Source organism: Benincasa hispida, chromosome 5 (genome assembly GCF_027475165.1).
Source record: "Benincasa hispida cultivar pf3 chromosome 5, pf3_genome.v1.1, whole genome shotgun sequence".
In the NCBI taxonomy this organism is placed as follows: Eukaryota; Viridiplantae; Streptophyta; class Magnoliopsida; order Cucurbitales; family Cucurbitaceae; genus Benincasa; species Benincasa hispida.
In genome coordinates, this window is record NC_143482.1 from 31,424,592 (window position 1) to 31,496,680 (window position 72,089).

At 34.3% G+C, this 72,089-nt stretch overlaps 2 protein-coding genes across 2 annotated transcripts; one reads left to right on the forward strand and one right to left on the reverse strand.

Moving 5' to 3' along the window:
- Positions 1–31,358: 31,358 nt before the first annotated feature.
- On the reverse strand, positions 31,359–32,273 carry LOC150036036 (uncharacterized). The gene has a single exon (XM_090313552.1). It carries the CDS (start codon positions 32,271–32,273, stop codon positions 31,359–31,361), a length of 915 nt encoding a protein of 304 aa, XP_090169678.1.
- Positions 32,274–57,326: 25,053 nt separating this feature from the next.
- Positions 57,327–59,416, forward strand: LOC120077467 (peroxidase N1-like). Its single transcript, XM_039031345.2, has 3 exons — positions 57,327–57,942; positions 58,023–58,185; positions 58,827–59,416. Exons 1-3 carry the CDS (start codon positions 57,478–57,480, stop codon positions 59,243–59,245), a joined length of 1,047 nt encoding a protein of 348 aa, XP_038887273.1. The 5' UTR covers positions 57,327–57,477; the 3' UTR covers positions 59,246–59,416.
- Positions 59,417–72,089: the final 12,673 nt, after the last annotated feature.

Consider the following 72,089-nt stretch of genomic DNA (forward strand, 5'->3'; position numbering starts at 1 on the left):
AAAATTTTGGAATTATTTTTACAATTTAATGGTGGATTTAAGAATTATGTATTTTTATTTGATAAATGCTTAAGAATGTGTTGGTTTAAACTTATTGATTTTTTTTAGGATTGGTTTCTTTTCTTTATCACATTGTTTTACAATTTAATTTGTAAGGGTTCATGTTTTGGGGTATATAGTTGCAATCGAGTCTGTATTTTATGTTATCTAGTCGTTCGTGGTCGTTCTGGTTGATGATCTAGAGAAATTGAGACCAAATTCGGTGGAGAAACGAAGAAGAACACAGTTGTATAGTGGAAACTGTACCGCAACGTTGCAATGCTGTGTCCTAGTGTTGCAACGTTGCAAAGAAGAACGACGCTTTGTTCGGAAAGAACAAACCGGTTCTTATTTGGTTTGGTTCGTGGCTCGTTTGGTTCACTCACAGTTTGGTCAATTCGGGCTGTACGGGTCCGGTTTGAAGGCTTGATGGTTCGGTTCAAGCGATTCAAGGCCCGGTTTGCTTGTTTTTAACCAGTTGACTATTTATTTATGTAATAGTTAGTTATTTTGATTAATTTAAATTAATATAAATGTTATATTAATTTAATTAATTGTTTAAGTGTCCAATCCCGGTCCAATAATTACTTTATTAATTATGCATTTGATGTATGATTTTTATTTATAGATATATGTCATATTGTATGTCTCATAGTATTAAATCCTACCATAGGTTATTCATTTAATTTCATGCATCATTTATATTATAAGTGTTATAATATACATAATTGCATGATTTAATTAATATAGTATGCTCATGCATCATATAGTATAAATGTTATAATATATGCATGCATGCATTAATAACATATACATGCATCAATTATATTGTAAGAGTTATAATATAATGTATGGATGTATGTTTGGATGCATATGATAACTTGTAGAAATACAAGTTATTTTTGCTCTTAAATTGGAACAACTAAAGTTTTTAATGATAAATTCTCCTCATTTTTAGAAGAAACGCATGGATTTATCCAAACATTAACAAACTCATGCAAAAGAAGCTTTATTACTAAATACCGTGGCACTAACGCATTGTATTGCAGGATCTTTACAAAAAGCTAACACATAATCAAGAAGGTGCCGTAGGGAAAGCTCTAACGCATGGGCCATGCGTCAGAGGGAGTTCAATGTAGAGAAGATTCATTGATCGAGGTTGATTGTATCACATCACCACTTGCAAGTATGGGCACCTGCAGCAGGCGGCGTCTGAAAAGCTTCCAAGCAGTAGGTGACGTCTGAAAAGCTTCCATGAGTCAGGCGGCTGACCAGGGCATGGACTTTAATGCTGACCAGGGTATGGACTTTAATGCTGACCAGGGTATGGACTTTAATGCTGACCAGGGTATGGACTTTAACGCTGCCCATTCACCAAGTGGACATGACCAACTCCTATAAATGGATGAAGTCCCTCTAGAGTTCGTAGTGAGAAAATTATTCAGTTCAGAAATTATCAGGATCCTTACTCTCTGTAATTAGTGTAGTCATAGTTTAAGTTGTGCTGTGGTGCCAAGATGATCAGAAGGGTTGAGAACCACCACCACCGCCGGTCAGGGAGCGGAGGAAGCCAAGCTTGAGAAAGAAACTTCGTCCTCTTCCTATACAAGTGATTGTACACAACAGAATTGAGCCAAAGAGATACAAGAGATTGTACTCTGCGGCTTGACTCAGTTCCCTACATCTCATTTATCACTTTCGTTTTATTTGATTGAATATTGTTTTTGTAAAGACAATTTGCTTCTTTATAAAATTCATATATTCGATCCATCATATTTTTTCCATTGTTTATTTCTTATTCATGTTGAATGCATTTATACTTTATGCAAAATATCATTTCAAACGCTTAAGCTGACTTGATCAATTGGTAAACGCATCTTTAACTTAGATTATTCGAGAGAATAACTAAGCTACATCAAGTAGGACGCCTAGTACAGCTAGAGATAGACTTACTGGTGTCTATTGCATTCTGTGTTAGACGCATGAATCCTAGAGATAGGCTTTGCTTGTTATTTGCATTGAGAAGTGTTGAATAAATTCTAACGCATAAACAGAAGAAGCAAATCATCCCATCTCATCCACATTACAATCAGGTTTGTGTATATTCATCTTAGACCGAAGCATCCACTCACATTAAACTCCATTTTCGCATGATCCATCACTCACTACTCAACTCTTTTGTATCATCTTGCACAGGTATAATACTTAGTGTAAATAAAACATTTTTCTTCATATATTTAGGAAAACCCCTACAATAGATACAACGCAAGGTCTGCATTTCTTTAACTGAATCCATGAGTTCGACTTTGGACTTGCCAGGAACCTAAATTAGATTTATACTTGGGTCTGATTTAGAAAAACTTGAACGTCATTAGAAGGAGTGTTGTGCGTTCTGTTGCATCTCTCTAACGCACTAACATGTTACAAATACTTAAACGGATCAAAGCATCAACGCATCACTTATACTTAAAACTTATTCTTCCAATTATTTTATACAATACACTTCTAGAGCGAATCACGATAGCAACGAACAAGTTTTTGAACGTTTATGAGCAGGGAGAGCAGAAATTTCGTTTATATCTATTGTAGGAACACTTCGGTCGAGGAAGTATTACAAGCTACGCCTAAGCTTGTCAACATTTATGAGCAGGGAGAGCATTCCTGAACTCATATACGACCTCGAGATTGAAAGGACCTTCCGGCATAGGAACCGATGTAACCGTCATCTAAGGTTGAGGTAGCAATATCTCAGACAACAAAACATGCAACGAGTAATGGCGAAAGAACAGGCAAATCAGCAACCAGCTCAACAACTAGCTCATGCTGCACAGAATCCAATCCTAATGGCGAATAACAGCACGTGTCCTATGAGAGAGTACGCGTCCCTTGTACTGTATGATTTATCTCCAGGAATTATCTACCCAACGCCAGACGGGACCAGGTTTCGAGATGAAATATGTAATGCTTTAAATGCTCTAGACTGGTGGACAATTTGGGGGTGGTCGTGGTGAAGATCCTCATGCCCACATGAAGCGTTTCCTGGAAACGTGTGATTCATTTGTGATTCCTGGAATCACCCCAGAGGCGATCAGGCTGTCTTTGTTCCCCTATTCTCTGCGTGATGACGCAAAACAATGGGTGAGCTCACTGGAGCTTGGTGAAATCACCACTTGGGAGAAGTTGGTGGAAACATTTATGCAAAAATACTTCCCACCTACCACCAATGCGAGGAGGCATCGAGAGATTATGAACTTTGAACAAGAAGAAGCTGAAATCTTAAGCGCCGCATGGGAGCATTTTAAGGGTTTGGTCAAGAATTTCTCAAACCATGGACTACCGCTAACTATCCAAATGGAGACGTTTTATGGAGGATTGAATAGAGCATCGCAGATGGCAGCAGACACAGCAGCGGTTGGTGGACTTATGGACAAATCTTACACTGAGGCTAAAGAGATATTAGACCGCATTGTTAAGCACAACATGGAATGGGTAGACGATACGTATGATAGAAGAGCTAACAGGAAGAAGAGATCTCAGAACGTTAATTCTATCGATTCCAACACAATAGCCATACTTTCTGCTCAAGTGGCTATGATGACCAACCTTTTGCAGAACATATCGTTAGAAATGCATCAAATCAACAGAAGGTGAATCAGGTTGAGGCGTTTGGGCAGCCTATGGTTAGCTGTGTGGGTTGTGGAGATTCTCACTCCTATGTGGATTGCCCACAGAATCCTCAGTCAGTATGTTTCATTAAAAACAACCCATTTTCCAATACATATAATCCTAGATGGAGAAACAATCCAAATTTTTCTTGGACAGGAGGAAATCATCAGGTGCACCACTCAGGGACGAACCAACAGCAAAGGAATGGACTGTCACCTGCATTTCAACAAACGCATCAGCCACATCAACAGCCCTTTAATAGAGGGGGACAGGCGTCGAGCTCAGGATCTCTACTTGAGAACCTATTAAAGGAATATATAGCCCAGAATGACGCGTTGCTGAAAAGCCAAGCATCGTCTATCAGAAACCTGGAAATCCAGGTAGAGCAGATAACGAGCAAGTTGAAAAGCAGGCAACCTGGTGTTCTACCTAGAAATACTGAAACGCCTGGGAACGAAAATGGGAAGGAGCAATGTCACGCGGTGACGTTGCGAAGTGGAAAAACTCTTGAAGAAAGAAGAATGAATCCAAGAAACAACAGTCCTTCGAAAGAACGCATCACACGTTCAATGGATCAAGAAGAAAGAACGCCTGAGACTACAAGCCATTCAGAACCCAGTACGTCTAACGTAAGAAAGCCTGAGGTGCCGCTGAACGCACCATTCCCTAGGCGTCTGATGAAAAAGAATGATGAACAACAATTCAAGCGCTTTCTTGAGCTCCTAAGGCAGTTGCATATCAACATTCCACTTATAGAGGCCTTGGAGCAGATGCCAACATATGTCAAATTTTTTAAGGACATTTTGACGAAGAAAAGAAGAGTCAGTGAGAAGGAAGTAATCGCGCTAACAAGGGAGTGCAACGCGTTAGTAAGCAACAGTCTACCAAAGAAGCAGAAGGACCCTGGGAGCTTCACAGTTCCTTGCTCGATAGGTGGATTGGATATGGGTCATGTGTTGTGTGATTTGGGAGCTAGCATTAATCTCATGCCACTCTCAATTTTTAAGAAACTGGGAATTGGCAAAGCACAACCCACTTCTGTTACTCTTCAGCTTGCTGACAGAACAATTAAGTACCCAGAAGGAAAGATTGAAGACGTTCTGGTAAAGGTTGACAACTTCATATTCCCAACAAACTTTATTATCTTTGACTATGAAGCAGATAGAGAGGTACCAATTATCCTTGGATGCCCCTTCTTAGCTATTGGGAAAGTTTTAATTGACGTGCATAAAGGAGAATTAACTATGCGCGTAGATAATCAAGAGGTGAAGTTCAATGTGCTCAACGCATTGAAATTCCCAGATAATGAAGATTGTTAACTCAACAGTATTGAGTTGCCTGAAGAAGAGACCAATGTATGTTAGGTTCTCGCGTTGGAGAACCTGAAAGAATCAGAGTCCCCAAGTTTGAGTGGATGGCAGACAAAACCAACGCGTCCATCACTTGAGGAACCACTAGAACTCGAGTTAAAACAGTTACCTAGTCACCTGAAATACGCATTCCTTGGAACCAACAACACTTTACCTGTGATCATTTCCGCAAATCTTATAGAGCCTAACGAGCAATCTCTCTTGCAGATGCTGAAAAAGCACAAACATGCAAGAGGCTGGACGCTTGCGGATATCCGTGGCATTAGTCCATCTTATTGCATGCATAAGATTAAGTTGGAAGAAGGGAAGTCGGGGTCAATCGAGCCTCAAAGAAGGCTGAACCCCATAATGAAAGAAGTGGTCAAGAAAGAAATTTTAAAATGGTTGGATGCGGGAGTTATTTATCCTATATTCGACAGTAGTTGGGTAAGTCCAGTCCAATGCGTTCCTAAGAAAGGGGGAACGACTGTGATTGTCAACAGCAATAATGAACTAATACCTTTGAGGATTGTCACGAGCTGGCGCATCTGTATGGATTACAGGAAGCTCAATGCAGCAACTAAGAAAGACCACTTCCCCCTTCCTTTCATCGATCAAATGCTTGACAGACTTGCGGGCAAAGAATTTTATTGCTTTCTTGATGGATACTCTAGTTATAACCAGATTTTGATTGATCCAGAAGATTAGGAGAAGACAACGTTTACTTGTCCCTTTGGAACATTTGCATTCAGACGTATGCCCTTTGGGCTGTGTAACGCACCAGGGACATTTCAAAGGTGTATGATGGCTATCTTCTCCGACTTCTTAGAAAATACCGTTGAAGTCTTCATGGACGATTTCTCAGTCTTTGGAGAGTCATTCCACTCATGCCTAGATAATTTGGAGGCCGTCTTCGCTCGATGCGAAGAAACAGACCTAGTACTGAATTGGGAAAAATGTCACTTCATGGTGACTGAAGAAATTGTCTGAGGCCACAAAGTATCCAAGGCTGGGTTGGAAGTAGATGAAGCGAAGATAGATGTCATAGCAAAACTTCCACCACCAACAAATGTTAAAAGTTTACGAAGTTTTCTAGGGCATGCTGGCTTCTATAGAAGGTTCGTCAGAGGATTCTCTCAAATTGCACGACCTCTGAGCGCATTACTAGAGGCGAACTGGCCCTACGATTTTAATGAAGACTGCACTAACGTGTTTGAGACTTTGAAGTATGCATTGACGACAGCTCCGGTACTAATAGCACCGAACTGAACACAGCGTTTTATTCTCATGTGCGACGCGAGTGATATGGCAGTAGGAAAAATGTTAGGGCAGAAGAAGGGTAATTTGATACATCCCATCTCTTACACGTCCAAAACACTAAATGACTCTCAGAAACACTACACCACCACTGAAAAAGAAATGTTGGCTGTAGTGTTTGGCATTGAAAAGTTTCGATCTTACTTAGTTGGTGCGTTAGCCACCATATATACTGATCACTAAGCCATTAAATTCCTGATGAGTAAAAAGAACGCAAAGCCAAGATTGATAAGATGGGTGCTACTGTTACAGGAATTTGATATAGATATTCAGGACAGAAAGGGAACAAAGAATCAGGTGGCTGACCACCTGTCCAGGCTAGAAAATCAAGAAATGCAAGATCAAGAAAGTGAAATCAAGGACGCATTTCCTGATGAAAGCCTGTTCAGAGTTAAAGGCAGGGAACCTTGGTATGAAGCAATTCCTTGGGAACTTCAACTCTTAGTAAAAGAGGTTAGTACATGATAGCAAATTTTACTTTTAGGATGAACCGTTTCTCTGTAAGCAAGGCCCTGACTCCATAATGCATCGATGCGTTTCGGAGGAGAAGACACAACGCATCTTAGTTGAGTGTCATGACTTTCCTTATGGAGGGCATTTCGGTGGGCAGAGAACCGCTGTGAAGATCCTTCAAAGCGGATACTTCTGGCCCACCCTCTTCAAAGACGCAAGGGAGTTTGTTCGTAATTGTGACCCCTGCCAACACACCAGGAATTTTCTTCAAAGGACGCCATGCCCTTGAACAATATTCTCGAAGTTGAGCTGTTTGATGTTTGGGGTATTGATTTTATGGGACCTTTTCCCTTGTCCTGCGACCAATAGTATATCTTGCTTGTGGTAGACTATGTGTCAAAATGGGTGAAAGTAGTAGCTTGTGTTAGGAATGATGCGTCCACTGTTTCCAAGTTTCTTACTAGGAAAATTTTCACGCGATTTGGAACGTCAAGAGTCCTGATAAGTGACGAAGGTACGCACTTCATTAATCGCATCATTTCTAAATTACTTGCAAAATATAATGTTAGGCACAAGATCGCTACTGCCTACCACCCACAAACAAACAGTTAAGCGGAAGTATCCAATTGAGAAATCAAATCTATCCTGGAAAAAGTTGTCAATGCAACGCGGAAGGATTGGGCGCAGAGGCTGGATGAAGCGATCTGGGCCTACAGGACTGCTTACAAAACCCCTATAGGTATATCTCCATACTCTCTTGTATTTGGAAAAGCTTGTCACTACCTTTAGAGTTGGAGCACAAGGCATTTTGGGCAGTTAAGAAGCTAAACATGAACTTGGACGCCGCAGGCACTCAACGCAAACTTCAGCTCAATGAGCTCGAGGAATGGCGATTGAACGCGTACAAGAACAACAAGCTATACAAAGAGAAGACAAAGCATTGGCATGACCAATGCATCAGTAAGAAAGAACTTATTGTTGACCAAAAAGTTCTATTGTTCAATTCACGTCTGCATTTGTTTCCAAGAAAGTTAAAATCCAGGTGGTCAGGACCCTTTATCATTAAGACAATCTTTCCATATGAAGCAGTGGAATTAACACGAGAAGATGACACCAACGCATTCAAAGTAAATGGCCAAAGAGTAAAGCTATACTTTGAAGATGAACTGGAACGTCAAAAGTAATCTCTCGCACTACGCGAAGCCAGCTGAGGTCCACATCAAAGCACCCTTGCGTTTACATCGCCATATATTTCAGGGACGCTTTCTTTATCCTTGTCTTATTGCATTCTGTATTTTATAATGCGTTTGAGTTTGTTGGTTTGTTTGTCTACCTATGTTTTTCAATATTGATTGTTCTTTGTTTCTGCCTTCATAAATTAGAAATTTTACTTGTTTTCTTTTTAAAAGTTGTGTATAATCGAGTTGGGAATAACGGACGCGTTAGACTCAAGTCTAATGCATGGCCCAGTTGAAGGGACGCGTCTCGAGAATACAAAAGCACTCGAGTGCTTAGAAACCTAAGACGTCCCTTTAGCTTCACATTTATTACAGACGTCAGGCGGCCGACTAACCCTCTCTCAGCCTATAAAACGATCGAACGGTTCATTTCCTTCCTCTTCCTCATTTCACTCTCGAGCTCTCTAAAACAAAAAAGAAAAAAACCCTAGCCTCTCCGTTTCCCTCACCTCCGATCTGCTTAAGCTTATCTCCAGCCAAAATGTCGTCTGCTTTAGATAGTCAGAACCAGACCATGAGCTTTGGGAACGACTCGCTGGTAAGTTCCTACTCTTCCTCGTCTGTTTCGCTTTCGCCTCCCCCCGAGCCCTAAAAAAACCTCCAAATCCTCTGTCTAATCCAAACCTACGCACGTCGGAGCAACCCCCTCCTCCTCCCAAAGGCCGTCGAAGCCCACCACAACACCTACAAAACTCCCTTCCAAAACCTCTAAAGCCATCGCTACTCTTCCGGCCAAAACCCCTCAACCAAAACCTAAAACTACCCATAAGCCAAAGCCCAAAACACCTTTGAAATCGAGGCAGCGTTTGTCATCCACAGCTGCCACTAAGCCTTACACCAAGCCTGCCCTACGACCATTCATTCCTAATATAACCCCGATGGGTGCAACGCATGATCCACTTCCATCCTACCTTCACATCGCCCCATCTCCAGTTGTGCGTCCACCACCTCCACTTTCAATCCAATCCTTAGCAACCATCTACTCAGTCGACTCAGACGCATCTAGCCAATCACCGCATTCACCCATCGTCATATCCTCCCCTGGGACACCACATACCCCAGTGGGCACCCCTCCATTTACTCCACCCATACCCCCCTCTGACAGTCCTGCGTAAGAGCGTAATCCTGAAGAGTTGGCAGAATTGGATCGACTGGACGAACAGGAAGTATTTGGAGCCATTTTGGCAAGCCTTGATCAAGGCCAAGAGGAAAATCAAGTGATGCATTCCGACCCACCTAACACATCACTTGAGTTGGACGAAGCGGAGTGCTACGCTATGATGCTAGAGGCAGAATTAAAAGAAGAAGATAGAGAAAAAGAAGATGAGAGAATTGGTCCAGATGCGTCTCAATCATGCTAAACCGACGCGAATGAAGGGACTTTAAAATCAAGAAGAGTGACAAGGAAAAGGAAATTAATATTGGAGGAAGAAGATGAGCAGTCAGCATCCAGTCCTGAGGATGCAATGCATGGGAGTTGCTCAAGGCACGATGCACTAGAGAAGAACTTGGAAGACTACCAGCCCGCAAGGCAAGGGTGAAGAAAAACGGCTCTCCAAAGGGAATTGAAGAATGAATTGAGAGAACTGGCAAGGGAAGCCAAAGAGCACGCAATAGGAAAATGTAAGGTAACCGACGTGTTACCTAAGAAGACCTCGGGAAGAAAACGTCAATTCAGTGATATACTTGTAGAAAAGGGCTTCTTTCCCGAGCACCACCCATTGTTTATATACATAATAGAAACAATAAATGCATTGGGGTGGAGTCAGTTTTGTGTTGGGCACACACGTATTTGGCCCAACCTCGTCCGCATGTTCTACAACAGCGAGTTTGACATGGAGAAGAACATAGCCTTTATTGATGGGGTATTAGTGCGCTTCTTAGCCAACAAGATCAACGAACATTGATAATAATCCGGACGTGGAAGGTAATCGCATCTTAGAGTAGCCAACGCTAAGTCAATTGGAAGATGCGTTAAGGATGGTAGCCAAGCTTGGAAGCAAGTGGCAAACATCTAGAGACGGAACAAAGATGCTAGCCTCCAAGAACTTAACTCCAGACGCGAACCTATGGTACTACCTGATCAAAAGAAGCATCATGTTGACAACGCATGATGAAACACTATCAAAGGAACGCATCCTGGCTACCTATTGCATCATGTAATGCATCCTTTTAGACGTTGGAAGAATAATAAGGGATCATATCAAGGCCATCAAGACCAAACCACGAGGACAACTATACTTATCATGGCTGATCTATGCATCGTGTGAACGCGGAGGCATCCCTTTGGGGGATGATCATGAAGAGATCGATGGTTTGATAGATATCAAGTTAGTAAGGCGTTTACTTCGCTGTTCGCCGTATCAACCTGCCTTACCTGCCAAAGAAGTGGCAGGAAAACCTCGATCATCCAAATGCGCCTCCAAAAGAAAACGCGTCCAGATTGTTGAACACAGTGATGAAGCTTCAGAGCATGAAGAGTATGAAGCAGAGCTTGAACTTACGGAAGAAGAAGCGTGCCCAAGCCTCAACCTTACTATCCATGACTCGCCATTGACCCCACCAGAAGGGAGTCCTGATCAAACGCACCAAGAACCAACTCATATGGATCAGGACATCCCTTGTTCTCTTCCTTCGCCCCCATCAAGTCCAATTCCCAATTTTGTGCCTCCTCTAGTAATCTTTGAACCAACTGGGTTAGGATTGAGCAACGCAACAAATTTTGAAGACCCAGTTGGAAGAAGTGAAAAACCAACATCACCTTAACGCAACGCTGACTTAAAAGAGTTGAAAACTTTTATCAGTGATCAGCTCAGACCATTGGCCGTATCCATCGAAGGTCTTCAACAACAGAATCGAGTTCTAAGAGATTACCTAAGGCAACAAACACGAAGGATGCAAGACCAATTCATTTATACAATGCAATACATCAATCAAGTCTTGGTTGGAATGTTTGCTCTACCCCCACTGCCTGCCCATCTTAGAAACCCTCTGTGCTTTATGGATGAAGACCCTGGAGAAGAATGCAGAGATGACGTGCCAGCACAATAGAGTTTTGGGGTGTTGGGTTAATTTTTTTATTTTGATTTAATTGATGTTCTTTTGTATTTGCTTGACTTGTTTGTTTGCTTCATGTGAATCTATGAAAATGAATGAGAAGTTTCCATCATTTTGTTCCTTGCGTTTGACCTTAGCATACTTTATTTTTGTTTTTTAGATATTTTCTAAGTCTTGTGCATTACCTGACCTCAATGATATCAACTATATGAAATTTATAAGTATAGAGTAGGCGTTAGGAAAATCAACAAGGCCTGAACTTCTCTAAAAAGACTAAGTTTACTAACGCGTGCAAGCTTCAAGTCTTAAACTCTTTTCGGACTCTCAAAGCCTTTTGAAATTTGGTTTCTCTTTTAGCAATAAGGATTTGACTTGTCTCCAAATTTGGGATGAGTATAGCTCATCTCCAAATTTGGGGATGAGGGAAATCCGAGTTAAGACGCATTAAACGAGTACATCATAAAGAAAAGGGAACAAAATAAGAAAAATGTTAAACACAACTCCTCTATCATTACTTCAAAAGAAAAACCTTAAAATGGCATGGGTTAAGTTGGAAAAGGAACTTAGCCGTAGTTGGATGCTCGCATGACACCCGTAGGGGCAAGCCAAAACGAAGTTAAGTCTCCTAGACCAACGCGTCCCATAGAACTCTTCTATCTAGACTGAAGAAAATATATAGTGAAACGCATGAATATTAGATATGAGTTTAGTTGTGAAAGGTTCTCACCTGTAGTTGGATGCTCGCATGACACCCGTGGGGGTAAGCCAAAACGAAAGTGGGATACCTGGAATAACGCATGGGTAAGGGAATTCATAATTTTTTTTCTTTTTATCCGGCATTTATCTTAAAAAGAACATCTAACGCATTGCTGGTTTAGAAAAAAACGAGAATATTTTGAGAAACGAAAGGAGCTATTGATAAAAGGCCTACTACATCTGAAATTGAACATTAGTCTTTTTTAGAAAAGAGTCTATCTGAGTTGCATTTTCCAAACTCTTGTCTCCAACTTATGACTGAATATGATGAGAGGCAAACTCTGCACACCTAAGACAAAAGAGATAACAAAGAATTATTTTGGAATGCTTGAGGACAAATATTGTTCAAATTTGGAGGTGGTGATAACTTGTAGAAATACAAGTTATTTTTGCTCTTAAGTTGGAACAACTAAGGTTTTTAATGATAAATTCTCCTCATTTTTAGAAGAAACACATGGATTTATTCAAACATTAGCAAACTCATGTAAAAGAAGTTTTATTACTAAATACCATGACATTAACACATTGTATTGCAGGATCTTTACAAAAAACTAACACATAATCAAGAAGGTGCTGCAGGGAAAGCTCTAACACATGGGCCATGCGTCAGAAGAAGTTCAACGCAGAGAAGATTCATTGATCCAGGCTGATTGTGTCACATCACCACTTGCAAGTATAGGCACCTGCAGCAGGCGGCGTCTGAAAAGCTCCCGAGAGTCAGGCAGCTGACCACGGCATGAACTTTAATGCTAACCAGGGTGTGGACTTTAATGCTGCCCATTCACCAAGTGGACATGACGAACCCCTATAAATAGATGAAGTCCCTCCAGAGTTCGTAGTGAGAAAATTATTCAGTTCAGAAATTATCAGGATCTTTACTCTCTGTAATTAGTGTAGTCATAGTTTAAGTTGTGCTGTGGTGCCAAGACAATTAGAAGGGTTGAGAACCACCACCACCACCGATCAGGGAGTGGAGGAAGCCAAGCTTGAGAAAGATACTTCGTCCTCTTCCTATACAAGTAATTGTACACAACAAAATTGAGCCAAAGAGATACAAGAGATTGTACTTTGTGGCTTGACTCAGTTCCGTACATCTCATTTATCACATTCGTTTCATTTGATTGAATATTGTTTTTGTAAAGACAATTTGCTTCTTTATAAAATTCATATATTCGATCCATCACATTTTTGTCATTGTTTATTTCTTTTTCATGTTGAATGCATTTATACTTTATGCAAAATCTCATTTCAAACGCTTAAGCCGACTTGATCAATTGGTAAAAGCATTTTTAACTTAGATTATTCAAGAGAATAACTAAGCTGCATCAAGTAGGATGCCTAGTACAACTAGAGATAGACTTACTGGTGTCTATTGCATTCTGTGTTAGATGCATGCATCCTAGAGATAGGTTTTTCTTGTTATTTGCATTGAGAAGTGTTGAATAAAGTCTAACGCATAAACAAAAGATAAGCAATCATCCCATCTCATCCACATTCCAATCTAGTTTGTGTACATTCATCTTAGATCGACGCATCCACTCACATTAAACTCCATTTTCACATGATCCATCACTCACCACTCAACTCTTTTGTATCATCTTACACAGGCACAACACTTAGTGTAAATAACACATTTCTCTTCATATATTTAGGAAAACCCCTACAATAGATACAACGCAAGGTTTGCATTTGTTTAATTGAATCCCTGAGTTCGATCCTGGACTTGCCAGGAAACTAAATTAGATTTATACTTGGGTCTGATTTAGGAAAACTTGAACGTCATTAGAAGAAGTGTTGTGCGTTCTGTTGCATCTCTCTAACGCACTAACGCGTTACAAATACTTAAACGCATCAAAGCATCAACACATCACTTATACTTAGAACTTCTTGTTCCAATTATTTTATACAATACACTCCTAGAGCGAATCACGATAGCAACGAACAATATATTATTATTTATTTCATTACTTTAGTACATAAATGTTATGTATGTTAATAATGAAATGGAATTGCATGAAGCATGCCACCATTTTAGGGTATTTTATAATTGTTATAATATTACCTAAGTATGCTTTCACATGCAACGTATGGTTTTAATCATTTATTTTATAAAATTTATAATTAAGTGAAATTAGAATTAAAATCAATAATTCAGAATTGCATGCAAACCTTAGATTAAAATTATCTTTTAAAATTGTTTTAAAATATGATTCATATAGACCTAAGACACATTTCTAATGAGATTAAAAATTTAAGATTAATCTTTTAATCGATTTAATAGGATTAAATTGATTCTTAATTAAAGGATTAAATTTGTAATAAATGTATCGATAAGGGACCTTTTTTCTAAGGTTCGTTCTATCTAGGTTGGGGTATTTAAGTTGACGGAAATGTAACACCCTTACCTTGGAACTTACCTGGAAAGGTGAATTAGATCAATTTGTTACAAGCATGCAATGTTTGATTAAAGTTTATTAAAATATTTAATAAACATTAATCAAAGTGTTACTTTTGGGCAAATTAAACAAATTCTTAGTTAAAATCAGTAGCCGGATTTTCCTAAGTTAATTAACCCTAGGTAAAATGCTCAGTAGGAGGAAAACGGTCTCGAGGTACCTTAAGTGTCCCTCTACAGATGGTGTTTGTATAAATCAATACCAAGGTGAATGGAGAGAGTGTTTATACTAAGTGGGAGCAGAACAAAAGTCAACTGATCCCTCGGTCTCTCTCATTAGTTTGAAGTAAAGTTGCATGACGCTTATTCAAACTCTAGAAATGGATGAAGGTTACTTTAGTTTTTGCCCTAATCGGTTTTTCCCTACAGTTGCCTCATTGGGGCAGAACTCTAGAATCTAAAATGAGGGGTTACACTTACAAGAAATTTTAAGTGGTTTTAACTATTTTTGGATCAAATAATGGTGACTAATATTACAGTAAATAGAACTTGTTCTGTCTATTAGTTGAGATAGTCTCATTTTAGTGAAGGGGCACCTGATCACCCTATGGTGACTTTTGTCCTGTCTCACTGTAGTGTCATTGCAAAATAGATGTCACTTAGGGTGTATTAGATTATTTTGCTAAAATTATTTGGTTTTTCTAAATGGGTTAATACAAGTTATAAATAATTTGTATGGTTTCAGTAATTTTATTATGACTTTTGTGACTTCAAATCTGTCCGACACCGATAAACTAACGAGTGGTAATTATACAACCTGGAAAAGCAAAATCAACTTTATACTGATGATTGATGACTTCTGTTTTGTCCTAATGAAGGAACGCCCCCTATTCATGCTCCAAATACCACTCGAAATGTTCGAGAGGGATACGAGCGCTGGACACGAGAAAATGAGAAGGCCTGAACATATATCTCGGTAGTCTTTTCAGAAGTCATGGCCAAGAAGCATGAGCCCATGATCATTTCCCGTGAGAACATGGAGTTCCTGTAGGGGATGTTCGGACAACCGTTTGCGTAAATTAGGCACGATGCTCTTAAACACATTTTCAATGTCCGTATGCAAAAAGGGGCATCTGTTAAAGAACATATTCTCAACATGATGGTCCATTTCAACATGGCAGAGATGAATGGTTCTGTCATTGATGAAGTCAGTCAGGTTAACTTCATTTTGGAATCTTTACCTCAAATTTTCCTACAGTTCCATAGCAATGCTGTTATGAATAGAATTGACTACAACCTGACCACCTTGCTTAATGGGCTTCATACTTTTCAGTCCTTGATGAAAAGCAAGGAACAAAAGGGAGAGAAAAATGTTGCCTTATCCTCAAAGAAGTTCTACAGAGGATCGTCATTTAGAATTAAGTGTATGCCTTCTTATTTCAACACCAAAAAGTAGAAGAAGAAGAAAGATGCAAAGGGGAAAGCTAACCCACCAGTTTCAGCCTAGAAGGGCAAGAAGACCAAGGTTACAAAGGGATTTTGTTTCCATTGCAACCATGAGTGACATTGGAAGAAGAACCATCCCAAATACTTGGCAGAAAGAAAGAAGGCCAAGTAAGGTAAATATGATTTACATGTATTGGAGACCTGTTTAGTGGAGAATGATGATTTTGCTTGGATAATTGATTCAGGCACCACTAACCATGTTTGTTCTTCATTTTAGGGAATTAGTTCCTGGCGACAACTAGAAGCTGGGAGATGACGATGCATGTTGGAACTGGGCACGACGTCTCAGGAGAACTTCAGTTGACTTTACAGAATAAATATATTTTACTAGAAAATGTACATGTTATTCTTGGTCTGAAAAGGAACTTAATTTCTACGTAGTGTTTGTTAGAACACAATTATTGTATTCAATTCTATATAACTAAAGTGTTTGTTTCAAAGAATGATATTAATATTTATTCTGCTAAGCTAGAAAACAATCTTTATGTGCTAAGACCATTAGCGACTAAAGCCCTCCTTAATATTGAAATGTTTAAAACTATAGTAACTCAAAATAAAAGACTTAAGATTTCTCCTAAAGAAAATGCCCAACTTCGGCACCTAAGATTAGGGTACACCAATCTCAATAGGATTGAGAGATTGGTAAAGAATGGACTTCTCAGTGAGTTAGAAGAAAATTCTTTACCTGTATATAAGTCATGCCTTAAAGGAAAAATGACTAAAAGATCTTTTACTGGAAAATATCATAGGGCCAAAAAACCCTTAGAGCTTGTATACTTAGATCTCTGTGGTTCGATGAATGTAAAAACAAGAGGAGGGTTTGAATATTTCATCACCTTTACTGATTATTATTCAAGGTATGGATATTTTTATTTGATGCAACATAAGTCAGAATCCTTTGAAAAGATCAAAGAGTTTAAAGCCTAAGTTAAAAATGCATCGAATAGAACAATTAAGACATTTCGATCTGATCGAGGTGGAGAGTTTTTGGATCTTACGTTCTAGAACTATTTGATAGAGCATGAAATTGTATCCCAACTATTAGCACTGGTACACCTCAACAAAATGGTGTATGAGAAAGGAGAAATCGAACCATATTAGACATGGTTCGGTCTATGATGAGTTACACTTTCTTACCTAATTCGTTTTGGGGTTTTATAGTATAGATTGCAGTGTATATTTTGAATTGGTTCCATCCAAGAGTATTACGAGAACATCTTCGGAGGTATGGATTGGTTGTAAAACTAGTTTACATCATTTCAGAATCTGGGGTTGCCCAACACATATGCTTGAGGCAAATACTAAGAAACTGGAACCTCATTCAAAATTGTGCCTATTTGTGGGCTACCTCTGTTGGGATTGGTATCCTAATTCTCCTAGAGTCTCGTAGTTTGTAAACTTTGTACACATTGTTATTAATAAAATAAGAGTTATTTTATTTGCATTTACTTACATCCAATAAACAAAGATCCATGGTTATTTTATGTAAACTTAAGTATGTATATGAGATAGACAAGTGGATCATGCCTTAAGTAATAACCTTAAAGGTCTGTAGTATACGAATTAAGGAGGGATACTTTATCTTGGTGACACTATGGATACAACCCGCTTTGTATAGGTTTACAAGTGTTGTGAACTACTACAAATGGTGTGATTCTGACCATTCATGTGGAGACATGCGAGCGGGATTGTCATATACAAAGAGTTTGTATAAGACCGGACCATGTGATGATTTGTCTCTTTATATAATGACGTTGATAATTGAGACTTACATCTCACTAAAACGACCATAGGTGACATAACCTTAATCTTGAGTGTTTTGGGAACTCCTGCCTATGAGGGTAGTCCTTTAATTAGTATGGATGAGAGTGGCCAGATTGCCAACTCAACAAGCCTACCTTTTTGGGGATTTGTCTGATTGGGGAGCTGGGAACTTAGTTACACAAGACGGAATTCACTCCTTCCCTAAAGTAGGGGTAAGTAGATAGATTGCTCCCTTAAGGGCTGATTCTGATTCTTGAACATAGTGGCCACATCCTCTCTTTGGAAGAAAGGACTCAGCCATAGTAGGACTATGACTTATTGTTCATTAGAGGAATCAGTGGTACTTAAGAAGTTAGATGTAACTACAAGGGCAAAACGATAAATTGGCCTAGCTATACTTACGAGTGACATGTAAAGAGTTATCACACTGTTGATTGGTTAATATGGACACAGAAATATATTTGTAGTGTGAAGAGTGCAACTGTTGGTCTTTAGTTGAGTGCTCGACAGTTAACAGATGGTGGATCCTGTGACTAAAGAGTTTATTTAGTTATTCACGTACCATTGAAACTTCAAGCTACAGGTCCATAAGGTCCCCTTGGTAGCTCAATGGATTCAAGTTGAGAATCAGATTTTGGAGTTAGTTTGAAGTGTTCAAGTTAACAAGAGGAAATTCAATTATATATGATATAATTGGTGTGATGTATGAGATACATCAAGTATAGGAGTTAATGTAAATATGATTTACATTAAGTACCATCAAATAGAAAAAGAACTATGCTTTGTATTTTTCATGAGATGAAATATTAAAACTATAGGTTATAAATATAATATGGTAAGTTGGTTATCATATTTATTTATAATATATTAATTATGTAATAATTAATTCTTTTTTTCTAATAACCAATTGAGTGGGAAGTTATTGGTGGTTTTATAGTAACTGTGAGATAAAAGGAAAAATGTTTTCCTAAATTTAGGGAGTTGCCTCATTCGGAAAGAACTCACGGATAAGCTATCAAGTGAAAGAATTTCACTAAACGACAGCTATGCAGAGACTAAACGATCGCTTACCTTTGACTATACGATAGTCATTTAGCTGATCGTAGCTACACGATCGAGTGACATAGTCTATGTGATAGGCTGCCGTTTACTAAACGATCGAGCACATCGTCTATACGATAGACCAGTTGCTTATCTCCCACTTGCTCGATCGTCTACTCGATCGTAGACCTCCTTTGTCTTCCTCTAGCCAAGATCATACAGAGCTCACAACTACTGGATTCTCACACCGAGAATATCAAGGTAACCATTGTGGTGGTGTCCTCACTCAGTTTGGGTTCGAGGAGCTATTGGCCATTCATTGTGTTCATGTTCGTTAGCTATACCAGTCGTTGCATTCGAGTGTGTTGTTCTTGGATGCTTGTAGATTGATCGAGGGATTCGTGAAGAATGATCGAGGGATTTGTGAAGAATGGTTATTGAAAGGTATGCATCATCTATCCCTTGTACATCGTTTAGCATGTTGTAATTTCTTGTTCTGCATGATATAAATGTTGATATACAAATAAAAATAAATTCGTTTAGATGACTGATATACCAAATATATTATTGATATAAATCATATACAAATAAAAATAAATTTGGAATAATAAAAAAAAATGTCTTTTATGTTTCTATGCTATATTTACAAATCTTTAAAAATCATTGCTAAATTTTTAAATTTAAGAATGTTTTTTTTTTCATTCTTGCAAGTGCCGCTTAAATTAATCCATATAAATGCAACATGCAATTGTGAAACAGAACTCTAGTTAATTTTATGTGTAACCTGGGCTTCTAACTTGCATTTAAGGAACAATTTAACCCCAGTTTGGTAAGCATTATTATTTTTTTTTTAAATTAAGTCTATTCCTTTACATTTTCTAATCATGATTTACATCATTTTTACATAAAAGTATTGAAATTTTAGCCAAGTTCCAAAAAGAAAAACATATTTTAAAAGAAAAATTTTCACAGATAGAAAAAATGTCAAACTATTTCCAGAAATAGCAAACAAACACTAATAGAAATTGATGGATTTCTATCGACGTCTATTAGTGATAGATTTCTATCAGCTTCTAGCAGTGATAGACTTCTACCAATTTCTATCACTGATAGACACTAGTAGACTTCTATCAGCCTCTATCAAAGAAGATTAAAATTTTGCTATTTTGTGCAAATAGTTTTCTTTATTTTCTATTTTTGAAAATCCTCTTTTGAAAATCTATTTTTTTTTTTTATTTTTCAAAATTTGACTTGATTTTTTAAAATATGGGTAAAAAATAAATAAGTAACTAAGAAACTTAGAATTGGAATGAGTTGTTTATAGATTTAATTTTCAAAAACTAAAATTATAAACTAAATGGTTACCGAATGAAGTATTAGTTCTGATAAATTATTGGATTAATATGAATTCATCTTAGAAATGGACTATCTTTAGGTTAGGTCATCTAAGAAATGGACCATCTTTAAATTATGGAAAAGATCTAAACTTCTTTCATTTTAATTATGAAATTTTGTGACATTTTACAAAAAAATATTCTATAAAGACGTGAGAATTAATTAACAAACTATTAATAAATAGACTTAAACTTTTTTTTATTTAGAAAAAGCCTATTATCAAACACAATCTAAGTTTATTATTAAATGTTTAATGGGGCCAACACATGATTATAACTCAAATAAAAAACAGATCATAAAGCCCTCAAAAATGGGGAAAAGCTGCCTTCATTTATAAAAACACCCAATCATTATGATACCCATACACAACATCAACTTTGTTACTTTTCTTTAATATATATAATATATATAACTAAAAAGTGAATTCATTTTAAAAAATTCAAAATCATGAAATTAAAGCATCTTTTATTTTGATTCCACACTCTTTTTTTATATATTTTATTAATTTATGTGATAGAGGCATGGTAATGGTCATAATTGTTATTGATTGAGCTCCTCAATTCCCTGCTTTATTTTCTCCTAAAATGGGAACAACTTCATTATTAGTTCTTCAAAATATCACCAACATTTTCTTAACATATCTTGTCCATTTCATGACTTTTAATTTCCAAGGACATTTAGAAAAAATTGCATATTTTATGCTTGGTTAAAATAGAATCCACTCTATATGTAATGTGGTTTTAATTTTTTTTTTTTTTTACTATAATATTATGGAGTATGAATTAGAATTTCGAATCTTTCAAACTTATGATAATTTTTATCAACATCATATCTTTCAAAAATTTGTTAATAATGTCTTATTTATAGAATTAAACTCATGTTAACTAGCTAACAAACGAACAATATAAAGCACGTACAACTTCGAAGTTAATGGTTTAATTTTCTCATTTTTACATGTTACAAAAAATGAAAAAAATTGAATGTTGACCATCAAATATTATTAAACTTGAGTATAGTTGAATCTATTAAGATATATATACCATCACATAAAAAAAATTTGATTTACATATTATTCTCCATCTTACTTATCTAATGCTAAAATTAAAAGATGTTGATTTATTCAAATTTTCTCCACCTTACTTGTTTTTCTGTGATAGTTTTTTCAATTTCTAAACTTTCTATGCATTAGAATTTTAAAATGAGTTTATACTTTTAACTTTTTCTTACTACAATATGAGTCCACTTCTTATGTTTGAAGGAATTTTTTTTTTTTTGGGTGATAAAGTTGACATTATAATAATGAATGTGACATTTCATATCCTAATGATGAGAATAACATTTATATTTATAGATTTTAAAAGTTAAAAAAATAAACTTTTTAGAAAAGTACCTTTTAAAAGTTCATATAATGATATAAGATAATTATTTAATACATTTGAAAAAAGAAGTTGACTAATAGCTAAGACCTTGATTCTTCTTTAAAATTGTGGCTCACCCATCCAATTTTTCTTGTTTACTAAACACTAGGGTAGTGAGGTTACAAGGCTACTAAATTATTAAAATTGCTACACATAGAAGCAATTTAAAAACTCGTATTACATCAAGGTCAGAAGTTTATCATGACGATATAAAATAAGATAAAATAAAATAGGATAAGATTAGATCTTGCTTAGAATTAGGAAAATCTCATATCCTAATCCTAGTAGATTTAAGGTAAATCATTGATCAAATCCTCTATAAATACACCATAACGGCTCCATCAAATGTAACTTAAACTTCATTCTCCATTTTACAATTCCTTTTTTGACTTAGGTATCATGACTGTTTTTCTTTATTTTGTAGGGTCCCATTTTTCTTTATTTTGTAGGTCATCTCTTCTCTAAATTACAAATTTATCATCGTTGTCACGTGAAGTCAGACAAGTTTTTTCTTGCCAAAAATTTGGCACAACAATATCAAAGGGGAACAAAATACCTACCTAAGTTTAAATATCATTTTGAAAAATAACCAAATAACTTTTCTTTTTGAAAATAGCTAAACGAAAAAAAAAAAGATTTTTTTTTTTTAAAAATAAATTGATGGATTTATACTCCATTTATAGGGATTTATAATGAAACCATGGAATGAATTCAAATCAATTACAATTTTTTTAGAAATCAAATCCTTTACAACTTAATCATAAAATCAAGGTGAAATTAAATCTTATACCAATATAAAATAACAAAAATTATGACTAGATTACACTAATACGTTGTATCTGCACTCAGCTACGGTTGTAATCTTCTCCCGTACCGTTTGAATGCTCATTTATTCGGTTGTTTTTTCTAATGAAATACATTTAGATTAAGTTTAATTTGACACAAGAATTATTTTTCAGAAATTTCAAAATATATATAAGTAAATTGATGGCAAAATGCGGATAGAAAGATTTGACCTTCACGTACCTTCAATGGTCAATTTTTAATTTGTAGAAGGGGTTACCTCCAAAATAGTCAAAATAACACAACGACGTGGTGCTTGCCATAGGCACTCTAATGCTTAAGTTAGATCTCAACACAAAGGTTAGAACAAACGATTTAAGAAGGAAGACGAACTTATCTTATGATGATCCCTCATTCTTGTAACGAAATTGACAATTAAAAAATACAAAAATATAAAAATAATAGAGCATCGACACACTATTTATGTGGTTGACTAACAGTGTGTTAGCTGTGCCCATGGGACAGAAGAAGAATAATTTTATTAGAGAAAATGTTACAGAATTACAAATGATGAACGATGCAAGAGTTAGTGTTTATATAATGCACTTCCTAAACCCAAGACTGAAAGAAAAAGAATTAAGGGGGTGTTTGGGGTCCCAAGATGAGATGAGATGAGATGACATCCTATATCAACTCATTGTTTGGGGGCCCAATATCTTATATCATCAATTTCCTATGTCCTACTACTTTGAGTTGGAAATAGTGTATTACATGCTTTCTACCGATTTTGTATGTCACTCTTCCCCCTCTTGTTCCCTCACGCGTTTCTGTTCCCTCTCTTCCCTTACACCTTTCTCTTTTCCCCCTCTTCTTCCCTCACATCTTTCTCTCTTCTTTGCAAATCTCTCAGACACCCACCCCCTCCAGCCCACCGCCTTTTGCCCCTCTGTTTAGAGGTCGAATCCAACAGTGGTAGCATTGGAGGCCGGATAATTTATTCTTCATCGACTCAAATCCTTCCCTGCATGTGTTTTTTGTCAGTTTGTTGAATAGATCAAACCCTAGTTCCTTCCCTCAGATCTTTCATCTCTAAAGTTCTTTTAAATGAATTCTAAGGACGATCTTTGTGGTGATATTTATACTTTATATAAAATTATTTATTGATCACATGGGTTGCTAAGGTTATGTATTTGTAGTTATTTTTCTTTAATGGTTGGTCATCATAAAAAAGAGGGAGATTGTTAGCTTCTCGACTCTTAATCACAAATTAATATCAATTAATTAATTAATTAATATTTTGATGACAACAAACCTAATTTTGTTTATTAATAATTTTTACATTTCGAATAGTTCATACCATAAAGCTCAGAATAACGATCCCACTACCTCTTGAATCACCCGAATAGGAGTACAAATGAAGAAAATATAATCGAAATAAACATAATTAAAAAATACCCGAGGTGGTGACGTAAGGCCAATTAATAAGTGGATTTTAGTTTCATTTAAAAAGATTAAAAAGAAAATTATTTTGTAAAAAAAAAAAAAAAAAAAAAACCCATTAAACGGTCGAATGGATTTAAAAAAAAAAAAATTGAAAACTTTTTAACCGTTATTGTACTCATATCCAGTGGCCCATATTCAAATCCAATGTTTACCCCACTTTCCTCTCTTTTCAAACCCTTTTTTCTCCAAAAATTTCTCCAACTTTTCACATCTCTACGATCCTCAAACATCACCATTGTTGCTCTTTCTCTGACTCTCAATTTCCATTCTTTTCATCTTCTTTTAGATAAATATTTTTATTATATTATGAAGATTAAAGTGTGTGAGCGGAAATTTGTACATTTATTTTTTTAAAGAGTGTTATTTAAAGTTTCAAATATTATAATAGTTTGATCATAACTCGTGGAAAGGATTGAGTTTATTCTTGACCTCGAAAAAAGAGTAATGTAGCAGTTCAACTCTAATCTATGAAAAGAGTAAAGTCTTTATTCAAAATTCGAAGAGGCATATGGAAAAGTGGAGTAGATCGAATTTGACTAAATTATTATAAAAATTACAGTATTTTCTTCTCTAACTCTCTACTTATTTTTGCCATCAATTTTAGTTGCATGCTACAGATTATTATTCTTGTTGGTTGCAATTGATCCAATTTATTATTCTATACTTTTTATCAATGTTGTTATGTAGCATCAATTAGGATTGTCATACCGATTTAACAAAATGCTAATTCCATAGTTGAGCTCCAATTCGAAACCTTCCCTTTGTCAGGCTGCACTGGATTAGGCCTTCCAAGTTCAGCCTGCATTTAAACATCATCAAACTGTATCTACATTTAATGTTTCACCAACAAAAAACAAAAAGAGGTTTCAATTTGCAGTAGAACTAGGAACATAATGAATAGCATAATTGAAACAGAAAGAAGCTCAAAGATTTTATACCTTCACAGTAGCAATAACTTCAGTACCACCCATTCTAACCCTTGCTAAACCATTTGCCTAAACATAAGAGCATTGTGCGATTAAAACGTATAAAGGGCAAGAACAACCAAAGAAAGCATAATTATTACCCTGTCTTGATTATACTTGTTTTGTCACAATTTTGGGTTGGGTCGGAATGAGATCAGTGTTTTAGCATAAACAAAGATTAAAGACTCAATAGAAGGTAAATGTTACAACATGGCATTGAGTTTGCTACAAATTTTGGGGTGCCGGTGAGTAGAAATGGATCGAGAAATTTTATATAGGACATTATACAAACCAATTTAATAAAAAATCTATATGTGAAGTATAAAAGAAAATATTCATAGCTTCATATTAATTAATTTAATATATTACAATTGTCCTTTTTGTTGTAAAAAGAACTATTGCCGGATAGAGTAAGATCGCAACTAAATTAGATTGAGAATAGTAGTAACAAAGAAAAAGGGAGAGAAGAACATAGAATAATTTTATGTGGAAACCTCTAAACAAATTAGGAAAAATACCATGGGCAAGGATGGAAGAATTTCACTATAGAAAATAAGAATTATAAACTTTTTTTTTTCTTATAGAGAAATAATAAGTTTTCTTGAAAAAAAAAAAAAAAAAAACTCTCCATGTTTTCTCTCACACTTTGTTTACTTGTTGGAGATTTTAGGATAGTTTGTCAATCATGAATCTCCACTTATTTATAGCCCAAAGAGATTTGGTTATCAAATAAATCTAATGGCTATATAAATTATCCTTGATCAATGTGAAGGATCCAATGGTTTCAAACTTTCTTTGATCAATGTGAAAGATCAAATGACCAAAAATTGACCTTGGACAATGTGGAAGATCTAATGGCCATAAATTTTCTTCCAAGAAACTTCTTGAATAATAAATAATCTTCTCGAAAAATCTTGATGGGCATTGCCGTCTAGCACGGTGACGCTATATTTCAATGGGCCATTTTTGTAATGCTACATCCACTTTGACTTAGACACTTCGTTTAGGCTTTAAATGCTTCATTTTACTTCGGTTTTCCACCAAATGATCAAATTTACCTCTCTGTGCTTGGTATCTATAAAATTATTGATTAAAAACATTAAACCACACAATGAACTTGAGTTATGCCGAGTATAATGACACATTTTAGGTACTATCAATGTGCATTAATACACATCATGTCCAATTTATATCAATTTTGTAAGAAGCAAATCCTCTGGGCATACATAGGTATACATCAATTACATAAGCAGAAATAATCTAAGCACATTAATTTCATGTAACTTATATCTATTGGGCTTCATTAAACATTTACACATCCCTCAAGCTGCCTATAAAATTACATAATAATTAGTCGTACTAAGTATATAACTCGTCATGATAAACATTCATAATTTCATGAAAAAATACATGAAAACGTGACCCTTCAAAATATATCTCACTTAAATATTGCAATTGGCAAGGCCAAAATGTTTTCAAACAATTTTTCTTGTATTAAAGACATTCAATCTTATGTTGGAATTTGAACTTTTAACTATATACAAACAATCGATCCTCCATGGGCTTCATCAAAGTCACACTCCAAACCTAAAGCATAATCCCCCAACTTGGCTTCAATATTTACGGATTAAACACAAGTTAACATCTTGTTCTAAAACCTTAATTAAAGAATTTATCCAAAGTTGACATCTTACTGCGACTTAGTGATGATAATAGAGGCAGTCGAGTGGTGACAACAGGCAGCTAGAAAGACACATAAAAGTTGCTAGGCATCCGAGGAGGACTTTCATTATCATTTGCCTGTGCCGGAGGGAGTGAAAAGAGAGAGAAAACGTGAGTGAGTTGTGAGAGAGGGGTGTCACTCCCCACCCCAAATTATTTTACCTGAACCTAAGACAGGCTGAGACGAAAGTAGACCTCGAACATGAAATGGAGCCTATCGTCAAAATATCATAGAATAACTTGAAACTTGAATTAAAAACATTACTTATACTTCTCAATAGTTATACTCATATTAAAACCCAGCGCTTGGCTACATGACTGAATGACAATTTCTAATCAACTAACACCTATGAAACTCAAGAGTAACCTGGTAGAAATGAAAATAATTCTGAGAGTTCATAGGAATATAACTTGAGGAAAATAATATTATTCTAAATAAAAATTCAAGTTCTGTAAATAAGGTAAAACATCAGCAATTTCAAGAACTTGAGAGAGTTTACAAATAGGTAAAAACATAAGCATACTCTTGCAAATGTAAACATAAACTTATAAAAATCTTCACTAAACCTGTGACTCAACCTACTGTTGTGATATCGATACGCACACTAAACTCATTACAAGAGAAAGATCACATTTAATAGCTTTTTCTTATAGCAGTTTTTAAATCAGTTATGAAAAAGTTGGGGAAAAAATGCGGAAGAAAAGGCATCTTGAAAAAATTGAACGCGCTCATATTCCTGCAAACGATTTTTCTTCCCGCTTGCTATTTCACCTCTTCACCTTTTTTCCCCCACCCTTTCTTCTCCTGTCATTCTCTTAGGTCACACATTGCATATTGAGAATGAAATCATCTTCTTCCCATAATGTTGAGCAAGCCCTAGTTCTCTCCTCCCTCTCTGCTTCCCCTTTTCGGGTTTAGATTTCCCTTCGATGGTTTTGTTCAAACCAGCGTTTGTAGTTCCAACTGGAATCCCTTTTGTTGAAATTGGCTACATAGTCATTTGAAAGGAATGGATTTACAAACACCCACTTCTCGACCAACGCTTTGTCTTTTTTACAAAAACCCATTTCAAAGGATTTACTAAATCTTCCAATCTCTCGTACCCTCTAAAAACTCAACACTTGTGCTGCTACCGGTATGTATTTCCCAATTTTCTACTTGCATTAGATTTCTTGTTTGGATTTTTTTTTTTTAATTTACTGTTAAGAGTAAAATATGAAGATTTGGTTGATAAAGATGTGTGAGCTTGAATAAAAAACAAAGAAGAATTCTATTTTTCGATGCTTATTAAATTTGATGTCAAATCTGAGTTGGAAACTGAGAAGCTTGTGAATAGTATATTACTGATTTTCTTCTCTTACTGTGGAATATATGCGGTTTTTTAGGCATGGAATATACGTAGTTGGTCACTCATCTTCAAGTAAGTTTTTTGTTTCCTTACAGTTTTAAGTGTGTGTTGTGTTTCCTTCTGATAAAGTGAAAGAAAAAAGGTTGGAAAACAGGAAGTTTAATAATTAGAGAGAAGTTGGAAGATATATTTTTTGAAAGGCTTGGAGTGTTAGAAAAAAAAACATGGAGGACAAATATGAAAAATTAGAGATATATTTTCCATTCAACTAAGCATGCCTTTATATAGGCTTACAAACATAACCATAGGAATGCCAATGGTTTAAAGCTATAAATGTCATCAAATACTTATAATTCACATAACTCCTATAACTCAAAAATCACTATTGGTTACAAAAAAACTAAAAGTCACAAAACCCAAAAATCACACTAAATGCCACAAATAAAGTTTAATAATGATAAACTTTTCAACACCCCCTTAAACTTGATTTGTTACAACAAGTAAACTTCTCATTTTGATTTGTTACACCGAGTAAACTTGAGGGGCTTTGTGAAAATGTCCGCCGCTTGGTCCTGTGACTTGATATATTTGAGTTCCACTTCTTTTTTCGTAATGCAATCCCGAATGTAGTGAAATCGGGTATCAATGTGATTGCTTCTCCTATGAAATACCGGATTTTTGGCTAACGCAATGGCTGATTTGTTGTCAACGAAAATCTCCATTGGACCTTCCATTTGAAACTTCAACTCCTTCACTAAGTTTCTTAGCCAAATTGCATGACATACACATGAAGTTGCTGCGACGTACTCTACCTCTCATGTTGATAATGTGACTATGGGTTGCTTTTTTGACATCCATGTGAACGCCATTTCACCAATAAAAAACACAAATCCCGTAGTGCTCTTTTGATCATCCAAATCACTACTCCAATCACTATCACAATAACCAACAATATCAAAATTGCTAGAAGAGACATAAGAAAGACCATACCCCATCGTCCCTTTGATGTAGCGAACTATCCTTTTTGCCATTTTGCAATGTGTTACTGTCGGTTCCTCCATAAATTGACTAATAATTCCAACCGAATAAAGAATATCCAGTCTTGTACATGTCAAGTGTCTCAAACTTCCAACCAAGCTTTTGAAATATGTAGAATTAACCTTCTCTCCTCCATCTTGCTTGGTGATTTTGACTTCACATTCCATCGGTGTTCCAACTGGATTAGCATCATTCATATTGAACTTCTTAAGCACTTCTTTAGCATAGCCCTCTTGGGATATAAAAATCTCATCTTTACCTTGTTTGACCTCGATCCCAAGATAGTAACTCATGAGACTAATGTCCGTCATTTCAAACTCCTATGCCATCTCTCTTTTGAACTCATCAAACATGCTAGGATTGTTTCCGATAAATACTAAATCATCAACATATAAACAAATGATTAGTATGCTTTCACCTTGCATTTTGATGTAGAGGGCATGCTCATAAGGACAATTCATATACTTCTTCTCTTAAAAGTACTTGTCAATCTTCAAATTCCATGCTTTTGGTGCTTGCTTTTAACCATAAAGTGCCTTCTTCAATCGAAGCACTTTATTTTCTTCACCCTTGATTTCATAACCCAATGGTTGTTCCACATAGACCTCTCCCTCAAGAATTCCGTTCAAGAATGTCGATTTGACATCCATTTGATGTATCTTCCAATGATTATGGGTTGCCAAAACAATAATCAAACGAATAGTTTTAAGGTGAACAACAGGGGCAAACACCTTATCATAGTCGATGCCATGCCATTGGCTATACCCTTTCACCACTAGTCTCGTCTTCTGCCTCTCAACATCGTCATTGACTTTTTTATTTGTCTTGTATACCCACTTCACTCCGATCGGTTTGTGCCATTTTGGAAGCTTGGTCAACTCCCATGTGTCATTTTTCTCCATTATTCGAATTTCTTCATCCATTGCATCCTTCCATTTCTTGCTTGCAATGGCTTCTTGGAAACTAATAGACTCACAATCACCAAAAAGACAATAGAGAATTATGTCATTTTGATTTTCATTTACCTCATTATGTTCCCGTAGACTTCGAGTTCCTCTTGGGCCAATTTCGTTCTTTGAATCGCTGGATGAACCTTCAGATGATGATCGATTGGTCGAACGAGGTGGCACTGGAATGGGAAACCTTCACCCATTTCATCCCTGGTCTTCTCATTTTCATTGTCTTCTTCAAAATATGAAAAGAAATCATACTCCTCCTCTTGTATATTCCAATCCCAAGAGGCTTCCTCATAAAAAACAACATCACGACTAATCATTACCTTCCCATTCAAAGGATTGTAAAAACGATAACCCTTTGAACTTGCATCATAGCTGATGAAGATGAGTTTCTTGCTTCGATCATCGAGCTTGGTCCTTTTTTCTTCCGACACATGAGCATATGCAATACTCCCTAACACCTTGAGGTGACCAATCCCAGGCTTTCTTCCATTCCATGCTTCTTGAGGCGTCTTGTCAAGCACACTTTTGGTTGGTGCTCGATTTTTCAAATAAACTGATCAAGCTACGGCCTCCGCCCAAAATTCCCTCGGCATCTTCTTTGTCTTTAGCATGCTTCTTGCCATGTTCAAGATTGTCCGATTCTTCCTCTCCACCAAGCCATTTTGTTGCGGTGTCCTTGGGACTTTTAACGGACGTCAGATGCCTTTTTCATCACAAAATTTTTTGAACACATTTGATGTGAATTCACCACCTCGATCGGTTCTCATGGCCTTGATTGTAAGGTTGCTTTCATTCTCCACACGTGCCTTAAATCTCTTAAAGATTTCAAATACTTCTGATTTTTCCTTCAAAAAGTATACCCATGTTTTTTTTTTACATCAATAAAGAGAAGGAAATATTTACTTTTACCATGAGACTCTGGTTTGATCATTCCACACACATCGGCATGGATGAGTTCTAAAGGCTTCTTTGCTTTTGTCATAGACTCCTTCGGAAAACTACTTCGATGATGTTTTCCAAGCAAACACCCTTCACACACTTGGTTTGGCTTGTGAATGTGTGGTAAACCTCGCACCATCTTCTTCTTCAAAAAATATTCTAGACTTCCAAAATTGAGGTGCCCGAACCGTAGATGCCATAGCTAAGAGAGATCTTCATGACACGTCTTCAAGAATTTTGTAACATCATTACATATATTCAAAGGAAACATTCGGTTTTTGATCATGGAGACTTTAGCAATAAGTCTCTCATGATTATCCCTCAAATACAAACAACTATTTTTCATTTGAACTTCAAAACATTTCTCTAACAATTGTCCTACACTCAATATATTATTTTTTACATTGGGAATGTAATAAACATTTGTGATATATTGATTTTCTCCATTTTTTAACCGAATGAGAATTTTTCCTATTCCTTTGATGGCGGCCAAAGAATTGTCTCCAAAGGCAATATTACCTTTCTCCATCTCGTTCAACTCCACAAATATCTCGCATTTTCCACACATGTGATTCGAGGCTTCTATGTCAAGATACCACATACTATATTGACTCTCTTCTTCTCCCTTTGAAACCATAAATAAGGTTCTATTCTCCTCTGCATAATTGGATTGCCCTTGATGGGCTTTTGATGTGATAGCAGTTGATCAGTCCTGATGCTTTCGATCAATCGACTCTGTTTGAGATGAGTAACACTCATTTGCATAATGTCCATATTTGTTACAATTATAACATTTTACCTGAGATTTATCTCTCCCAGACCTTCCACCACGTCTTCTACGACCTCGACCTCCTCTTCCTCTTGAGGATTCAAACGAGTTTTGAGAAACATTTGTGTTGGCTTCACCTCTTCCACCATGGCCTCGATCACCACAATCTCTTCCATGTCCATGACTATTCTCCTCCATGATTTTGAGTTGGAGAAGTTGTTCAACGGTCTCTGTTTGCTCCATCCTCCTTTTCTTTTTCTCCTCATAGGCTTGTAACGAGCCTATACATTGTTCAATTGTCATGTTCTCAAGATCCTGTGTTTCCTCGATCGTCGTATCGATAATCTCGAACTTTGTATTTAGGCTTCGTAGAACCTTCTCCATGACACGAACATCGGTGATTTCTTCACCATTCCATCTCAATTGGTTGACGACAGCCATTACTTTTGTGTGATATTCCGCTATCACCTTCGTCTCCTTCATTTGTAAAGATTCAAACTCACCACGTAAGGTTTGCAACCATACCTTTTTCACACGATCGACTCCTCTATGAGTTGATTGGAGCTTGTCCCATGCCACCTTTGACGTCTCCGCTTTGGTGATGGTCTCAAACGTATCTTCGTCCACCGATTGATACAAGATATAAAGGGCCTTCTTGTCCTTCTTTCTTGTCTCCTTTAACACACCTTTTTGCGCTTGATCGACTCCAGCTTCTGCCTCTTGGAAACCATTCTCCACGATCTCCCATGCGTCTTGTGCTCCTAGTAACGCTTTTATCTTGATGCTCCAATTGTCATAGTTGAGCTTGGTAAGCATTGGTAGTTGAAGTGAACCTATCCCACCGTTGACCATTTTTCTCTCAATATTTTTTACTAGCTCTGATACCACTATGTTAGAAAAACAAAACGTGGAGGAAAAATATGAAAAATGAGATATATGTTTTCCATTCAACTAAGCATGCCTTTATATAGGCTTACAAACATAATAGGAATGTCAATGGTTTAAAGCTATAAATGTCATCAAATGCTCATAACTCACATAACTCCTATAACTCAAAAATCACTATTTGTTACAAAAAACTAAAAGCCACAAAACCCAAAAGTCACACTAAATGCCACAAATAAAGTTTACTAATGACAAACTTTTTAACATGGAGTCTATCCCCATTGTTCAATTTAATCGATGTGGGACAAACTGCACTTCTAATATTTTGCGAAAACCCAACCCAAATAATGACTTTGGTTTTCTCATTATCCCACTAATAGTGTCACTGTTTGTTGCAAGTTGATCGATCTAGTTTATTTGTTCTCTATGTAACCAAATATTCTCGAACGTTAAAGAATGTCATTGCTTACATCTTTGTTCCCTTGTCCATCTTTTCCTCTTCTCCTTCGATCACTCTTTTATAGATGAAATCTCATTTAGTCTTCGTTTGCTTTTAAATCTTTGTGGTTTGCAATTGTATATGTTGCTTTACAAATAGAATGTTGTTTGTTGGATTGAAAGTTTGCCTCTTCTTGAAATGATTTCTATTGATCAGAAAATCGGTATTACATGATGATTAATTATAGAGTAGCTAAAATTGGGTTGAAAAAGAGTGGGTAAACTTTGCCTCATGAACCTTTGGGGGTTTGGTGTGTTTTCCTTGTACACTCTGAGACAATTTAGGTCTCTGAAAAGAAATTAGTTTTGACAAACTATTTGGTCTAGTTCTTTCCATCCATAGTATTTTTCTCGGTTTTGTCTTCTCCATTTCATTCATTTAGTGTAAGGAGTATAGTTCTTTCCATTTTAATACTCTAAACGTTGACATGGTCTATAATTTTTAATTTAAACTTCAAGTTTTGTCAAATTACACCTTTGACTTTAGGTAAGTGTTCTATTTATCTTAAAGTTGAAAAATGATTGCAATTGAGGGATTATGTATCCGGATGATTAAAAGGCAACTCTGTGAACATTGGAGTAGAACAGTTGATTGTTTTGAGTTTTGTATGGATGAATATTCATTTTGTGCATATTTTAGAGATTAGGATATTATATACATTTATTCTTCGGAGATTTTTAGTGGTGAGTTCTTTTGTAAGTTGCAGATGATCTTTTTCACATTCTATTTTAGTGGTGTGTTCAGCTGAGGGATTTCAAAGAAGGAAGAAGAACAAGAGACGAAGTTGAAGTAGAAGAAGAAGGTGACTTAAGGAGGAGATCTCAATCTTATCGAAAAAGAACAAACGTAAATTCATACAAAGAAAATGTTCCTTGAATGCCCTCCCTTGTTTGTGCATTATGCATCATATTTATTTTTTCTTTTTATGTAATGTTCTTTATTCTTTCCTATTTGTTACCATTAGATTTTTTCATTTTCTAGTTCCTTTATGAACATTTAATTTAAATTCATACAAAGGCTGGCAACATGCTTTCCAAGCTAGAGGTGTGATGAACATTTAATTTTTTTTCAATCTTTCTTTGTCATTATTTTTCTTACTTCTCTTGCCTTTTGTACATAGGTGACATTCTTATTACAATAGTTTACTTTAACAAAATATGGTTGGTATGTGATTGACTTTATTCGCAAGGTTAATTTAAAGAGTTTCTCCAAAAAGTCATCAACATGTTTGTATTGAAGTTGGATTAGTGTTTTTGGTGCAAGTTGGATTCGTAAGATTTAATATTATTGGATGTTAGTTTGATATAAAATCTCTTTTATATATTTATGTTGGTTTTATTAGCAATCAACTAACTTGTTTTTGTGTGAAGAGATTTCTGCTGGATTCTAACTGGTGAAAGAAAAATTAATGTGTGATTGAGTGACATGTTGCTCATTATTCAGTCTAGTCTTAGTGAAAAAGTTTGTTTTGGACTCTCATCGAGTCTTTGACACGTAATGATCAGTAAAATCTTGTCTTTGTGATACTTTTGTGATCTTTTGATTATACAATAGGTGATATTTGGTTAAAAATGACGTCAAGGATTCTGCTATTCTGCTGTGCGCCATTGAGGGTGAAAAAGTTTAGAGAGAGTTGTCTTTTTTTACTATATTTTTGATTTGTTTAGATAGATAATATGCACTTCAAATTGGTTGAAAATTATTTTACATATTTTGTTTATATTAAATCAATAAGACCTTAAAATTCATTGATTTCATGGTTGTGGTTATGGTTGGTGTTTCTTTTTGTGTTCCAAAATAACCCAATTTTTTCTAGTATGGATGGATTTTGTGATCTTTAGTATATATGTTCTCGGTGTTATGATGAATCTCATCTCTTCTCATCTTTAATTTGTTTTAGATTAATTAAGATATATTATTATGCATAAAATTGGGTGACTATGATATGTTTTTTCAATTTTCAAGGAACATTGTTCATTGTGTTTCCCTGATCCACAATCAACAAGAGGTTGGGTAGTACTTGCCAACAAAGCATGATGCGTTTTATGGAGGCCAAACTTAGAAATGACATACATCAAAGATGTAATTGATCGTACAATTCTGACCTTCTAACAAAGTTTTAATTTTATATGTATCTATTTATTATCATAGTTCTTTATTTCAATAATTTTACTTAAATTTTTATTATTTAATGACTTTTTGTAGGTTGATGAAAGACTATCAATACATGCAATGTCTAGACCACAAACACAACTAAATAAGAGTTAATTAGATTTTTTTCTATCAACATTTTTTTTAATTCATAAAGTGTATGTTTTGTTGATCTTCAAATTTACGTTACTCATTACTATATCCCCTTCCTTTCTTTCTTTCTTTCTTTTTTTTTTTTTAACAATATTACTCTTTTATGTGAATGCTTATTTAGAGTTAAACATTTTGATTATATAGATTATAACTATTTTTTTTTTAATTTGACTTTTAATGTGTAGCAAGGTATGAAACAAAATAATAGCAATATGAACTTACTCGAGAAGCTATAAAAGATGCAATAATAACATTCATTAAAGCTATAAAAAGTTTATGAAAGCTATTAAAAGAATTTTTTCAACAATTGAAGGCTTATTATAACTATTTTAAACAAATAATTACAACCGTAAATATATGCTATAATAGACAAATAATGACCTCATTTTTTAGCTATAAAAATTCTTTGATTGCTTTTTCAAAATGATATATTACATTTTACAAATATCAAATGTACTATTTAAAGAATGTAAATGTTATAAAAAGTCAAGCATTTCATAGCGTGTAACTAAATGTTAAAGAAAGGTTGGACTTTTTATTATGTTTTAAAAATGCTATAAAAAGCTCCACACTTTTAATAGCATGAAGTGTCATGACTTTACATAGAACGCTATAAAAACCTACTATAGTGTTTTTTCGAAGTTATAGTGGGCCTTTTTTTTTTTTCAGTAGTGCTATTTCTTTCAATACATGCACATAGGGCTATATTTATACCAAAAAACACAATCTCGTAGTGTATTGGAAACATAATCATAACATTTAAACCTTAGAAATACATTCACAAGGTATATTAGGAAAATAAACATAAAGTTTACTTTTAATCAAAATATTGTACCATTTGTCCTCGTTCTCAATTTTTTTTTTTTAAAGTTCTCTCTCTATGAGCCCATTCATATGTGGGTTTTTTTTTTTTTTTTTTTTTGTATGGATGATCTATTCACATGCGTCATTATAATTAATGACCAATCCCTTACAAATATATGGATTAAATCTATCCTTCTATTAATGTCCGAGCGCACGATCGTATTTTATAACATATCATGTTTGGATGACCACGTCTATCGTAGCCTTAATGTTATAGTCATTTCTATCGTGAATCTTCATCTTTCTATTGTGTTTTCCCATTTTCCTATAGTTTGTTGTGCTTTTGGGATGATAAAAATAAAGATCGTGATAAAGATGACCATTCCGTTAGGGCTATACATAACCATATCCTTAACGCAATAAGTTATTAATGCATACATTTTGTTGTGTTTTCCTCATTTCTTTTGCACTTTGTTGTACTTGGGTGAAAAAAGTAGACATCGTGCTAGAGATGACCATTGCGTTAGGACTACAATATAGATGATCATTCCTAATACGATACGTTATAAAATAGGATAGTGCGCTTAGTAAGTAGAAGATTAGATTTTATATATTTGTGAGGGACGGATTATCAATCATAAAGGCACTTATGAATGGTATCTTCAAAAGAACTTCATTAAATACCTTGTACTTCATATCACTTTTTTTTTTTTTTTTTATTATTATTATTATTAACTTTTCTTTGTTCCTCTTCTTCCATCCACTTCATTTTCTTCCTATTCCCCTTCACTCCATGGCCGTGGGCTTTTTCTTCTTCTTTTTTTCTTTTTCCTGCATTCTTCTCTATTTAACTTAGGTTTCGTTTGGTAATCATTTTGTGTTTTATTTTTATTTTTGAAAATTAAGTCTATGGATACTACTTTTACCTCCAAATGTCTTTATTTGTTATCTACTTTTCACCAATGGTTTAAAAAACCAAGTCGAAATTTGAGAACTAAAAAAATAGCTTTTAAAAAGTTGGTTTTATTTTTTAAATTTGGCCAAGAATTCAACTATTGTACTTTAGAAAGATGTAAATTATTGTATGAAATAGACTTAATTTTAAAAAAACAAAAATAAAATAGTTATCAAACGAGGACATAATAAATTAGTTGTGGGGTTTTTTCCAACCTTTAAGCTATTGAAAATAAATCTCAACTCATCTCTGACCTTCTTTTTCCCCTAACACACCCAAAATCAACTTTAAAAACACACACAAACAAAGAAGACCACAAACTTGGAAATTTTCTCAAAGACAACTTACCATTTTTTTCACCATCAAAATCTCAAAGATGGGATATAAAGGGCTCGTTTGATAACGTTTCGATTTCATGTTTCGTGTTTTTGTTTCTTATTTTTTAAGAAAATATATATTTGATAACCGTTTATGTTTCTTATTTCTAACCTTTGAAACATTTCTTAGAAATGGATTAAATTTGAGGAACTACAAAAATTCATTTCTCTCGATTTCCTTCTTCATTTAATTTGTATTATTTCAATTTATTGCTTTAAGAAACTCCTTGATTGTGTTGGTAGTGGTGAGTTCATATGCCTTCTTTTCTTAACCAGGCCGTGGATTCAAATCCCAATTGACGCAAAATTTGTTTCATTTCTTTTCTTTTTTTTCATGACTGTTTTTTCTAATTAATATTTTTTTCATTTCTTAATGTTACTATATTTATATTAGTTTTTTAAATTTTACGATTTTCAATATTTAGATTTATATACTGTTTTGATTTTCAATAGGTATATTTAAATATTTTATAAATTTTGAATTTCAAATTTCACAATATATGTTTATTTATTTATTTTATTTTTATTCTTATTTTTAATATATTTGAAACCAGTTCGAGTTTTACTATATATAAATTTTGTTTACTAAAACATTCATTTAGCTACAATTTAATATTTTACAATCAAGACATTAAATACCTGTTTGGATTGACTTAGAAAAAAAATTCAAAAAGTCATTTTTCATTTAAACACTTTTGATAAAAAAAAATGTTTAAAATAAAAACATTCGTGGGTTTGGAAACTATTTCTCAAAAATGTTTTTATATACGAGTTTGTTATATACTAAAAGTAATTTTATTATTATAAAAAACTATTGTAAATGCTATGAACCAATAACCTAAAGTAATTGTCGTCGGAATTGGTCATCTTGGGTGGTCATCACTGGAATTTGTGGTGGTGGTAGCTGGAGGTGGTGCCCAGAGTTGTTCATTAGTCGTAGTGGCTGGAGGTAGCGTCGGTGGTTGCCAGAGGTGGTGGCCAATGGCGCTGGTAAAGGAAAAAAATAAGAGAATAGGCAAGGGAAAAAAATACAAGAAATTAGAAACAAGAAATAGTTATCAAGTTAGTTTTTGTTTTTGTTTCTTTTTCAAGAAACAATAAATATATAGTTACAAAACTTATTCCTATTTCTAGTTCTTAAAAACCAAGACTAGGAAAAAAGAAATAAAAAGCAAGAGACAAAAACAGGAAATGAAAAAGTTATCAAACGAGCCATAAACTACCCAATTTTATCTCTCAATTTATCTTTCTCCCTCTCTCTCTTTCGTAAATCTCTCTTTCCCTTTCTTTTGAAAATTCTTCTCCCTCTCGCTTTTCTATCCTTTAAATAACAATCTCTCAGCCTCTGTGGATGTGCTAGGTTAACCCCCAATCAAACTCTCCTCCAAATGACGATAAAACGAGGATTTAATACTGAAAGGTAGCTATAGCTCGCAGTGTCGTCGGGAAACGTGCATCTGGACTAGTTTGCAGTGTTACAGCACCATAAGTAGCACCATGGCATTGCCTTGCTGACCCTTCTCGGGTTGAGGCGCTAAGCACGTTACTGCAGCGTGTCGTGGATGCCTTTTTTGGTGCCTTTTTACCTATTTTTTTTACTTGTTCATTACCCTAATTCAAACTATGATCTTTTTTAAGGGTATTTTCATATTTCATGTCTTATTTAGCCTGAAAACTATGATCTATTTTGTGTCTTTTAGGAAGTGTCTCTTGAGTACTATATAAAGAGTTCATTTCCTTCGTTTGTATGCAAGAGAAAAGAATCAAAATCAATAGAAACAAATTGAAGTGTGAAAAAAAAACTGAGTTTCAAGAGAACAATATTATTCTCTTGTGCGTTCTTGAGTTTTGTAAAAGAACAAGTTTCTTCTCTTAAAAGTTTGTGATATTTAGAGTGAATTTAGAGTGGGCTCGTCAACACTTTCAACAAAGTGGTATCAGAGCAAAAGGATTGAAAGATGTCATCTAACATGTTGCAGCCTCAACTTCCTTGCTTTGAGGGAAAAAACTATAGACGGTGGAGCCAACAAATGAAGGTTCTTTGTAGATCTCAAGATCTTTGAGATATTGTTGACAGAGGATATTCGGAGCTAGAAAGTGACGATGGTCTTTCACCACAACCACTCAATGAGTTGAGAGGTACTAGAAAAAAAGATAAGAAGACATTATTTTTCATCTACCAAGCTGTGGATGAAAATATTTTTGAAAGAATATCAGCATGGGATGCATTGCAGAATTTGTACGAAGGAGAGGAAAAGGTAAAATTGGTCCGATTGTAAACACTTCGAGCTGAATTTGATACCTTTCGAATGAAAGATGCTGAAACTATTGAAGATTTTTTCAACCGTGTTCTCGTAATTGTTAATCAATTGAGATCAAATGGAGAAACAATCGAAGATCAAAGGGTGGTTGAAAATATCCTTAGAAGCATGACTAGAAGATATGAGCATATTGTTGTAGCAATGAAGAATCCAAAGATTTGTCATCTCTCTCCAACAATAGCTTAATGGGATCTCTTCAATCTCATGAGCTCATATTGAAGTTGTTTGATTCTACTTCTTCAGAAGAAGCTTTTCATAGGCAATCCTCCTCTATAGGGCGATCTAGTGGAAGAAGAGGTGGACGTGGCGGTAGAGGCAATGGACAATCCAGCATCGTAACAAATTCAGAGTCAGAGAGCAAAGACAATCAATCTTTTTAAAATAGAGGAAGGGGAAGAAGTTCAAATAGAGGAAGAGGCAGAAGTGGTAGTCATGGAGATTTTTCTCACATACAATGTCTTAATTGTAGGCGTTATGGACATTTTTAAGCAGACTGTTGGTCTAAAAAGGCTAATTCTAATCAAGCAGAAACCACTCTAATGCATGAGCAACATGATAATGATCAAGGTCTTCTCTTCCTCACATTCAACGTCCAAGAAACAAGCACTAAGGAAATATGGTATCATGATAGTGGTTGCAGTAACCACATAACAGGAAGAAAGGATATTTTTATATCTTTAGATGAATCTCATCAAAATGTAGTGAAGCCTGGTGACAACAAGAAGCTTGAGGTCAAAGGAAAATGAGATATTCTTGTCAAGACAAAAAAGGGAGCAAAAGGAACTACTGATGTGTATTATGTTTTAGGTCTCAAATACAATCTTTTAAGTGTTGGGTAACTTCTCCTAAGAGGACATGATGTTATCTTTAAAGATAACATATGTGATGTTAGAACCAAGAATGGAGGTCTCATAACGAAGGTACGCATGACTCACAACAAAATGTTTCCAATTAAAATATGCCAAGATAAGCTTGTTTGTTTTGAAACTTTAGTAAATGACTCTTCATGGTTGTGGCATTGTCGATTCGGGCACCTGAGTTTTGACACTTTGTCTCACATGTGTCAACAACATATGGTGAGAGGAATGCCAAATATTAAAAAGGAAGATCAACTTTGTGAAGCATGTGTTTTCGGAAAGCATCATCGAAATTCACTTCCGATTAGAGGTTCTTGGAGAGCATCAAAACCTCTTGAGCTTGTCCATACAGACTTATGTTGACCCATGAGAACCACTACACATGGAGGTAACTGTTATTTTCTCACATTTATTGATGACTATAGTCGGAAAATGTGGATTTATCTACTAAAAGAAAAGAGCTCTACTTTCGAATGTTTCAAGACATTCAAAGCAATGGTGGAAAATGAAAGTAATTTGAAATTGAAAGCACTGCGTTCGGATCGTGGAGGAGAATATATAGTCTTTGCAGATTTCTTGAAGGAAAATGGAATCAAGCATCAGAAGTCTGTTCGAAGAACTCCTTAACAAAACGAAGTTGCAAAGAGGAAAAACATAATAATATTGGAATTTGCAAGAAGTATGTTGAAGGCCAAGAAGCTTTCAGATCAATTTTGGGGAGATGCAGTAACTTGTGTTGTTTATCTCCTAAATCAAGCTTCAACTAAAAATGTGCAAGGTATTACTCCTCAAGAAGCATGGAGCGGATTGAACCCACTGTTAGTCACCTAAGAGTGTTTTGGTGTATTTCTTATTCTCATATTTCATATGAGAAAAGAGGTAAACTAGATGATAAATAAAAAAATATGCATTTTTGTTGGGTACAGTGAGAACTCCAAGGCTTACGGATTATACAACCCTGTAAGTAAGAAAGTTATTATTAGTCGAGATGTCAAGTTCGATGAAGCAAAATTCTGGCAATGGGATGTACCAAATAAAGTCCAGAATCCATTACTTGTTGACATGAATGGCAAAGAAGATTTGGAGCTTGAAGAGACTCAACTACTAACTTCACCTTCTTCATCACACTCCACAAGTGATGAAGAAACTAGTCCAAGGAAGACAAGAAATATTCAAGAGATCTACAATACTTCAAGAAGCATACAAGATGATGAACATGCTAATTTTTCTTTATTTGCAGATGTTGATCCTATATACTTTGAAGAAGCAATTCAAGATGAGAAGTGGAAAGATACAATGGATCAAGAGATTGATGTAATCAAAAGAAACGACACATGAGAGTTAGTCAAATTACCAAAGAATAGAAAAGCTCTTGGAGTCAAATGGATCTATAGAACAAAACTGAAGCAAAATGGAGAAGTGCAGAAATACAAGGCCAGACTCGTAGTAAAAGATTACAAACAAAAGTTTGGTGTGGATTATGAAGAAGTTTTTACACCAGTAACTCGCTTGGAGACTGTTCTTTGATGTTAGCCCTTATAGCACAAAATAATTGAAAAGTTCATCAAATGGATGTCAAGTAAGCAGTTTTAAATGGGTATTTAGAGGACGAAATTTATGTTGAGCAACCCCCTGGTTATGCCAAAATTGGAGAAGAAAATAAGGTGTATCGATTGAAAAAAGCATTGTATGGGCTAAAGCAAGCACCAAGAGCCTGGTACAAATGTATCGATGATTTTTTTTAAGGATAGTTCAAAAAGATGTCCATATAAACATGCTCTCTACACCAAAGAAGACGAAAATGGTAATTTCTTAATGATTTGTCTATATGTTGATGGTTTAATCTTTACGGGAAATTCAAACATGATGATTGACGAGTTTAAAGAGAGCATGAAGAAAGAATTTGATATGACTGATATGGGTTTACTTCATTACTTTCTTGGTATTGAAGTTAAACAAGGTGATAATGATATTGCAATTTCCCAAAAGAAGTATGTAAAAGATTTGTTGATAAAGTTCAAAATAGAGAATGCTTATCTTGCTAGTACTCCTATGGAACTAGGTTTAAATTTAAGCAAGCATGTTGATAGTGAAGCTTTTGATACCACCATCTATAGAAGCTAATCTTGTTGGAAGTTTAATATATTTAACTACAACTAGACCTGATCTTACGTTCTCAGTAAGTTTATTGAGTACATTTATGGCATCACCAAAGAGAAGTCATTGGGAAGTTGGAAAGAGAGTTCTTAGATATATTCTTGGAACTGTTGATCATGGAATCCACTATAAAAGGAATATGGATAACGTTCTTGTTGGCTATAGTGATAATGATTGGGGAGGAAATATTGATGATTTCAAAAGTACTTATGGGTATGTATTTAATATTGGTTCTGGAGCAGTTTCATGGGCATTAAAGAAGCGATGTTGCAGCATTGTCAACAACGGAAGCTGAATACATTTCTTTGTCTGTAGCTAGTTGTCAAACACTTTGGCTTAGAAAGGTACTACATGAATCGAAGTGTCCTCAAGAGAAAGGGACCTTCATGTTCTTTGATAATAAATAATCCATTTCACTTTTAAAGAATCCAGTTTTTCATGGAAGAAGAAAATACATACAGATCAAGTATCATTTCATCAAAGAATTGATCAAAGATGGAGAAGTATATATCAAGTATTGCAAGACACAAGATCAAGTTACATACATATTCATAAAAGCATTAAAGACAGAATTATTCTTGAAAATGAAAGAGAAGCTCAGAGTCAGGGAAGTCTAGCTTAAGGGGCATGTTATAAATTAATAAGCTAGATACATTATGGATAACATATTCCTAGATACATTTCTATTTTAAAGATACATACATTTCTAGATACATATAATTGTTCAAGTACATGAATGATATGTATACATGTACTTCATTAATTTTGTGTCTTTTAGTAAGTGTCTCTTGAGTACTATATAAAGAGTTAATTTCTCTCATTTGTATGTAAGAGAAAAGAATCAAATCAATAAAAGAAAATTGAAGTTTGAAAAGAAACTGAGTTTCGAGAGAACAATATTCTTCTCTTGTGCGTTCTTGAGTTTTGTAAGAGAACAAGTTTCTTCACTTAAAAGTTTGTGAGATTTAGAGTGAATTTGGAGTGGGCTCGTCAACGCTTTCAACACAAACAATGTCAAATCTAAAAATATGAAGTAAAAACCATTCTAAATACAAGACAAATAACACACTTTTCAAGCACATTTCAAGCACCACCACTTACAGCCAACCCAATTACCACCAACACCACTAGCATCAACTCAGTCAATGACCACCCGACGGCCAACTCCAGTGACCATTATTTTAAATTGTTTGTTCATAGTATTTTATAGTTGTCCTCTAGAGTAATTTGACATTAATAGAAAGATTTTTTTAGTATATAGGAAACCAAACAAACTTGTATTTAAAAACACTTTTGAGAAAGTGTTATCAAACACACAAGTGATTTTATTTTAAGGATTTTTTTTTTATCAAAAGTGTTTAAATGAAGACTTTTGAAAATACTTTTTTCCTAGTCAACCCAAATGGGTCCTTAGTCTCCATACCATGATTATTCATCAACTTCATATTTTGTCATTCTAGAATCCCTGTGTTCAATCTTGGTTTCTCACTAAGTATTACTTGTTCTTTAAAGGCTTATATGATAAGTTAGTTATTGTATTTATTTATAATATATTAATTATGTGATAATTAATTCTTCTTTTTCTTAATAACCGACTTGAGTGGAAGGTTATTTGCGATTTATGGTAACTGTGAGATAAAAAGGAAAATGGTTTTCTAAATCAGATCGATGATTCATTCGTATCGTCTCACAAAAGAGAAACTATCAAGTCAAAGAGTTTAACTAAACGATAGTATTACACAACCTAAACGATCAATTATCAAGTTTACTATACGATAGTTACTCGTTACTACACGATCGAGTAGCAAGTCTATACGATAGGCTTCTTCTTCTACACGATCAAGTATTAAGTTTATACAATAGACTTCCTTCTTCCGTCGCATACTCAATCGTTTACCTCCTCCATTCATCTATCCAAAGTCATACAGAGCCCACAACTCCTGGGTTCTCACATCGAGAATACTAAGGTAACCTTGGGGTGGTGTTCAATTCTATTCGAGGGTTGAGAATCGAGTTGCACTTTATTGTGATTAAGGTTTATCCAATTGCTCATTGAGATCGAGTTCTGATCGTTGCGTTCGAGTTCGTGCTGTTGTACACGTTACTAAATGATCGATTTAACCATTAAAGTCAATCGATCCTTCATTATTAGTTTATGACTACAATTGGGTCAAATTACCATTTTACCCTTGTAATTACCTCTTACTCCTTAAGTACCACTGATCCTTCTAATAAGCAATCTGTTTGTGGTCATATTATAAACCAAGTCCATGTCAGGTCAGTGATAGGGCGGATACCCTTTGTTCAAGACTCGTAATCAACCGTTAAGGGAACAACTCATCTACTTCTCCTAAATGTGGAAAGTAGTGAATTCCATCTTGTGTAGCTATGTTTCTAGCTATCTACTTAGTCTCATCCCCAAAATGGTAAGATTATTCAGTCAACAACTCGGGTCACTCTAACCCAAATCAAATGACTTCCCTAATAGACAGGAATCCATAACTTACACAGGATCGAGGTCGAGTTACATGGTTATCCTATGAAATATTAATCTCTTCAGTCAACGGTGTTACAAAGAGAAATTGAATATTTTGCGGTCCAATCTTATACAAACTCTTTGTATAGGATACCCCCACTCGCATTATCTACATGAACGATTTGCATCACATCATTTGTAACACTTTACAATAATTGTAACATTTACAAAGTTGGTCATATCCATAATATTACCAAGATAAGGCACCCATCCTTATCCATATACTATAGACCCATTAGGTTAACGCTTAAACATGATCCACCTGTATGTCCACTACATACTATTCAAGTCTCATGCAATAACCTAGGATTTTTCCTTAATGGATAATTGCATATATAAAATAATCAACCACTATTTTAAATAACTTATTAACTACGAGGCTTTAGGGCATACATCCCAACACTTTTGTGTGTTTTTTCTTGATTCCATGATTGTTGTTATGTTGTTGTTATAGTATGTGCCTGTGCATTTTGTTTAACATTTATGATCTGAGTGACGAGTCATCCATTTTTTCATCCTTAAAGTTCTTTTTTCCTTCTCTTAAAACCTACCTTTTACTATTCATTAAACTTGAGTTTAGCATGCAATGTGTAACAACCAGAGTATTGTAGGAAAAGTCGAGTCATTACACTTGGAATGAGCTCTATAACGTTTCGACTCTGGATTATGGAAAGAGTCGAGAACATTTTTATTCAAAACCCCACAAGGATCTATTTAGAGGGGAATAGGTCGAGTTAGACGAACTATTATAAAAATCATGGCATCAATTTCTCAATTTAGCCTCTTCTGTTTAAATGTTTCAATTAATTTGTTGTAATTTATTTCATGAAAGTGTTTGCGTTTTTTCTTGAATTCTATTATTACCTTTTTAATCTTTGCAAGTCCTTTTTGTTGTTATTTGGGAATAAGATATCTAGAATTTTATCTTAAAATTAATTACTCGTATTTGATCATTTAAGTTGGTAGAGTAATTTTCCATAACTCTGTTATCAATTTTGATATTATATTTAATTAGAGTGTTCGAAATTGTTTATGTCCCTTTTTTTATTATATTGAGTTAGCTTCATTTGCATGAATTTTAGTTAACTTGTTTCTTTGCATAAAGTAAATCTTATTAAATCCTATTAAGTCCCCTCTAGGGTTGTCATATCAATCCAACAATAATAAATCACGTCTGTTTTATCATCATTTGGATCTTAGTTTCCACCTAATGCGTCAAAATGAGTATAACTCAACTAACATAAAGTATGTACTCTCGACTAATAGGTCAGAGGTTTGAATTCCTTACCTAACATATTGTTGAAATAAAAAAAAAAAAAAATCAACTCAATGATATTTCACTATGTTTTGATTTTGACATGCTTTGATGGGTGTAGATGATTGTGTTTGTGGATATTTGTTCATGTGGAATTTAACAATATAGCTAGTTTGGAAGTCAACTAGATTCTTTTTGGATAGGGTTAAATGATCGATCGTGCTTGTGCATATCGTTCATACCATGGGTCTTGATCATTTATAGTTTTTAAAGTTTCAAACAAGTATTTATAATATGAAATTAGTTTGAATTTGGTCTCTAAAATTTTAAAATTTTTTATTTGATCCGTAAATTGTTTTACTCATACCACACCACACACTGATTTGAAATGATTTCAATTTAAATAAATATATGTTAGTTGACTACATTGAGGTTTAAAGTCGAGTATGAAAAGCAAAGGAAAATAACTGGATTTCTAGAGAATGATAGACAATAAATGAAGTATAACAAAACCATAAGGACGACATTGAAATTTTAACAAATACTCAAACCATCAGGGTAATTGTCTTAAATAGTAAAACTGCTTAAAATATTTTTAAATATAACAAAACATCACTTTCTATCAATGATAGATCACAATATATTACGATAGTCATCTATCACTAACATCGATAGATGTCTATCATGATCTACCATAGTCTATTGCGGTCTATCAGTGATATCTAGTGATTTTTTACTATATTTGTAAATAAGTTAGCTCATTTTCCTTTCTTCGAAAAGGTAATTGTTTTAAATTGTAAATCTACTGAAAATATTTTGAAGTATAACAAGATCGCTATATATGGCAATAGATATCTATCACTAACATTGATAGACGTCTATCGCAGTCTATCACGATCTACCACTAATAGATAGTGAAATTTTGCTATATTTATAAATAAGTTGGTTCATTTATCTTTATTTAAAAACAGACCAAACCATAAAGATTAAATAGAAACATTTAAAATAATAAGTATCAAATTAAACCTAAATCACAAAGATTAAATTTTAAATTTAATTTGTATATCAAGCACCTTTTAAATTAAAATTACTAGGCACAATATTATCTTGAACCGCCCCTAGTGAGTGGAACAAAAAAATAAAAGGCCATTGAACAAAATAAAGTAGCAAACTGAATAAAAAGTATGATTTAATCTGTTGCACTAGAAGGAAAAAGGAATGTATTTTCACATTTTATTTTTTTTTGTTCAGCTTCCAGAAGTTGTATTTTGGATGCTCACTATAATTTAGTTGATTAATTTTGTAAGAATAAAGGGTGGATTAGGTATTTTTGGCACCATTAGATGTATGATTTTATATATTTTTGTGTGGGTATTCTCAAGAGTAGCTGAGTAGGTATGCTCCACTAGTCTTAGTTGATGTTGATATTTTGCAAAAATTTTCAAAGTTTGCTAAGCTTTTGTGGAAGATTCTTCATAAGCATTATGAGCGAGAGCACATGCCAAATTTTTGCACTCAAAGTTGGCAAATAGAGTGACAAATTTGACAATTTTGAAAGCACCTTTTATGGACCTTACCATCAATTTTAAGATGGATATTGAATATTCATTATTCAGTTTATTTTACTTTTATAAAAAAATACTTTTCGTCCCTAAATTTTCTAATAATTTAGTCTTTATATTTTACTCTATTTAATTTCTTTATTATCAAAGTTATAATAATTTAGTCCACAAACTTGAAAATTTTAGTTCCTGTACTTTGAAATTAGTCTCCACTATGGACATTTTCTTCAAAATTAAGCGTCAATATTATTATGTGTCGACTTAATCTTATCACGAAAAAATTTGATTTCCAAACAAATCTATCAATGTACATGTTTAAGAAATTTCAAATTTCAATACAGTTTTTTTATAATAATGACTCAATCACTACAAATTGTAAGGTATATAGATTAAATTACTACCATTAAAAATTATCGACTAAATTATTACAATTTTAAAAGTACATGAACTAAATAATTACCCACTAAAATTCATGATGCTTCACCTATGAGTTTTATTCTTTGCTTTTTTTAACAAGTTTTAAAAAATATTTTCAAAATTCAAGCAAAATTCGAAAAACAATTTCATTTCGTAGAGGTTTTTTTTTTTTTTTTTTTTTTTTTTTTTTAGAAAAAATGACTGATTATTTCTTCACCATTTCTTTATTATATAAGTTATTCATCTTTCTTCAAGAGATATTTGAATTATTAGTCCATTTCTTTTTTTAAGAAAACAAGTTTTGTTTTGATAGATAAGAAAACAAATAAACTTTTAGGTAAACAATGTTTATATACAACCTGAATTTTCAAGTAAAAAAAATAAAAATCAAATGTTTATCAAATGAAATTTAATTGTATTTTTTATATATTTTTTTCAAAATCATATTTGATCATCATTTATCTTTTTCATGGATATTTATTATACTATTTGTTAGAGACAACAACCCTCTAAATATCACTACAATTGTATGATATTGTCTATTATGGACATATATAAACTCACATGACTTTGCTTTCTATTTCACCCAAAAGGTCTCGTATCATTGAAAATAGTTCTCCCACTTATATACTCATAAATATCTAGCCAATGTGGTACTTATATACATATAATTATCTAGTCAATGTGGGACGATAGTTGTATTCTCAACAATCTTTCCCTCGAACAAAGCAACACCCAGTCTTCCTCATATAGTCATCTGTCTAACATCTTATCTAGGCTACATCTCTTTCATTGGGAGCACATCACGCCTGATAGAACTCAACTATAAATCATAGCCATAACTACATCTTTTAAGACTTTCTACTTCTTTGTTCAGCATCCAAAGATTCTATTGACATAGCTAAACTAAGCTAAATTCAGCTAAAGGTATGACTCTAATACCAATTGTTGTAAAAAATGCTCCCACTTCTACGCTAACAATAAGCAAAGTAATGAAAAGAATTTAAAACAACAAAAACAGGAAACACAACAATTTACGTGAAAAACTCCAGAACCAAAGATAAAATACGACCTATAAGAAAGAACCTACTATGTGTAAAAAATTTATCACACAAAAGTCCCTCCCCTTCCAAGAGCATTCTATCAAATCTTTTGTATAATTCAAACCATTCTCACTACTTTAAAAAAAAAAGAATTAAAAAAGCTACTTAACTAAAGTTAGCACTCTCAAACTTAAGGTGTTTCTGACTCAACAAAATTTCACTTTGACAAAATATGTGAAGGATTCACAGTGTTGCAACCATTGTCTTCAACGTCAATCATAATTCTCAACATAAAAAACTATAATCTACTTGTATGACAATATTTTAGTACAATTTCCACTTACTTATCTTGCTCGAAAATTCTCATACTATGGAAATAGTTGTTGTCACTCATATACCTATGACTATCGCTTTTTATCACCCGATGTGGGACTTTAGGTTCATTCACAACACTATTTAGTAAAAAATAATTTAATATATTTAAATTATAAAAATAAAATATAAAAAACCAAAATAAAATCGTGAGGAAGTTGGTTTTTAATATTCAAAAAAGAAATAATTTTCCTAATAGCAAAACGACAGAAGGCGGCTTTGACAGTTTGACTTGAATCACCACGTCAGTTTCACTCTTTCTTTTTCCATTGAACAAAAAATAATAATTAAAATATTTCTTTTAAATTAAATTAAACAAAATAAGGAACAGAAAAGAAAACGAACGCTAGAAAATTATTTTTTATATTTGTTCATGCAAGTCAACACTAAATGAAGTCAACAAAAACAAATATCTTTTGGAATCTTTTAACTATTGCAAATGTGCAAAATCCACTAATTGCACCTTTTGAAATTCCCTTTCTCCACCTATCTACATTTTGTTGAGTGGGGAAATATTCAAATTTGAAGTTGGGTTTTAATGTTTTAAAATAATGGAAAAAAAATACGATAATTGTCGTTAGTATTTTTAGGATTAATAATTATAATTTTTTTTAATAAATCTAAAAAAGACAATAATTGTCCTAAGTAGCATATTTAAATCTAAAATTGTAATGTCAAATCTAAAAATGGGTAAACGTGAGATTAAATTAACTAATACATTAATGTTGCTTCATGCATAGACTTTATTCATTTAGAATTACTGTGTATTGAAAAAAAAAAAAAAACAGAATCGTATATAGGGAGTGTAAATATATGAGACTAACTAATAAATTAACATTACTCCAATGCATATACACTGTAATTCTGACCAATTATTGAAAAAACAATAGAATCATGTATAGGTGGATAAAATATTGTGTATTTAAAAAGGTTAAAAATTGATTTAAAGCTGTTCATGCATGCACGTTTTTCGTTTGAAAGTCCCTTCCAAACACCTTGTATTCGCAACCCAATACCATATGGTGAAATTCACCAAAGGTATTCATCACGGAGATGGAAAAATAATAAAACAACATTAAAACTTTTAAAGACCTCTCAGAGACAATAAAATGTCTTAAGAAATAACTTGGGATGATAGACCTTTTGTCCTGGATTGCAAATTGATGACATATTATTTTCTCATCAAACAACTTATATAAAATGATTTTGAAAAAGTTTTACATGAACAAAACACTGCACCCATTTAATATTTCATTGGTAGTTTGATCACTAGATGTGAAAAAAATAAAATCATGATTCAACCTTAAGAATAGAATGAAGTACCATACCATAGTGCAATAGGTGCACTTATATATCTCGTTAATAACGAACAACTTGATATAATATTCTTGGTAAATTTATTAGTTAGTTATATTTCTTCTCCAACAAAAACATATTGAAATGAAGTTAAACATATATTTTGTTATGTTCGAAGAACTATTGATGTGAAGTTTATTTTAGTCAAACAACTCCAATTTTGATTTAATTTATTATGCAAATGAAGAATATTTATCGAATGTACACAAGATTAGGTCTCAAACAAGTTATATGTTTACCATATAGATAAACTGCTATATTATGATGATTTGTAAGGCGAACCATTACACTCTTCAAATCATGCCAAGTTTTTTGCAATTCATAAGGCTAGTCAAGAATGTGTATGGTTGAGATCAAAATAAGAGTTTTGTTTTCAAATCTGTGCGCATCCCTTACCCCTGTCAATTTAGACTTCCCCCACATCTGCCCCTCACAGATTTTAGACCTCCATTGCATTAATCCCCTGCCCGTTTCAGACATCCATCGTGCCCAACCGCTCCTGTTGGGTTTAAGAAAATATTAGAAGTGTAGTTTGTTCCACATCGGTTAAATTAAAGAATAGGGATGGGCTCCAAAGCTATAAAAGGAGCCTATGCCTTTAGTTTTAAGTAGTCCCAATTAGAAACACTTTAAGCTTAGTGTGCCAACTCTAATTAAATATCTTTTGTGTTCTCTAATTTAAGAGTGAAACAAGGTGTGAGTAGTCAAAAGCTTTGAGAGAGTGCTATTGTAATTGGGATAGGGGAAAGATTTATTCTATATGATTGTAACAAATTTTCACATTGTGGATATCTTTCTGGTGGGTTGTGATTTTTTTCCAAGTTGGGAGTTTCCCATGTAAATTCTTACGTTTTTAGTTTTACTGCTTTCTTTTAATTTCTCTGTTATTTTTCTGTTTATTCCTATGGTAAAAGTGGAAGGTTTTTCTCAATAAGTGGTATCAGAGCATGCATTGTCTGACCTTCCATATCAGAAAAGAATTCTTGAAACAGGTTGCGGTGTTTGTGAATAGTGTAAGTTGTTCACTATTTGCTGTTTTACTAGAAAAAGAAGTAGATATGTCAAACTTTATGAGTTCGGTAAAGTTTGATGTGGAGAAATTTGATGGAAGGATCAACTTCGACTTGTGGCATGTGCAAGCCAAAGATGTGCTAGTACAAGCTGGGTTACACAAGGCCTTGAAGGGAAGTCCAAGCTTTGGTGCTTCTAAAGAGTTAAGCGGTGATAGTGGTCTAAGAGAGTCCAGCGGTGGTTCCAGTAAAGGTTCTAAGACATCTAGCATGAGCGATGAAGATTGGGAGGAGATGGATTTGAGAGCTACAAGTGCTATCAGGCTAAATCTGGCTAAGAATGTTCTTGCAAATGTGCATGGAGTTACAACAGCCAAAGAGCTTTAGGGGAAGCTTGAAGTAATGTATCAAGTAAAAAGTATCTTAATTCAGTTGTGCATAAAGGAGTAGTTTCACACCTTGCGAATGGTGGAAGGTACAAAAATATCAGATCATCTAGATGTTCTCAATGACATTGTTTCTGAGCTGGAGGTGATGGGAGTGAAGATAGAAGATGAAGATAAGGCACTCCAATTCATCTAGTCACCTCTTCCTTCTTATGAACGCATGAAACAAATCTTAATGTACGGGAAGGAAACTTTAGTATTTGCTGAGGTTGCTAGTAAACTTTTATCTGAGGAAAGAAGACTAAATAGTGAAAGACATACTTCACAAGAGGATTCAGTACTGGTAGCCAACAAGTGGAAGAAGAAGAAAGAATCTGTGCATAAAAAGATTTGTTGAGAATGCAGACAGTCTGGACACATGGAAAAGGATTGTCCTAACAGAGAAGGCTTGTCAAAAAAGCTCTGAGTCGGATGCTAATGTTGTCTCCATCATCATGGAAGATGACAATATCTTCCATTGAAGCAAGACAATATTCATCCTCATGGTATGTTCGTTTTACCATGATAAAGGATGTGATGTTCGTGGTTCCACAAGTTTGCACACGGGCATTGACTTGGCAGATATGAAAGGTATGTGGTAGAAGTTGTGTCGATGGATGAAGGACTTCTGGGTGAACCAAGAAGGTGGAAGTTGTACCATAAATATCAGCATGGTTTATTGGCATGTGACGAAAAAGGAAAATCTTAGGAAGTAGTATTCCAAGTGGTCTACTTTTTAAGGTGGAGTAGGTTATAATTCCATGATATGAGAATTATGGTTGTTAGTGAAGATAATGGATGTTCCAGAAGCTGTGGATTCTTCAAATATCTTGTCAAGGTGGAATTTGTTGGGTTTTGGCAAAATATTAGAAATGCACTTTGTCCCACATCGGTTAAGTTGAAAAATAGGGATGAGCTCTAAGTCTATAAAAGCAACCTATGCCTTTAGTTTTAAGTCGTCCCAGTTAGAATTTAAGAACAGTATGCTAACTCTAATTAAATTCCTTTTATATTCTCTAATTTAAGAGTGAAACAAGGTGTAAGTACTCAAAAGCTTTGAGAGAGTGTTATTGTAATTAGAATAGGGGAAAAAATTATTCTATTTTTCATAGTGGATTTCTTTTTGTAGTGGATTTCTTTCTGGTAGGTCGTGGTTTTTCTCCAAGTTGGGAGTTTTCCTCGTAAATTCTTATGTTTCCAATTTTATTGATTTCTTTTAATTTCTCTGTTATTTTTCTGCTTATTCTTGTGGTAAAAGTGGGAGGTTCATCTAAAGATCTCCATGAAAATGTGTAGGATTAGTATGACTAGAACATATGAATAGGGTTTATTTAAATTAATGAAAACAAATTTATAATGTGGGCCAAAGTAAGCAAATCAATACACTTTTTGTTAATAAACAATTGAAATATGAATTTCATGCAAATACATTCACTTTAAAAAGATCAATAAATTTACATAAACAAATTGAAGAACAAATTATAGCAATTAAGTTTATGCAATCAAATATATTAACAAATTAATTGCAAAATCAAATAGACCGATAATTTTATAGTGCTTCGGCAAAACTTGACCAACATCCACTTCTCAAGCTCCTCTTCGGTATTCACTAGAAGCCTTTGACTCTTTGCACGATTTAGAGTAGAACTATTACAATGTTCTTTTACCGAGGGCAAGAACAAACCTGGATTCTTACCGTAGGCAAGTCAAAGATCAGTTATAGTCTATTTTGATGGTTTAGGACATTGGGAAATTTTATTGCTATAAGATCTTTCAATAGCGTTTTTCTCAAAAAAATAATTTTTCATAGCGTGTTTTTATAGCATTATAAAAACACTATGGAAAGTCGGGAACTTTCAATAACATCATCTATGTCATCATGGCTAGAACGCTATAGAAAGTCTTTTACGAAATTTTTTATTACTATAAAAAAAAAAACACTACATAAAGTCTTTTAAAGCATTTTTTTACAATGATAAAAAATGCTATAAAAGACTTTCTATAGTATATTTTTTGCCAACGCTATCAAATGTTTTCATAACATTAAATATACACGATCAAATGCCGATTTATTATAGTGGTTCTTATAGCATTAAAAAAAATTCTATTGAAAGTTAAGAACTTTCAACAACATGAACTTCAATAGCGTTCCGAAATTGTAATACTATAGAAAGTCTATGGTAGCATTTTTTTACACTATTGTATGTGATACTTGTTTTAGTGTGACACCGAGATTATGTAAAATCTAATGCAGAACACATTTTTGGTACTAATAAAATGCATATTAGTAACCAAATAGTTTTACTAAAGAACAAAACGTGATACATACCTTGTTTTGGGATAAAAAAATTGTTGAACAAATCAATTGGGAGGGTTTTCTAAAAAAAAAAAAACGTGAGTTTGTGCAAAGAGATGGGGTCGAAAAGGGAAGAAAAAGCCCAAGTGCCAAATGTGAGAGTGAGCAATGCTTTGCGACACAAAATCTTGTTGAGCAAGCCAATTGGTGGGTTTTCTTAAAAACAAGTGATTTAGTGATTTAGTGATTTAGTAATAATAAAATAATATAATAATTGTGGACATAAATGTAAAATGATTTAGTAACAATAAAATAATACAATAATTTGGGGTTTAAACTTAAATTTCTAAAATTTTAACTCCATCTTGGGCTCGATCTTGGCTAGAAGGTGTAGGAAAAACTGCTTAAAAGGAGTTTTTTAAAATTGTGTTAGTTGTGAAAGGGGAAACTTTAGAGGGTTATTTTTTACGGTTTCCGATTTTAAGAGATCGAAAAAAAAAAAAAAAAAATAGGTCCATTAACAAATTAGTGATCAAGTTGAAATTTCTCCATTTTTTCTCTGTGCAACACACCTTCTTTTCACTTTTTTGTTCTCAAATTTTAAGGATGATCAATCTCACCAAGACAAATGTCACACAAGACATTCTAGCAAATTCAGAGACAACAACAAAATAATAAACAATAAACCATGAATGAACACATAGAGATTGGTAACTTAGTTTAATGATAAATCACCTATGTCTGGGGATACTGTGTACAGAAAAGATAATTCGCTAATCTGTAAGAGTCAAGAGCGTTTATAAGGTTGTATTTATCTATAAATAACGACGATTACAAAAACACATATAGATTCTAACTTATTTTAATCACATAGGATCCTCCTAGATGTGAGAGTCCTTCTCACTCGAATTCAGGCTCCAAGTATGTGAGTGATGAAACACTTATACTCCTTCTAAGTGTGTGAGACTCCTTCTCACTTTGAAGATATCTTTCTTCCTTCTTGTGAACTCCTCTTCACTAGAAGAACTTAGGTTCTCCTAAGTTTAAGAACTCCTTCCCTATGAATGATACCTTATGATTCCTCTAAGGTTGAGAATCTCTTCTCGATCAATTTTGTCTGAGGCTCCTTGAAAGACCAAATAAAGCTTCACAAGAATGAAACATTTACAATAAGAACAATTGAAAGAATATGTCGCCACAAGCTTACATTAATTATTTCCTTTTTGAATACATACCATATAGAAAGTATTTTGTCAACACTCAATAAACGATCTCACACAATATTAGATGTGGCAACCATAGCAAGGATACTTCTTGTATTTAAATAACCGAGCAAGATGATTGAAAATATCCCACACAGAATGAGCAAATCATCAAAAAGAAAAGTATTCCATAATAAATTAAAATGCAGAATAATTTAAATAAGGAAAAAAATATTTTGTAGAGTTAGCATCCTATGTAACTTCCAAGACAAGATCCCATTTGGACATAGCATTCTATGTAACAACTTCCAAGACAATATCCGATTGAGACATATTTTGAGACAACATTATATCAAAAACAACCTAAGAAGAATTAATCCAAAATCCTTAAACAAATATATAATCAATAACACAAATCTAACATGTTCTTTTTGCTCAAGTTACTTTTTGAACAAATTATTCAATAAAGTCACGCACAATCTTGCTACCAAATAATAATCAATTCAGGTAGATTAAAAATTGTGCAAATATCCTAATAACCAACGAGTATAAATTCAAGGTACTCTCTAAAATCTATGTAGACAAATACTATTAGTCCATTGTAATGACCTCTTCAAATAATTTCTCTACCTCCTATCGTACCACACATTTACTTTTGAAAAATACTTAAGTGCATCCTGGACAACACCTATCTTTGTGCATCCCATAAAAATTATTCAATCATAATTTGCTAGCTATGACAAATTTTTCTTTTTTAAAAATTATTTTAATTTTTTTTTATGTAAGTGGTAAGAAAGGATGCAACAAAATAGGTGCATCCATATTACCTTTTATTTTTTTTTTCTGTTATTTTTAAACTAAACCCTACTGAACTATTATTATTATTATTATTATTATTATGGTAGCACCATCAAGCCACCCAACAGTTTATGGTTAAAGTATATTTAGGCATAAATCACTACCCACACTCTTTAAAAAAAAAAAGATTAAAACACGTCCTTAGCTGGATTCCATAAGAATTATATGAATTATATAAATTTTATTTTTTAAATTAAGGTCTAAACAATATAATGTAATTTCAAATGGGATATTTGGATACTAAACATGAAAATTATTAACGTTAATAAAGTTGGATAAGTTGATTGTGGACCATGATGTGGACAAATCCGACATGTCGTTTGCCACTTTCCCAATCCAATTGCTGATTGAGTCTTCCCATTGAAAAATAGGTACTTCCCAGTTATATGTGACTGTCCCACGCGGAATTACAATAATCCATTTCTTTTGACTATCAACAAATCCCCCAAAACGACAACGTTTGCATTGCTGTAGCCCATCCTCCTCTCTCAAGCCGGCTTTGCTTACTCTACTTTTGACTCTTTCACTTTTCTATACATCTCTCTATAAATAGCTTTTCATTTCCATGCAAACTTCATCACAAACAACCCTCTCTTCTCGATTCTCTTATTCCAATCTAATGGCACAAGTTCGATATAATCCAATGTCCGTCATGGTCGTGTATATGATCGTGCTATTCGCCTTCGGTAGCATCGTCGTGCATGGCCAGGGCACACGCATTGGCTTCTACTCCAGCACTTGCCCTCAAGCTGAGTCTATCGTTGCATCTACTGTCCGATCTCATTTCCAATCTGACCCTAGAATTGCTCCAGGTTTGCTAAGAATGCACTTTCATGATTGCTTCGTTCGAGGTTGTGATGCCTCTGTGCTCCTTGCTGGCTCTAATAGCGAGAGGACTGCACCGCCGAATCTTTCGTTAAACGGGTTTGAGGTGATTGACGATGCTAAGTCTCAGCTTGAAGCTGCTTGTCCTGGTGTTGTATCTTGTGCTGATATTCTTACTCTGGCTGCACGTGACTCAGTAGTTTTGGTAGGATATATCTCCGTACCAAATTTTAATAATAATTAATTTGTTGCATGTGTAAACAACTTTATTTTGTTTGGATGTAGACAAGTGGAATACGTTGGGCAGTGCCTACAGGACGAAGGGATGGCACAGTTTCAATAGCTTCAGAAGCTAACAACTTGCCTGGTTTTAGAGATTCAATTGACCAACAAAAGAAGGCATTTAGCGACAAAGGTCTCAACACTCAAGATCTTGTCACTCTCGTGGGTAAGATATCTATATTATTAAATTAAACTCTAAACTTAAATTAAAGTTTAGTTAACATTTCGTCTTTAAATTTTCAAAACCCTTTAATAACACCTTAACTTTTCATATATGTGTATAATAGATAATATGCAAATTTAAAAAGAATTAAAACTAATTGATTGAAGATATAAATTTGATTTTTATGTTTAATGAAACTCGAAATTCGAAACTTTTAATTTTGTGTTTATGAAAAAGTCAACAAAACTAGCTAATTAATGTAATATATAAATTTTAATTTTTATGTCTAATAAAACTCTAGACTTCCAATCATGTGTCTAATAGATACTATTCATATTAAAAACAAATTTAAAACTAGCTAATTAATCTATGATATAATTTTTATGTCTAATGAAATTTTCAAATTTTAATTTTGTTTCTAAAAAAATTTATTCATATTAAAAAGTCAAAATTAGCTAATTGAACTAAGATATGAATTTAAATTTAATGTCTAATAAAAACACTAGAAAAACTATCAATGTTATGTCTATATATGTTGAAAACGTTTCAAAACTTTCCATCTCTTTGTCCGGATTGGAATGCAAATATAGAGTAAAGCTAATGCCACATAAATAATAACGAGAAAAAAAATTGATGTGGAGCAGGTGGGCACACAATTGGCACAACACAATGCCAATTTTTCAGCTACAGACTCGTCAACTTCACAGGAACTGGTGGTCCAGATCCAACCATGGACCCAGCCTTCGTGACTCAGATGCAGGCGCTGTGTCCTCAGAACGGCGACGGGAGCCGGAGGGTTGCGCTGGACACAGGCAGTGCCAACCGGTTCGACACAATGTTCTTCTCAAACTTGAGGAACGGACGTGGGGTTTTGGAGTCTGATCAAAAGCTATGGACCGACGCTTCCACTCGCAGTTTTGTTCAACGCTTTCTGGGTTTGAGAGGCGTCTTGGGTTTGACCTTCAATCTTGAGTTCGGGAGATCTATGGTTAAGATGAGTAACATTGAAGTGAAGACTGGAACTCAAGGAGAAATTCGTAAAGTTTGTTCTGCAGTTAATTAATAACTAGACATGAATTGCGAGAAAGAACAAATATATACGTTTTAGTCTCTTTGTAATTTTCTTTTACATTGCAATGTTTAAAAGAAAAAACGAATTGCAATGAAAGGGATAATGTATACTTCAATTTATATGATTTTGGATTAAAATATCATTTTGGTTCTATTTATACTATTTTCAAATGTTTGGATTTAGTCGTTAAAGTGAGCTTAACTTAACCATAATTAACATGGTCTTCTTGAAAGTTGGATCGTCCCCCATCCCCTCAATTGTGTTGTACTAAAAAAAATGTTTGAATTTAGTCTCACCTTAATAGCCTTTTCTTTTGTACTTTCCCCCTCCCCTTTTCAGACAGCTCCCAACCCTATGACTCTTGCTATGGCTTTCGTTTGACACTTACCCCGCTCTTGTTTTATCGAGGAAAAAGAGTTTGTCTTAGCTATGCACAAAAATTCCCAAGGAAATAACGTTTTGATTACTGAAGTTGGCTCTTACAAATCTTTCTTGAAATGTATCCCTCATGCCTGATGTTAAGGAAAAACCTGCAATTTCTATGGCAGGAATAAGCAGAAATGCAAAAAATTGTTACATCACACAGAACAATTCACTCCCCGATCTCAACACAATTTTTTCCACTCCCCAACTAGAGAATACAAAAGGAATTTAATTAGAATTAGCAAACTAAACTTGAAATGTTTCTAACTAGGACGACTTGAAACTAGATTCGTAAGCTCCTTTTATAGGCTTAGAGCCCATCTTAATTCTTCAATTTAACCGATATGGGACAAATTACACTTCTAATATTTTGCCAAAACCCAACAAATTCCACCATGGCAAGATATTTGAAGAATCCACGGTTTTGACAACATCCATTATCATTATCGACAATCATAATTCCCATCTCATAGAATTATAACCAACTCCATCATAAATAGTAGACCACTTGGAATACCACCTCCTAAGATTTTTCTTTTTTGTCACATATCGATAAACCTTGCTGATATTTATGGTGCAACTTCTCCCTACATGGCTCACTTGGAAGTCCTTCAACCATTGACATAACTTCCACCACACACCTTACATAACCACCAAGTGATCAATGTCCGTATGCAAACTTGTGGAATCGTTAACATCACATCCTTTATCATGGTAAAGCAAACATACCATGAAGATGATTTTCGTCTTCTTTAGAGGAAGCCACTATCTCACTTGACATGAAAGACGTCGTCAGTATCCGATCCAGAGCCATTTGACGCTTTGATTTTTATGTACATAGCCTGTCTGCATCCTCAACAACCTATCTTCTACTTGAAGACTCTCTTCTTTGAACATCTACTGGAATCAATTCAAGACCTTACTAGACCACCACCACCCCTTAACTTGCACTTGTGTAACCCATATTATATTAACACATCCTTGACTTGCACTTGCCATAAGCTAAAGTTGATCATTCCATCAAATTTCTCCTTATCAAACTTCATTGAACTCATAAAGCTTGACACACATATGCTTCACTTCCTAGCAAATAAGCAAAATAGTGAACAACTCAAACTATGAACAAAATATCATAGCTCGTTTAAGAATTATTTTTTGATGTGGAAGCTCAGACAAAGTTACAACCACAAAGCATACTCAGACATTCAAGAAACTACGAACTTAATGCTCTGATACTACTTGTTAGGGAAAAACCTCGCATTTCTATTGCAAGAATGAGAAGAAAATAATAATAGAGAAATTAAAGAAAAACAATAAAACTAGAAACACAAGAATCTATATGGAAAACTCCCAACTTGGAGAAAAATCACGGCTCACCAGAAAAAAATCCACTATGCAAAAAAATGTTACAATCACACAGAAAAATTCTCTTTTCAATCCCAATTACAAGAGTACTCTTTCAAAGCTTTTGACTACTCACATATTTTCCCACTCTCCAACTAGAGAATACAAAAGGAATTTAATTAAAGTTAGCACACTAAACTTAAAGTGTTTCTAACTAAGACGACTTGAAACTAAAGGCATAGGCTTCTTTTATAGGCTTGGAGTCCATCCCCATTCTTCAATTTCACTGATGTGGGGCAAACTATACTTCTAATATTTTGCCAAAATCTAACAACTGAAACCCTTGACTGGCTGAAAAGTACTTTCAAAACGCTTATTGATACTCCTAAGACTAGTTTTTTAAAGGAAAGAATATATATAGAGTATTGCATTTGGGTGGTGAAAACTACAAACAGCCACGAAAATAAGGTAAAAACAAACCAAGCAGATGATCGCGACAGAAAATATGTGTCGTATTGATTCCTGAATGCTTGATAGAACAAAATGACTCATTCACACATCCTACAAACAATTCCATGCTGATAAAGAATTACTAACACTAAAAGATAAGGAACAAGCAAGGTTGTTTTATCGGAACAAAAGATAAGACCACAATTTCTTTTGGTTTTTATTTATTAAAAGAGAGAGATAAATAGTAAAAATAAAAAAAAAATAATAATATTGTTATTAAAGAAAAATAATCATACACATATACACATGCCACGCCCGCCCGACTAGACAGACGACGGTGGCGGCGCGTGTGTGGGACGTCTACTAAACCCACATTGATCTATCTTCTCACTCCCTCCAAAAACATGGGTACTCTTTGGGGCTCAAACCCATAGCCCAAGGTTAGAGTACAAAATGGAGGCTTTCAAATCAAAATTCTCCAATATGGGATTCTCAAACCAAAGGTTGGTTTCCTCTTATTTTTAAAAAATAAATTTCACCCACCAATCCCCAACTTGAAAATTTAAATAAAAAAGAAATAAAAGTTTTTCATTGAGTAGTTTCAGTCTATATAACATTGTGCATAAGCAAATGTGTCTTACGACTTAAACCTTTATGTAGTGTAGATGTTTCAGAATATACTAGAGTAACCTTTGGTTTTGAACTCTATCTCTAATAGCATCTCACACAGAGTTTCATTAGGGTGTGGTTCGAAAGCCTGTGCTTTAAGGCCTAGCACATGTATCCCGGTTTAGTGAACGCTCTAAAGAATTTGTTTAAAAAATTCCATAGGAAGTGGCTCTCACTTCCACATTCACATAGGTAAATCTATCAAGAGTACTCCTATAGCTAGGTACCCCACTTGTCATCAAGTATAGATCTCATTAAAAACTGAGTTCAACCTTTCTTACGCTTCAGGATATCATGCTCAGACTCTAAGTCATAGGAATGGAACTCTGTGTTTGGTTTAGCATGATTCACTATATATCACTTGTGATCAATTATTACCCGTTGAACCTGTTTCTTGGGATTTCGAGTCTACAAGTTGGGTCTTCCTTACAGTGATTTATCTTTCTATAGGCATGAGTCCTATCCTTTCCGAGGTTCTAAAAATCTTCTCTCTGGCTAGTCCTTCAGTCAAATGATCTGCCAAATTTTCATCAGTTCGTATATGATCCACTTTAACTACACCATTAGTGAGAAACTCTTTAATGGTATTGTGCTTATGACGTATTTATCATCTATTTTCGTTGTAGTAACGATTATGAACTTTTTCAATTATTGTAGTATTATCGCAATTGATTAATATGGCTGTTACCAGCTTTTCCCATAAGGGAATCTCTGATAGCAGACTTCTAAGCCAGTCTGCTTCTTCTCTAACTGTCGCCAGTGCTATCATTTCTGACTCCATCGTAGATTGGGCTAAAATAGTCTATTTTTTGGACTTCCAAGAGATAGCTCTGCCTACTATATTAAAGATATAGCCACTTGTAGCCTTTGAATCATCCAAAAGAAAGTTTCAGTCAGCATCATTGAACTCTTCCAGGACAGTGGGAAACTTTTGATAATATAATCCTAGGTTCTGGTCTTTACTAGGTCTGCTTGTAAACTTGCAAAGTAATCCGATAACATAATCTATGTCAGGCCTAGTACAGTCAACAACATATCTAAGACTGCCTATGATGCTTGCATACTCAGATTGAGTATAGGCTGGTTTAAAATCAAAATAATTATATTTATTTAGAATCTTTTCTATATAGTGAGAATGATCCAAAGAAATTCCATTTTCAGACCTATTCACTTTTTTGCCTAAGATTACACTAGCTTCTCCTAAATCTTTCATGTCGAAGTTTGCACTTTATATTGATTTCACATCATTTATGACATGCAAGTTTGACCCAAAGATCAACAAATCATCTACATATAGACACAAGATAGTGTAGAGATTATTTTCAAACTTATAGTAGACGCATTTGTCACTTTCATTAACCTTAAAACATTTAGATAGGATAAGGTCATCAAGGTTTTCATGCCATTGCTTAGGAGTTTGTTTTAGTCCATAGAGAGATTTGTCTAATTTATATACCTTATTTTCTTGACCATGGACTACAAAACCCTCAGGTTATTCCATGTAAATCTTTTATTAAAATTCGTCATTTAGGAAAGTGGTCTTTACATCCATCTGATGTACTACGAGGTTATAAAGAGCAACGAGAGAAAATAGGACACGAATTGAGGTATTTCTAATGACAGGGGAGAAGGTGTCAAGGAAATTTACATTTTCTCTTTGTCTAAAGCCCTTTGCCAATAACCTAGCTTTAAATTTGTCAACAGTTCCATCAGGTATAAGTTTCCTCCATAAGATTCATTTGCACCATATTGCCTTGCAACCTGGGGGTAGATCTACTAAGTTCCAAGTCCTATTTGACTCAAGTGAGACCATTTCATAATTTATGGCTTATTACCATAGGTTGGTATCTACTAAGGATAGGGTAGCTTTCAGATCTTTAGGATCTTCTTCTATATTATAGGTCAGGAAGTCATCCTCAAAATCTTTGTCGGTTATAGCTCTTTTGTTTCTTCTAGATTCTGGGTCGGTTTCCTATCTAGAGTTAGGATTTCTAACTGGGTTAGACCACTTGATCCCGAGCCCCCACTATTCCTTGATTTAAAAGAAAGTCTATATTCAAAGAATTCGACATTATTTGACTCAATGACCACTTGGTTCACTAGATCATAGAACCTATAGGCTTTACTATTTAATTCATAACCTATAAAGACACACTCATAAGCTCTATTAGCCAGCTTTCTCCTTTTCGAGTATGGAATCCTTACAAAGGCTAGACAACCCCATGTTCCAAAATAAGGCTTATTCTTGAGAATTTCGTAAGGTGTAGTTTTGTTTTTAGATTTTGGGATTTTATTTAGGACATAACATACTGTAAGAATGATTTCGCCCCATCAATAAGACACGAGAACTAAGTAAAATAGTAACTACAAGCTCAACTAAAGTTCTATTTTTTCTTTTAGCTTTTCCGTTTATTTTAGGAGAGTAAGATGTAGTTTTTTTATGTATTATTCCATGTGAGTTAAAGAACTCATTAAAACTGTCTGAGTCGTACTCAGTTCCCTTATCACTACGAAGTCTTTTAATCTTTCTATTAAACTGATTCTCTACTTCAGAAATAATCAATACCCTTGAGATTCAATCCTTGTATTACTTTTATTTTCTATTATTTTAAAAATCATACCATCATCTTATTTCCAATCCTTAGATACAATCAACAAAATCTAGAATAACGAAACTAAATTTAGGCATATGATCTCCTGAGGACGATACTCAATAATGAAATATCTTTTACTGTTCCTAGTCAAGATGCCATCAAATTCACATAAATCAGAATGAATTAAATCTAGAGGCTAAAAAATCCTAAGTATAGATTTATGCGGATTTTTAATAATTTTAACCTGACTACAATACTCGCATTTATTAAATTTATTCGAGGATAACTTAGGTATCATTTCAAGCCTAATCATGTTAGTAATTCTTATACACATGATAGAGTCTGGCATGCCAAACATTCATAGAACACAACATATACACAGAAGATTTTATTTTATTAAGATCTAGATTTAATCTGAACATTCTCTCAATTGCATACCCTTTCCCTGTGAATACATCATTTTTGGTAAGGATATATAAGTCTACCCCTATAGTTTGAGTAAACCTGGATTTGTTGAGGAGATAGCTTGGGACAAAATTCTTTCTTATCTCTGGAGTGTGCAGGACTTTCTTCAATGTAAAGGTCTTCCCAGAGGTAAACTTCAGTTCCCCCTCGCTTGTTCCAGCAACTTTCGTGGAGTCGTGATCCCCTAATAGAATATTCTTATCCTTAGTTTCAGTATAAGTTTTAAAGAGACTAAGGTTGTGACAGACAAGGCGCATAGTGCCAGTGTCCATCCACCACCCTTCACAACCACTGATCACATTTACTTCTGTGATCATGGCGACTAACAATTCTTCTGTCAGGTTCGTCGAACTAGTAAGACGGTGTCTGTTCCTATAGTTTCTAGCCATGTGTCCAGGTTTGTTGAAGGGGGTCTTTGTTTTTTCTGTTGGTTCTGATTGTTGGAGTCACGGTTCTGACCTTTCCTCTTTGTCCTCTTTGATTTCTTGCCGGGTTTTACCATGGCAGAGACAGGTCTCCTAGGTACGACATTCACCTCTTCCCTCTGGTCCTGCTTCTGGGCTTCCTCCTCAATCCTTAGCCGAGTGGTAAGACTCTCCAAGGAGAACTCTTTGGTCTTATGCCTCAAAATGTTCTTGAAATTCTACCATAGAGGGGATAGTTTATCAATAATAACAACAACTTGGAATGGTTCGTCTAGAGGCATACCTTCAGTAATTATCTCATGAGTATCTTCTCGAGTTCATGGGACTGGGCCTCCACGGATTTCTCACCCGTCATCTGGAACTTGAGATAATGGCTGACAGCATATTTCTTCGACCCGGCCTTCTTGGTGTTGTACTTCTTTTGCAGGGCATCCCAGACCTCTCCCGCTATCTTCATTGTGTTGTAGTAGTCATACAGATCATCAGTCAAACCATTTAAAATAAAGTTTTTACAAAGAAAGTCTTTCTCCTCTAAGTCAACAGCTTCTTTTATCTATTGTTCAGTTGGTTCTTCTAGAGGGACGATCGACTTATCTCTGGTACAAGTGTTGGCAACTTTTTCTCTTTTGCTTCCACCGTTTGATGTTCGCTCATTCGAACCAGATGGGCAGTTGAGGTCAGATGTCATAACGTCGTTGTTGCTAGTGAGAGCCATAAGTGATGTGGCAGAGTACGTCTTAAAATTGTTATAAGCGGGAAGACCCTCAGACAACGAACAGGACAACAGCAAACGGTCAGGTCCAGGCGGTCGAGCAAAGAACAGAATTTACAAAACAAAAGCTTGTTATAGACTGAGTCGCAGAGCTCGCTCTCTTTAAGACTTTTTGCGGCTTTGCACAAGTGTGCAAGTAGGTCAGGAATACTGCCACGTCGCCCCAAGGATAAAACATCCCAAAAAAAAATCCGATCGAAAATGCACCGTTACCGACTAAAATACACACCCTTTCTTACTGACTGCTCGAAAAACGGAAAGTTGGAAGAAAAGCAGAAGAGAAAGGTAGAGGAGAGCCTTTGATTGAAGAAATGGAAGGAAGTGTAATGTGTCTCTGAACTGCTGAAGGCCACGTTTTTTATAGACCTTAAGAGTGGAATTGCCGCGTGTGAGAGAGAAGCGGGTGCGGAGGTTAGAATTTTATTTTTTTAGAGAATTGGTTAGAAATTAAAACGAGGAAGAAAAAAAAAATAAAAGGGGTCTATAATTTGTTATTAAAAAGAAAAGAAAAGAAAAAAGAGAGAGGGACTACATCGTAATTTTACAGGTCTTCCCTCCATTTCCATTCCCATTTCTTCTTCATCCCTTTATTCATTCTCGATCCTTCCTCCATGAACAAAGAAAAAAATGGCTCACGTGATTGGTCTAAGTGAGGAGATCACTTACCGAGTGGTGTGGGATGGATTCCGCACGTAATAGGTATGAATATTAAGTTTGAAGATGACCAACCAGTCCTATTGAACTTATATTGTCGAGATAGATGTTTACTGTTCTAGTTAGTCGATATCGTGCCATTTACAACGCCTCTTGAATTCAGACTTGGTTCGTTTTGTTGGTTTGGAGATGATTACAATTTTCCATGCTCTCTGGCGATCTCACCGCTTGAACATAAATCAGAAGCTGGGACCAGATTTTGAAGGACTCTCCGACATTCTGGGTTGGAGAATGGCTCGCGATCGATTTGATGGGTGGTGGAGCCGAGACCATCTAAGTAGAGCCCAAGTCTTATTGGCCACTCAAGAGGCATCGGTGTGCTGCGAATTAGGAGACTTCTTCTTCTTGTATGAGGTGAGTTTAGGGTTTTTAGGGCTTCTGGTTCAATTTTGTGTGTGGTTAACTAACATTGAACTCTACTAAAAAAAACTTAAATGTACTGTTATATATGTTGATGATGAATTTAGTATTTATGGTATTCAACTAGCAAGTAACGTTATGTTTTAATACTAAGACTCCAAAAATTTAGCATATGGTTGTTTCCATGTAAATATATTTTCATTTTACATTCAATAAAAGAAAAGGAGATTCAAGATTACTATTACAATCTAAAAAAGATTGGAGTGAAAAGTCATTTTATGAACTTTTAAGTTTTATATTAAGGTTTTGTTTAATAGGTTATTCAAGGCATCGTATGATAACTATTTGATTTTTTTTTTAAAAAAAAAAAAATTATGCTTGTTTTGTCATTGTATCTTTACCATCTTTTAAATATTTAAATTTTTAGTCAAATTTTAAAAATGATCAAGTTCCTATAACAGTTTAACAAAACAATGAAACCAATAAATATAAATAGTGTTTTTAACTTTAATTTTCAAAATAAAAAACTAAATGATTATCAAATGTTCCTCCATTTAATTTTAACAAACAAATTAAAGATATATGTGATGGGTAACAATTTTTTGTTTTCTACTTAAAAAAAGGGGACAATTGTAAATATACACATTAGACCCAAAGTATTAGCACAACATAATGTCAAAAAAATTATAAATATGACCAAATTTAAATTATCTATCAGTGATAAACCATATTATTGGCCAGAGTCTATCAGTGATAGACCATATCACTAGTAAAAGTCTATTAACGATAGAAGTCTATCGTTGATAGACTTGGCTATATTTGTATTTTTTAAAAATGATGTTATACACTTAGTTGTTATTCCTAAAAATGGTACTAATTGTAATTGTCTAAAAAAGATGGAGATGTTTCATAATTATTTTTTGTTTCCCTTTGTATAAAAGAAGGGTTGTTGGTAATTATTTAATTTATTCTGTTTTCATAAAAAGTATAAAGCAAAAATATGTTATACAGAGAATAACTTGGCATAGTAATGGAAGCACAATTAGAATCAACTCTATTTTTTAGTCCTACAATTACAATTGTGGAGGTGAGAGCACATTTGAGATAAAAATCAGTATGAATTGACAATTAAAAAGATGGAGGACCTAAATTTTTAATACACATCTTGTATTAGAAAAAAATTATTGAGTCTTATGAATTAAATAAACTAGATATATAGAGTGTTGATATGTATGGTTTGTTAACAAGTTATCATTCTAAGCTAAGCACAATGTTGACATTTATGCTTGCTAAGCAAGTAAGCATGGTTATTTAATAATACAAAACTCATATGGACGAGTAACATTCCACAATACGGTATTGTTAAATGTTATTTGATTACGAAATATATCATTTAAATGTTTAGAGTTTGAGAAAAAAAGTAGTACATGATCACACCCATCTTCCTACATCTCTCTCACTCTCAATTATGTAGTAAAAAGAAGTTCAAATTATTATTTTTTTTAACAAACAAAAGTAATTTACTACGTGGTAAACATTGATTGGATAATTTGATGGCTTGCGCAAAGATAAGTGTAGTTCAAGATGCACCTAAGCATTTTTCTTCGAAAAAGGAAAAAAAGAAGGTTTGATCAACATCATTACCATACAAGAGAAACTTTCAAAGTAATTGGTCAAAAATGTTATGGTTGAGCGGCTTACACATTGTCATCTTCTATTACATATTGAAATAATACATTAAAATATATATCTACAATGCTAGAGGAGACAAATTATAAGGTCAAAATATAGTTATAAGATAAGAGTCCCTCAATAGAAAATTGAAGTTAATATCACACGATCCTAAGTTTCCAAAATATATACATATATGTATCTCACACAATCCTAACTTACATCATCTTACTAATGACCTTACTTCTTGCTAATTATGTGAGAGCAATGATCAAAACTAGGACTCTAACTAATGTGCTAAGAACTTATAATAATATAATATATCAATCTTGGTACGGTGAAAATCAAAATCCAAATATGAATGAACATAACTTTGCAGTAATTGACATGTACTCCTCCTTCCTTGAGATTGGAGGTTTTAACTTCATGTCTAATAAATCTCTAACATAATCAAATTTTTAAAAAATTAATTGACTTAACTATAAGATATAAAATAGAAAATTTATGTCTAATATGTTAATTTGAAAAATTGTTGAATAGGCTGATCTTTTAAGTATGTAATTGAAAATTTCGAGATACATTGGACAAAAAATTGAAAGTTTAAAAATTTATTAGAAAAGTTTTAAAAGTTTATAGACAAAACTTGATAATATAACCATGGCTTATACATATAAGTAGAAGGCACTAAAATCAAAATATGGTTGTTTGTAACACCTACTTGAGCTAGATCTTCTGTATACTATACATATAGTATACACAGAGATATACATAAAATAGGGACATGTTGAAGACATAAATGCCTATTGTATTGGAAAAGTCTGGGAGGAAAAATGGTGTACAGATTTGCTTCATAATACTTTAACCATTTAAATTCAAGTTGTCAAAATGTATAATTCCCATAATTCTTAAGTCACTCATTTATTCACTTCCAAAATGACTTTATTATCATTATCATTATCATTATTTTGAGTTGAAGAGGTATGAAGAGTTTAACTTTGTGTCCTCTCTTAGGCTGAGAACATATATTAACTTTTTTCTCCAGTTTGCAAACAAGAAAAGAAAATTTATCTTTAGAATATAGTCATCTTGGTGCAGAAAACTCACACACATACTTTACTCGCTCCTCCAGCCAGAGCCAATTCCTTTAGTCTGAACACGTTACTAGAGCTAACATGCACAAGAGTACTTACATCGATGTGGTGTTGAGTCAAGCTAATACATATTCCAACGACTAAGTTAGTACACGAAATATTTAGTTCAACCAAGTACAAAGAGAATTGATACCTATGTGTGTGTTGACTAGATTCGAAAGGGTTTTGGAATATTCTTCAACTCAGGTTTCCAGGTACAAGGTTTTCAAGAGAGCAAGGTTGGAGATAGAGAAAATGCTCAGGAACTGGAAAACCAAGAAGGTAAATATTAAGTGTGATAACCACAACTAAAGTACAATTCATTTGTAAAAAATTAAAGAATTTTCATTCACAACAAGCAACTGGAAAACCACGAAGGTATACCTCAGAGGATGCACAGCTCTCTGAGGATGAGCAAAAAAAAGGATGGCAATTGAGATTCCAGGACCAGTGAGTACCACCAAAGTTTGAGAGTTGGAATCGTACAACAGTAAGTCGAGTCCAGCATGAAGACACAAGATTTTGTCATCTTCACAAGCTTTGATGAGTTGGAGGTGAAATGATCCTATAGGCTGTTCTACATGAAGATGCACTAGTTGAGGTGGAATGAGAAGAACAAATGCTCAAATCCACAAGGAGGAAGAAGAAGAATTTTAATGTTGTTCCATCTTCCAGACATGGTACTCATGGAAATCAACCCAAAGCGTAAGATAAGAGGGTGGCGTTAAAGACTCCAATGAAACAAGAACCGCCATCAACTTGGGGAGAAGGAATTTTTTGAATTGTGTCGTGTTCTGTATCGAAACGGTAAATGGAAATTGTCTGAGGCAGGGAAGATACAAGAAAATAGAGGCCTCCATTGAAGTAAACAACATGGTCTTGTATTTTGAATGGCAGAGAGGAGAATTTACGATGAAACTTAAATGAGGCAACACTACTGATCCCTTCCAAATGTTTAGGATCCAAGTCCACACAACAGAGATTGCGATACGGAAAAATATGAGCAAACAAGAGGTTGTTGGAAATTGGGATTGCACTTCCAGAATCAAACTTACAACTTAAAACCAGAAAGTTCCATTTTTTACACACCAGCCTGCAAGTCGGCAAATTGAAGAAGGGGACTTTCAATAATATTACCTCAATTACACTATCTGGAAGCTCCGAATTTATGTTACTAATTCGCCTTCTTTTCTTCTTCTCCATCGTTAGCTTCGAATTTATGTTACTAATTTGTTTTCTCTTCTTCATCTCCATTTTAAATTTATACTTTCCTAATATGCATATTTTCATTTAAGGCTAGTATTTCATATATTCATGATATCATAAGTTTGATTCTTGTTCTTGGTACACTAAAAAGACTATAAAACCTTCAAGGAAAATTAAAAGATATATTAGTTTAGATAGAATATATATATTTTAAAAAATTTTACGTGTTGTCCACGGATATAGACTAATACCAACAAGTTAGTCCTTCACAAGTGTTCGTAATTCCAATTGGGTCAAATTACCGTTTTACCCTTGGGTTCCTCTAGCTCCTTAAGTACTAGTACTTCTCTAATGAACAACCTATTTATGGTCCAACCAATAAACAGAAACCCCTCTCGGGCCAATGAGAAGGTAGGGCCTTTGTTCAAGTCCTGGAGATACCACTTAAGGGAACACTCATCTACTTACCGTTAAGGAAGGAAGAAGTGAATTTCATATTGTATTATTATGTTCTTAGCTCCCCACTTAGTCTTGTTCCTAAAATGGTAGGCATATTTGGTCGGTGATCTGGCCACCCTCACACATGCAAATCAAAGGACAATCTCTCGTGAA

Coding starts and splice junctions, on each gene's coding strand:
- LOC150036036 (XM_090313552.1), bottom strand. CDS start 32,273: ATGGTCAACGGTGGGATAGGTTCACTTCAACTACCAATGCTTACCAAG.
- LOC120077467 (XM_039031345.2), top strand. CDS start 57,478: ATGCAAACTTCATCACAAACAACCCTCTCTTCTCGATTCTCTTATTCC. Junction 57,943..58,022: donor CACGTGACTCAGTAGTTTTG/GTAGGATATATC, acceptor GTTTGGATGTAG/ACAAGTGGAATACGTTGGGC. Junction 58,186..58,826: donor AGATCTTGTCACTCTCGTGG/GTAAGATATCTA, acceptor GATGTGGAGCAG/GTGGGCACACAATTGGCACA.